Below are 72,089 nucleotides of genomic sequence, written 5' to 3'. Positions count from 1 at the left end.
ATAGCCCTAACAGGTCCTGAAAAAAAAACATGCCCTGTCACAAAATTGACCTTACTCTGGAAATACTGAAGCCTCTCAATAAGTATTTATAGTTAATTTAATTATCCAGTCAAGTTAATGACTCTTAGTTTCCTTTGCAAGGATAAAACTTTATACCCATGGAACAGCAGCTCCCAAATCCCCTTCCACCAGCCCCTAGCCACCACTATTGTCTGCTTCTGTGAGTTTGATGATATTGTATAACTTGTATAAATGAAATCATGCAGCATCCATTCTTCTATGACTGGGTTATTTAGCATAATGACTTCCAGGTTCACCCATGTTGTCACATATGACTTTCTTCTTTTATTAGGACTGAATAGTATTGCATGTATGTATAAGCCTCCTTTGTTTGCCCATCTATCAAGGGACACAAGTTGTCTCCATATCTTACCTATTTGAATAATGCTGCAATGATCAAGATAGTATTGATATGTCTTTGAGATCTTAAATCCAATTCTTTTGGATATATATCTAGGATATATATTTATACCTAGGAGATATATATATATATATATATATATATGTGTGTGTGTGTGTGTGTGTGTGTGTGTGTGTGTGTGTGTGTGTAAATGAATAAATATTTAGAATATATAGCAGGATTGCTGGATCAGAAATTAGCTCTATTTTTAATTTTATAAGGAATTTTCATACCATTTATCATAGCAGCTGTACCATTTTGCATTCCCACCAATAGTGGTGTGAAGTGGTATCTCATAGTGATGCTGATTTGTATTTACCTGATTATTATTGAGTATCTTCATATACCTGTTGGCTGTAGGTCTTTGGAAAACTCTCTACTCAAGACATTTGGCAATTTTAAATAAGGTACTTGTTTTTCAGCTATTTAATTGTAAGAATTTCTTAACTATTTTTGTATTAACCCTTTGTGAGGTATACTGTTGGAAAAGAATTTCTACAACTCCCTAGGTTGGTTTTTTTGCCCTGTTGATTGATTACCACCTTCTTGTGCAGAAGTTTTTATTCTGATGTAGTCCCATTTGTCTGCTTTTGATTTGGTTGACTGTGTTTTGTGTTATTACAAGAATTATTTGCTCAGAGCAATGTTAAGAAACTTTTCTCCTGTTTCATTCCAAAACGTTTATAGTTTTAGGTCTTATTTTTAAACCTACCATCCACTTAGAGTTTATTTTTGTGTACAATGTGAGATAAGGGTCCAATTTAACTATTTTGTATGCAGATATCCAGTTTTTCCAACAACATTTGTTGTGTTCCTTGAAGAAATTATCCATCCCACATTGTGCTTGATGGCACCTTTGTTCCAGAACAGCTGAGCACGAATACAAACATTTAACTTTGGGCTTTCTATTCTTTTCCATTGGTCTATGCATCTCTTTTATGGCAGTATCCTACTATTTTAATTATTGTAGTCCTGTAATACATTTTGAAATCAGGAAATGTGCTAGCATTATTTTCCTTTGTTAAGATTGCTTCAGTTACCTGGCATTTTTTGTAATTTCTTTTTAATTCTAGGAAATATTTTATTTACATAAAATGACATTGTGGTTTTGAGAGTTATTATACTGAATCTAGATTATTTACAACAGAGTGGACATCTTAATAATATTGTCTCCTATTCATGAACACAAGATATCTTTTCATTTATTTGTTTATTTACCAATATTTTGTATATTTCAATGTACACTTCTTTGCTTTCTTAAGTTTATTCCTCTCCAGGTATTTCATTGTTATTCCACATAAAACAAATGGTTTGCATTTGTTAGTTTTATACACTCTGATTTTACTCAACTTGTATATGAATTTGAACAGGTTTTTTTATGGCATCTTCAGGTGTTTCTGCATATATGCTCATATCATCTGTAAATTGAAAAAAATGATTTCTTTAAAAGTGGTGAAATGGGGCATTCTTGCCTTGTTTCTGATTTTGGAGAAAAGACTTTGATTTTCAACATTAGGTATGATTTTAGTGGTGAGTTTTACATATATAGCTTTTATTATATTGAGATAAATTCCTTCTATACCTAGATTGTTGATAGGTTATAACATGATGACATGGTGTTGAAATTTGTGAAATTATTTTTCTATACCCATTGAGATGATCATGTAATTTAAACATGTAATTCTGCTAATGTGATAAATCATGTTAATTGGTTGGGTACTTCAAACAATCTTTATCACTGGGATAAATCCCTCTTGCTTATGTTGCATGATATTTTAATGTGCCAATGAATTCTGTTTGCAAGTATTTGTTAAGGTTTCTTACATCTGTGTTCATAAAGGATATTGGCCTGCAGTTTCAGTTCTAAGAGAAAAAAGACTGGCTTAGATTTCAAGGAAAAACTGACCTCATAAAGAGTTGGGATTGTTTCTACCTGCTCATTATTTTGGAAGATATTGTAATACATTTGGAAGATATTAAGAAAAAAACTGGTATTAATTCTTCTTTAAATGGTGGGTAACATCCACCAGTGAAACCACCTGTCCATAGAATTTTTTTTTGTTGTTCTTTTGTTTTGTTCCTGGGGATTGAACCCAGTGTATTTAACCACTGAGCCACATCCCCAGCCCTTTTTATTTTTTAAGTTTGAGACAGGTCTCACTAACTTCCTTAGGGCCTCACTAAGTATCCGAGGCTGGCCTTGAACTTGCAATCCTCCTGCCTCAGCTTCCCGACTCTCTGGGATCACAGGCTTGTGCCATGGTGCTTGGTTTATTGTTTTTGATTCAATTAATTTACTTTTCATTGGTCTATTCAGATGTTTTCTTTCTTCATCATTCAGTTCTGATAGATTCTAAGTGTCTACGAATTTATCAAGGGCTTCTTATAATCTGTTTTGTGATATCACTTGTAAGATTTCTCCTTTCATGTATGATTTTATCTATTTGAGCCTTCTTTCTTTTTTCTCAGTTAGTTCAATAAATGTTTACAATTTTATCTTTACAAAAAGCAAACCTTATTAATTTTATTCATGTCTTCTATTGCTGTTCTTATACATGTTTTTGTTTAATTCTACTCTAATATTTATTATTTCTTTATTTCTGCTACATGTGCACTTGATGTATTCTATGTATTTCTTTGAGGTATAATGTGTGTTCCTTTATTGAAATATTTTTCCTTGATATGGATATATATTCTCAACTTTTTCTACTAGTATAGCTTTTTTTAATGCATCTCATAATTTTGGTATATTGTCCTTTTAAAACATATTTTCTGATTTCCCTTTTGATTTCCTCTTTGATCCACTGGTTGTTGAAGAGCATATTTTTCAATCTCCACATATTGGTTATTTTTCTGTGTTCTTTCTTTTGTTTATAGTTTTTTGTGGCCAGAAGATATATTTCATATAATTTAATATCTGAAATTTGTCAAGACATGTTCTGTGACCTAATGAGACCTATTTTGGAAAATGTTCTGTGTGTGTTGGAGAAGAATGTGTGTTCTGCTGCTGTTGCCTATCATGTTCTGTGTGTGTCTGTTAGGTTCATTTTTCTTATAGTTTTACTCAAGTTCAATGTTTGCTTATTGATTTTTCTCTCTGAATGTTTCATCCACTGTTTTAATTGGGGATTAAAGATTCCTACTATCATTTTATTGCTGTCTACTTCTTCCTGCATTTAAATTTTTTTGTTTGTATGTTTACTCTTTTGGTGCATTATAATTATTCATAATAATGGAATTCATTGTGATGTATTCTTCCATGCATACTGCTTGTCTGTTCACTTCATTCCTCTGTACCCCACCTTCCTTCTCCTCGGCCTGCCCCTCATCCCCTATCTGTAGTCTACAGGCTTCTGTATTTTCATGAGTTCCCTTTTCTTTACTGTTTTCTCTCTCACTTTCACATATGAGAGGAAACATGTGACCCTTGACTTCCTGAGTCTGACTCAGCTCACTTAGCGTCATATCCTCCAATTCCATCCATTTTCTCAGGAATGACAGTTTCATTCTTCTTTATGGCTGAGTAAAATCCATGGTGTATATGCATCACATTCATAAGAGTTCAAGTCAGCATATTATTGTCATCCATGCATACTGTGTTTATGGCAGCAAAATTCACAATAGCCTAGATATGGAATCAGCTGAGGTGTCTGTCAACAAATGAATAGATAAATTTCTGAAAATTTTTATTTTGTATATTTAGGTGTTCTGATATTGGGTGCATATGTATTTTTATAATTATTGCATCTTTCTCATCAGTTTACCCTTTTCTCATATGTTTTGACCTTCTTTACCTCTTCTGATGTATTTTGTCTCTTCACTTTCAGACTACATGTGTCTTTAAATCAAGAGTGAGTCACCTTTATGGCATATGTACTTGTTGTTGTTTTTTCTTTATCAACCATTCAGCCACTCCATGTGTTTTTGCTAGGGAATCTAACCTATTTTGGAAGGAGTTATTCATAAGAAAAGATTAACATTTTATTAATTTTTTTCTTTAGATCTCACAGTTATTTTGTTCTTTTTTTCCTCTCTTGCTGCCTTTCTTCTTGATTCATTGATTCTTTATTTTTTTAAATGGATATATTTTGATTCCTTTTTTTTTCTTGTGTGGATTTTCTATTGATACTGTATTTGTGGTTACTATGAAGCTTACATAAAATAACTTCTAGATATAGTCTATTTTAAGATGATAATTTAATTATGTCTACAAACTCTACATTCTTACCTCCCTACTCTCACACACACACACACACACACACACACACGCACACATACACATTTAATGTTATTGGGATCACAATTTACATTGTTTTATGTTGCGCATCATCATATTTTGGAGGGTATAACAATTTTTAATACTATTGATTTTTACTTTCCTGATAGAATTGAAGTGCTTTACAGGCATCCTTACAATTTTGCAGTATTAAGTATTTGCATGTAATTTTACTTCTACCAGTGACTTTTATGCTCTCATTATCTTTCATGTTGCTGCTTAGTATTCTTTATTTAAACATCAACAATTACAGTTACAATTGTTTTGGTCAGGTATGTTTGGGGTGATAGACTCTTTTGGCTTTTATTTCCCTGATTATGTCTTTATTTCTTCTTCATATTTTACAGGACTGCTTTTCTGGGGATAGTTTTCCTGGTTATAAGAGTTGTTTGCTTCATTTTGTCTTCCTTTTTTTCTTTGGCACTTTGAATAAAGAATCCCTTTGATTCCTACCTGTAGAATTTCTAAGGAGAAACCTGCTGATTTTCTTGTAAGGGCTGCTTTATGCATGACAAGTTCTTTTCTTTTCCACTCTCAAAATTCCTTCTTTGTCTTTAACTTGACAATATGACACTAAAGTGTTTCAGTGTAGGCTCCTTTAGGGTTATTCTCGTTGGGTTCATTGGGCTTCTGTTAGTCTGGATGTCCAATTCTCTTCTCCAATATGGGAAGCTTTAGACATTATTTCTTTAAATAAGGGTGCTTCCCCATTTTTCTCTCTCTTCTCCTGTGAATTAGATATTAAATAACATGTTTTGCTCTACAGTGTCTCAAGTCCCTCAGGATTACACTTTGTTTCATTACTTTTCCCTCTGCCTTTCTGTCTGGATGATTCAAATGACCTGTCTTCAAGTTAGCTGATTTTTTTCTTACGCGTTGCCAAGTCTCATATTGAATTTTTTTCATTTATATTATTGTATTCTTCTGAATGCTGCCCTTGATTTTGTTTTGTATAGCTTGTAACTATTTGTCACTAATCTTTTTTTATTCATTTGATAACTGTTCTGATTCAATTCGTTCAACAGTATTTTCTTGCAGTTAACTGAGGTTCCTGAAGATTACTTTCAATTCTTTACCAAGTAATTCATAGATCTCCATTTATTTATGGTCATTTATTAGTGATTTTTTTTTTTTAAATTTTTTGCTTTGAGTGGATCGTACATTCCTCATTTTTTTTTTGTTTGTTTTTTCACATCATAACATTAGTATGTGTATGTCTGGAGAAATAGACATCTCTCCCAGTCTTTCTGGACTGCCTTTGACAGAGAAAGAACTTTGTCAACCAGTCTAGCTAGAGATTCCAGAAGGCTTCTCAAACTTTTTACATGGAGCTGATTTTTCAGGATTTCTGCCTGTACGTTCCTAATTAGAGGGTTTTTTTTTTTTTTTTAATCATTGCTAGTTTTTCTTCTGTTTTTTCAGAGCTTGTAATCTCTTGCACTTTCTCGTGTCTGACTGCTGTACTGCAATGTGCTATAACTTTAGCCTTTCCTGGAAAGATGTCATGAGTTACATGTCTCCTTCCCATCTCACAGAGCCTTCCTGGGTACAGTAAGCTGCTTACCCCTCTTCTTGTTTCTAACTCCCCTTGAGAAGCCAAACAATTCAGGTTCCATCAGCGTTTCAAATGAGGTGAGACAGAAGGTTCCCTTGGGCAGTACACCTGATGGTCGGGGATGTCGGATGCACACTCCATTTTCTCACCCCAAGGGATAAGTCACAGGCAAACTGATCTCTCAGAGTCCTGAGATTTTCATGCTTGGCTGAGGAGTTGACAAAGGGGAAGTAAATTTGTTCTTCTTATCCATTTCAGTGTGGTTTTTATGCTCATCAGCAGTACTAAAACTTTTTAACTGAGTTCTTAATGTCTAATAAAAGTATTTTAGTCTCCTACTGAAACTTCTTAACAGGATTCTTCAGAACTCAAAAAATAATATTTTAATCTGTATATTGTTATTAAATTGGTGTTTCCGATGGGTGATTGGGCATGGAACTTCCTATTCTTCCATCTTGGTGGGATTGCTCCCAAATGTTTCTAATGAGATATTTTAAATACATCATTCTGTAAGGGTTTTTTTTTTTTTTTTAATTTTCCTATGAATTTTATCCCTTGGCACCCTCATCCCCTTCTGTAGTTTAAATTTCCACCATCAGGTTAATGGTTTTAGTCTGCATTTCTATCTTTTCCCTCATAGAACCAGGAATACACTACACGGAAAATTCAGTCTCTCTATAGGAATGTCCCCCAAATATACCTCCCACACAGGTCTAAAATAGAACTACAATCCTCTTTCACAAACTTTCTAATCTTCTAGTACACTGTTACATAAATTAAACCACTATCCACTTTCTTTTTACTTTTTATCTTCACAGTGTGATTATGAATATCTTGCCCACTAATTAGGGTGCTTGCTCTTTTACAAAGAAACATTTATTCACACACCATTCTAATCAAAGGTTATAACAAAAAAGTTGCATTTTACATTAAGCTACTTTATGTTGGATTTGTATTTGTTTATTATGTTGTATCCTTCCGTCATAAGTGTAAAGAAGGCTATTATAATTTATTATTATATTATAATTGTAGTATCATAATATTTGAATATCTTGCCAAAGATACCCAAAGGAAATGAGATAAACTTCTTATAGTAAACAAAAATAATATTTAAAGAAGAAAAATTTACATTTTCATTCATCAAAGAAAAGAAAAACAATTATACTCCTATCTTGGTCTATAAACAATATTTTATGACTCTGCCTTCATTCTTTCCTTGTATATCCATGCTAAAATCCTGAAGTGCAAAAGAAAAAAAAATTGCATCTTTATTTTATCATATGATAACTTGTGTGAAAATAATCATATAGATTAATAGTAATTGGAAGCAAACATAACCAAAACGGTTTGGGCACTATAATAAAAGTACAAATAATTGGATCAGGAGCCGACTTCATGGATCAGCACTATCTTTTATTCAGTAGTAGAGTCAGGCATCTGATGGGCTCACTTTCTGGGTGGAAAATACCCGCAATTACAAGAGGAGTATGGGTTTATATAGGTTACATTGGGAGGTGACTCAGTCCTTGAAGACTTTAACATGATATGGGCAAAAGTTTGCAAACATCTGGAATTTGTTTTTACTGGGTATGATTTTGATTATGCAATATTTTTAACAGGGTGGGAAGGAAGGTTCAGAGTTCAGAGTCCAGTACTCATCTTGTCTCCCAGGGGTCATGGTATTGTCACGGGGAAAAGACTGATGGGTAGTTTCAATGTCAGTAGGAGAGAATTTACTTGGGAAAGCCCTCTTCCCAGGGACTACCATTTTTGGATTGATGGGTATTTAATTTCCAGGGTTTCTTTTGTCACTGGGAAGTGATTTATTGGAAGGATCACAGTTTTGGCTTCTCTCTCTCTCCCTCCTCCCGGGTCACACACTGTCTTGGGGTGTTCATTTCCATATCCTTCAGTCATAAGTATAAAGAAGGCTATTATAACTTGCTATGACCCCAGTTCATAAAATTGAAATAAAGATATGCCAAAACAAATAGAGCCTAAGAATAGACCTAAATAAATGCTAAATGAAATGCCAAATTAAGCCTACGAATCCAAAAAGTCAAAGTCTTATTATACATAAAATGATGATTTAGAAAAACATCCGATATTTTATTTTGCTGATTTATCCTTGCCTCCTTATATGTAGTATTTTACTCAGGAAGTTAGTTCAAACTTTTCCATCTTTTATAATTTAAAGAGAAAATGGACTTCAAGATCTTCAAATGAACGAGATCACAAGTAGTATTATTTCCTATGTGGTAACAACAATAAGATGATAAGCCTTGGTAGGAAAGTTTGGTATGTAATTTTAAGAGAACAGTAAAATTTGATCAATATAACTAAAGTTTTTAGGAATGCTCTGATTTTTCTGAGAACAGTAAAATTTGATCAATATAACTAAAGGTTTTAGGAATGCTCTGATTTTTCTGAGAACAGTAAAATTTGATCAATATAACTAAAATTTTTAGGAATGCTCTGATTTTTCTTCTGGTCTATTATATGTGATTATGATCGTAAATATTCACTATATCCCACCTTTTGCTTATTTGGTGATTCTGGTAAGTGCCATGATGACCAGCACTGTTTCTTCAGTAAATTTAAATAGCATTTTGTCAGAATGTATTGTCGTGAGAGACACAAAGGAAATTTTAACCATATAAAAATGTCAACTTTTTAAAAAATGAGTTATTATTTATAAAAATGATGGAAAAGAATAGCAAATGCTAACTGCAAAATACAAGAAGCTATGAAGATTTTTCTCAGATCCTTCTCTCCCTTTTCTTCTCCTGTAGTTTCAACTTCTGCCAAGGGTTGAATGTTTTCTCTTCAAAATTCTCCTGTTGCCAATGTGACACTGTTAACAGGTGGGACCTTTAAAGGGTGATCAGGGGTTTTCCTGCTGAGTGGGATTGAGGCCTTTTAAAACATTTTTCACAGACTTCAGTTTGTTTGCCCTTCCACTTTTCTGCCAGACATGGCTATAGCATTCCTCCTCTCTGGAAATCCAGCAACAGGGTACTCACCAGAAAACTGAATCTGCTTTTGCCTTGATCTCAGAATTCCCAGTTCTTAGAACAATGGAAAAAAATAAATTTCTGTTTTGTATGAATCACTCAGTCTCAGCTATAACAACTCTAGTTATAAACACTCCTTTCTTCAAATGTACACTTAGTTCATTTCAGTCTTACAGACAAAAAAAAGTAAACAATGATTAATATGATGATTTTTCAATTTTCTCTATTGCTCATACTGATCTGTTTAAGAACAAATCTCCAGTTAAATTTTCCACTGGCATAACTTCTGACACAGAACCAATTGCATTTTTAGGTTTCAAAATGTCATTGAAATTAAATTAGAAGCATTTGAGATTTTTTCCTTTAGGTAATCTGTAATATATGCTATTATTTCCGTATTCTTTACTTTTTAGCATGAGCTAGTTTATAACTATTAAAATATATTTTAGCTTCATCTTCTACTATGCTATACAATTCTAACTTAGAGAGCTATTTCATTCCCACCAAGCACCTCTCTGTTTTAGGGGCTATGTATTTCATTACAATGATAAACTACTTTGTCATACAGTTTTATTTTATAGATAGCAAACATGAGATCCAGAGAGATATTATAACTTTCTGAAGGCCACACAATGTATTAACACAGCTAGTTTATAATCTTTCATTTTTTCCTCATATCTCCCACACTAATTAATGTCACGTTTCAATTATAATTCTTGCTTCCTAAGTATGTCAACTGATTGCTAGAATGATTTGTATTTTTAAATTATAAGAGTATTTGGCTGATCCATTATATTGTCCCAGTTATTTGTGTTACAGTGTAATAAGGTTAATTAGTGTTCTGTGTTTAGGAGAAAAAAGAAAAATTTCACTAAGGAAGAGTGCAGTTGGAAAGAGTGCCGGATTTAAGCTAAAATCCCAACTAGTCATTGATGTTAATCTCACACTTTATTTTAAAGTTCCTTTTATCCCCTCCATATAAATTCTGAAATTAAATGCTAAGGTAATGATTAATATAATGAAGGCCAATGTGCTTCCTCCTTTTTGGTAAGTGTTCATTGATACAATCTGCTGATTTAAAATATCTACATTCTGGTTTTGTTTTTTCTTTTTTTAAACTATAATAAATGGCAGATTCCTTAACAGATCCCACCACATAAACCACATTGTGCGACTTGGCTTTGACCACCTGCCACTTCTTATGTGAACACTGGAAGTATCCTATAAAAAAAAAAATACTTTTTGCACCATGTCAGGCTAAACAAATCTAATAGAGTAGATGGGTTTTTGAATGTCCAAGGCAGATGCTATTGAAATGAAGGAAGAAGGAAGAAAATTTATACCATAGGTGAGTTTTTCTTAAACCTCTGAAAATTAAACACAAGGTTTCAATCTTTTTTCCTCTAATGTGAGGGTGTTCCTGCAAAGAATTTTTACATGTGCTATTCCACATTATTTCAAATTAATCTATTGTCTTTTAAGTGAAGAGAAAATTATTTATGATAACTTGAAAATGTATTACTTCATATCATATACAATTTCCACCTATGTGTAGTTAGAAATTTTTAGTTTAAGTGAAACTCACCACAATAATAATGGAGTTTATTAAGTACACACATATTTTATTTGTTGCTGAGAAACCTCATATACTGGATGTTATATAATTAGGAAATACATAATTTAAAAAATAAATCATAATATTGAGTGTGTAAGATAAGCAAACCCTTAAACACACATATTTAAACTGGAATTTCCTGATGGCGAAAGAGAAAAAAATGCATTTAGATAAATTAATTTTGATATTAGTGAGGTTGAAGCATGCCATTACTTTAGATTAAGCAATGTTTTTATACACCATTCTTAAAATAATACAATTACAAAGTACAGATTGGATTCATGGTTGCTAGATTTGGCACAAGAGTGGGAGGTGGAAGTTGGTAAGGAAAGTGTGATGATAAAGAGTATTCAGTGAAAGGGATCCTCATTTGATGAGACTGATCTATATATTAACTGTTCTAGTAGATATACAAAAATACCCATGTGATAAAATTTCATAGAGTTCAATACACCTACACACATGCACCCATACACAAATGAATACAAGTAAACCTGGAAAAGTCTGAATAAATTGATAGATTGTGTCAATGTTTATATCATTGTTATGATACTGTATAATAGTTTTCAAGTTAGCACTAAAACTGGGTAAAGGTTTCAAGGAGTCTGTGTGATTTCTTATATCTGTCCATCAATGTAAAATGATCTTGAAGTTTAATTAAAAATGCTATCTTGATTAACAAAATAAAAGTTAAGGAGGACGGATTTACTACATACTAACAGTAATGCAGAGAGGATAGATGGTGGGGAGCCTGAGAATCAGCAATGAGACTTCATTGCCAATAGAGAATTTTAAAATAATAATAATTATGATGACTTAAAATCAGAACATTTATTTAGCATGGTGGTGATAAAATATTTTTCCAAAATTAAGGTTTTGTTGGTTTGATACTACACAAGTGCTGTAGTTTCTATTGAGTTTGTTCATAAGATGATATAGATAAGCATGTTTATCTATCTTTATACATACAGATGCTACCTAGCTTACAATAGATTCACATCCTTATAAACACACCATGAGTTGGAAATATAGCTTTAAAGTGCATTTAATGGACCTAACCTACTGAACATGATAGCTTAGCAACACAATTCACTGTGGAGTATTGGTTATTTGCCCTCATGATTATGTGGCTGGCTGGGAATTTCAGCCCATTGCTGTCACTCTGCACCATGAAAAGTATTGTTTTGCATAACCCTAGTTCAGGAAAAGACCAAAATTCAAAATTTGAAGTACAATTTTATAGGGATGCAACTTGACTTCACTGCAGCCATGTTTTCATAACTGTCATGATTGATCCTGAGTAACCCTGATCAGATTTTCCTTCAGAGTTTCCCAGTATCTACTAAGTAAAGAAAATGATGAGCATGGTATGTGGGGCTTTACTGCTGGACTGTGTGCTGTCAGTGCCTAGAGTGCGCCTGGCTTCCCTGATACTATCTTTACATAAGCCAGGTACATCTGGCCTGGACAAAGTCACTTTTGTATGCACCATTTTTAAGTCCCCTTCTTTTGACTTAAGTCACAGGGATCTACTGCTTTTGCACATGCCAAGGACCGTGCCTCTGTGAGTAAGTCCCAAATACATTGCACCCTGCAATTCTCAAACTATCTGCCCCTTACTTTGATCTCAGGGGACCTTGTTGCTGGTTCTCATACACTGGGAGAGGGATGCTCTGAAACTTGTTTCTGTTGAATGCCTACTGCTTTTGTATCAACCAAAAGTCTAAAATAGTAGAACCATTGTAATTTAGGGACTATATAGAGATATAATGAGAACAACCTTTAATTTCTCACTTAGTAAATGTTACATATTACAAAGATATTGTTCTAGAAAATTACTCATTATTTATTTTTCCTAAAATATCCTAGATTCCACTACATACATTTAATTTCAGGATGAGTTTTAAGGTTTTGGAATTCTCAGAGCTCACTGTGTTTAAGAAACAAGAGTCAGCATAAACTTTATCTTTTGTGAGTTGCCTTCTTACTGATAAAAAGTTTTAAATGAGCATAATCAAACAAAAGTATGTGAAAAGAGCCAGAATCAGCTTTAAACAACATACACATGATCATGATAACTGGAAATTTTGTAACACTTTCTTTAAATCAGCTCATCTAAATTATTTAGAAGGTCATTAACTGTAAAAATAAAAAGTAAGACAAAGGACATTAACATAATAAAAATGAATTACATTTTTTAAAAAAAAGAATGCAGGAGAAATGATGGAAGATGTTGGTAATCAAAAGGGTAATATTTGAAAGTCTCAATTATTTTCACAGTGAACAGGCTCTCTTTCTAAAACATCTAATCAAATCGTGTCTGTGGTCAGTTGCATGTAGTCATTATCTCTGATTTTTCCCAAAGAAGAAAAGCTTAGGAAATTCCTAACAAATGAAATTGAAATCAATGATAAATTTTATGGTGAAGGTATTTTAACAGAAATGTTCAATTGTGGATATATTTGAAAGCCACAAGAATCGATGCTAAAGGAAAAAAGTCATGGAGAGTTCTGTAATTTTTGTAATTTATTGTAAAGTGAAAACAATTTGTATGTGTGTGCCTGTGTATTTGTGGTGTATGAATGTTTATACATTGCTTTATGCTAAAGGTCCTTTTTTGCAGAATGAATTAAACAGTGTTCTTCAGTTTATAATGAAGTATGTAGCTTAAGCAATTTGGCTTCCCCATCTATTAGAAAACAAAGAGAAAGGCGTAATTTTGGTTATAAACTCATAGATTTGCAGAAATTAACACTAGATGGAAAGAGAAAGTAACATCATTACAAATTTCTGCAAAAATACATATGCAAAAAAATGCATGATTGGATGCATGATTGGATTCCTTTTACAGAAAATAAATTAATGAAATAAAAAATTATTAATGCATTAACCCCTTTCCTTCTCATTTCTATACTTCATTTATCTTAGATGTATTTTATTTGAATGCAATAATTTAAAGAAAACAAGCCTCCGTTTCTGTGCTTCTTTCTGGAAATTGTCATAATTCATATCATTTCATGAGTTTTAGTGTTAATAACTGTATCATACAAAGAAGGGGTTATGAGAAGCAGCCTCCTCCCAGTGTTGAATGTCCTAGGAGTACAGGCAGTTTCAAAACTTTCCATATATATGCGTATGTGTGGGCAGGATCCACATAACAGTGTTACTGTGTCCTCTGATCCTTTTGTGAATCTGGACTACACAATGTCACTTTCACAAATGGGTTCCTGCTCCTACTTTTGTCCAGGTTTCCATGCAGCTTTACACACTGACTGGATATCTCATGCCATCTTCAGCAGAGCTATAGTTTTCTGGAAATGACAGGTTGCTTTCAGCCTTGGATAAAGGAAAAGCAGGCTCTCGGTTTTATCCACAAAAAAGAGCACAGTTATAGTATGAGTAACTAAAGAGAATCAAGCACAGTTCACCAGAAGATAGGATAGCAAAGAGGTTATGTATGAAGACATGTAGACACAGGAACAAATTGCTAAGGAACCATATTCCCCAAATTCAACTTTTTAACTCTGTACCATGGCTGCTTCTAGTGACCTAAATGATTCATGCAAGCAAAGACCAGGTCTGTCTTTTGGGACATAAAATCTTCAGCAAGTGTCCCTTATCTAGTTAGTTTGTGTCCAATATTTCCTTTTTCAATACTCATCCCTTCCCCAAACTGTCTAGAAGTTGGTCAGCTGTCCTGTCCACCCTGTGCCTGTCACCTCAGTATCAGGACAGTGCATGTCTACCTTTAGGGCAAGAAGATTAGAATCTGACTTAGAGAAACTTATTGGAACTCATTTTGGAGATGTGGTACTAACCTAAAGACACAGTTTCTGATATTTATTGTCCTACTTCCTAACTTCTCTGAAACCCAGTTATTCATTTTTCCCTTTCAGTCTGGGGAATGTTTGCACTCCCCGGTCACTGTTTCTTTATTTTTTTCCCCTTCTCTCCTCTCCTTTCCTTCCTTTCTTTTCTCCTTCTTCCTTTCCCTCCCTCCTTCCCTCTCTCCTCCCTCCCTCCCTACCTCTCTTTCTCTTTCTTCCTTCCTTCCTTCCTTCCTTCCTTCCTTCCTTCCTTCCTTCCTTCCTTCCTTCCTTCCTTCCTTCCTTCCTTCTTTCCTTCTTTCTTCCTTTCTTCCTTTCTTCCTTTCTTCCTTTCTTCCTACCACAGAGTTGATTTCTATTCCTTCCACAGACCTTGGAACTTAGAATATGTTCCCTAAATATTTTCTGGATGACTGAATATCTTAGTCACTCAGGGCTGCCATTACAAAAATGCCATATGCCACAAGGTTTAAACCACATAAATGCATTTCTTAAAATTCTGGAGGAGGAGAAGTTCACTATGAAGGTGACTCAGTTCAGGTCCTTGAGGGGGTCTTCTTCTCAGTCACATCCACCCATAGCAGAGAGCACTCGTGTCTTTTTCATATCTCTTTTTCGTGTCTTTTTCTGATCTCAAAGTTGTAGCTCCACCCACTTGAACTCAGCTCAACCTTCTTACCCAAAATCTCCAATTATTAATACTTCCTAATATCATCCCATTGGTAGTTAAAGTTTCAACATGTGAAGTTTGAGGGAACAGAAACAGAATATGAAACAAAGAATGAACAATGATTTGTCTCAATCAGTGGGCACACTGTGCTGAAGAAGGACTGTGACTTCTAAGAAACATAATTGTGAAAATTCAAACTCTTTATCATCACCAAAAGGAAGAAGATTCCTGCTAGAGAAGCCAGGGATGACTTTCTGCCTGAATGAGCTTGATTTTCATAGATAACATAAAATAATTACGGGATGAATGTTTATAAATAAGATGTAAGATATTACTTACATAAATGCCATGTCAATTCACTGAGAACTTAGTGAGTTTATGCCAGGCCATTCCCAGTTACTGTTGTGAGCTGAGTTAGAAATTGTAGCCATGTAAAAAGATGGTGCTTAGTAACCTGTCGTTTCAACATATTATTTAAAAATTCTTAGAGATATACACTGCTTTGTAACTGAGAGTATAACCACAGCATAGGAGTACAATACAAGTGGTATATTCCTTATATTCTTTGAGGGACTTGTGCTCACCCAAATTATTCTCTACTTCATTATTAGCAATATTGCTGAGATTAAATGAATATCACTTCACTTATAAATTAATGTTCCTCCAGTAAAAACATATTTTAACATGTTTAATAGTCAGCAAATATATCCAAAGAATTTTTATGCCATGGCTGTTATGAGGAAATACATTTAAAGTTGGCGATATATTATGATTCTTTAAATAATGACCCAATTTTGACAGTACAACTGCATATCTGTAAAATGTAAGTATTCACTATTCAGTGACTAGCATTACCTAAAATGTAAACAAGAAATTTTCTAAATGCAGTGATTAACATAAATATGATTCATTGTAGTATGTATTGGGAGAAAAATATATAAAGAAGTAAATTTACATTTGATTGACTCAGAGTTACCTCTGGTAATGTGTAACAATTCAAAAGCATTTCCCCTATAATTCACCTGTGCCGAATGTGGTTAGGTGCAATACAATTATTGTATCGTACATGGCAGTTTCATTTCAAAGTGCCAGTATATACTGTTGAACTGCCAGTAAAACAGACTCAAATTTTTATAATGTTCTTTTGAAGTAATTTCTAAAAAGAGTTAATATTATTGAAGCCTTAGCCTTTTTAAATTCCTTTTCCCAAATTATGAAAATAAAAAAAAAATTTTAAATAAAAACTAGTATAAGTTCATGCAGGTTGGTGAAACTTTTTGTGCTGAGATACAAATGAAAGCACTCAGGAAGTTATTTGCAAATATTTACCTCTCCTGATCTAAATGTGAGTCGAAGATTGGGCTCATCCAATAATTACAGACAAAGAATTGTGTTAAGTCAGTCAATCTGCAAAATTAGAGGACAGAAGGAAGACAGGTAGACATAGGCCAGGCTTGATTATGTATTTTATCCGAAATGGGCGAAGCATTGTGTCCAAGAATACCACAGCAATTCTCTTCCTCTCCCATTCTTCCCTACCTTCCTTGATCCTTTCTTCTTCTCTTCCCCTTGGAATTTTTCTCAATCTATCTCTTTTTCTCACTTTCTGTCATCTGAGAATTTATATTAAAGGATCTGGTAGGCTCCACTATGACATATTAGTGTGTCTGTGCTTGTGTGTGTGTGCGTGTGTGTGTGTGTTCTTGTTTGGTTTGGGAATGACAATAATGCTGACCTTATGGCATGAGTTTCAAAGAGTTTTCTCCCCTTCAACTTTTGGAATATTTTAAGAATTAGAATTAGTTCTTCTTTTTTTTTTTTTTTTTTTTTTCCGGTGCTGGGGATTGAACCCAGGGCTTTGTGCTTGTGAGGCAGACTCTCTACCAACTGAGCTGAATCCCCAGCCCAACATCAGGAAATCAATAAATGTAATTCACCATATTAATAGACTTAAAGTCAAGAATCACATGATTATTTCAATAGATGCAGAAAAAGCATTTGATAAAATACAGCACCCCTTCATGCTCAAAACACTAGAAAAAATAGAGATAGTGGGAACATTCCTTAATATTGTAAAGGCCATTTATGCTAAGCCCATGGCTAATATCATTCTAAATGGTGAAAAACTGAAAGCATTCCCCTTAAAAACTGGAACAAAGCAGGGATGCCCTCTTTCACCACTTCTATTCAACATCGTTCTTGAGACTCTGGCCAGAGCAATTAGACAAACCAAAGAAATTAAAGGGATACGAATTGGAAAAGAAGAACTCAAACTATCCCTGTTTGCTGATGACATGATTATATATTTAGAGGAACCTGGAAATTCCACCAGAAAACTCTTAGAACTCATAAGTGATTTCAGTAAAGTAGCAGGTTACAAGATCAATGCCCATAAATCCAACGCATTTTTATACATAAGTGATGAATCTTCAGAAAGAGAAATTAGGAAAACTACCCCATTCACAATAGCCTCGAAAAAAATAAAATACTTGGGAATCAATCTCACAAAAGAGGTGAAAGACCTCTACAATGAGAACTATACAACACTAAAGAAAGAAATTAAAGAACACCTTAGAAGATGGAAAGATCTTCCATGTTCTTGGATAGGAAGAATTAATATTGTCAAAATGGCCATACTACCTAAAGTGCTATACAAATTCAATGCAATTCCAATTAAAATCCCAATGACGTACCTTACAGAAATAGAGCAAGCAATTATGAAATTCATCTGGAAGAATAAGAAACCCAGAATAGCTAAAGCAATCCTTAGCAGGAAGAGTGAAACAGGGGGTATTGCAATACCAGATCTTCAACTCTACTACAAAGCAATAGTAACAAAAATGGCATGGTATTGGTACCAAAATAGAAAGGTAGATCAATGGTACAGAATAGAGGACACGGACACAAACCCAAATAAATACAATTTTCTCATACTAGACAAAGGGGCCAAAAATATGCAATGGAGAAAAGATAGCCTCTTCAACAAATGGTGCTGGGAGAATTGGAAATCCATATGCAACAGAATGAAACTAAACCCATATCTCTCACCATGCACGAAACTAAACTCAAAATGGATTAAGGACCTCGGAATCAGACCAGAGACCCTGCAGATTATAGAAGAAAAAGTAGGTCCAAATCTTCACCTTGTTGGTCTAGGACCAGACTTCCTTAAGAGGACTCCCATAGCACAAGAAATAAAAGCTAGAATCAACCACTGGGATAGATTCAAACTAAAAAGCTTTCTCTCAGCAAAGGAAACTATCAGCAATGCGAAGAAAGAGCCTACAGAGTGGGAGAATATCTTTGCCAATCATACTTCAGATAGAGCACTAATCTCCAGAATCTATAAAGAACTCAAAAAACTCTACTCCAAGAATTCAAATAGTCCAGTCAACAAATGGGCTAAGGAAATGAATAGGCACTTCACAGAAGAAGATCTACAAGCAATCAACAAACATATGGAAAAATGTTCAACATCTCTAGTAATAAGAGAAATGCAAATCAAAACCACCCTAAGATTCCATCTCACCCCAATTAGAATGGCGATTATCAAGAATACGAGCAACAACAGGTGTTGGCGAGGATGTGGGGAGAAAGGTACACTCATACACTGCTGGTGGGGCTGCAAATTAGTGCAGCCACTCTGGAAAGCAGTGTGGAGATTCCTTAGAAAACTTGGAATGGAACCACCATTTGACCCAGCTATCCCACTCCTTGGCCTATACCCAAAGGACTTAAAATCTGCATACTACAGAAATACAGCCACATCAATGTTCATAGCTGCTCAATTCACAATAGCCAGACTGTGGAACCAACCTAGATGCCCTTCAATTGATGAGTGGATAAAGAAACTGTGGTATATATATACTATGGAATATTACTCAGCCATAAAGAATGATAAAATTATGACATTTGCAGGCAAATGGATGAAATTGGAGAATATCATGCTAAGTGAGATAAGCCAATCTCAAAAAGCCAAAGGACAAATGATATCGCTAATAAGTGGAGGATGACACATAAGGGGGGGGAGGGAAGGGTTAGAGTTAGGGCTAGGGAGGGGGGCAAGTATGGAGGAAGGAACTACTGTATAGAGGGTAAAGAGGGGTGGGAGGGGTGGGGGGAAGGGAAAAAATAACAGAATGAATCAAACAACATTGCCCTATGTAAATTTATGATTACACAAATGGTATGCCTTTACACCATGTACAAACAGAGAAACAACATGTATCCCATTTGTTTACAATAAAAAAAAAAAAAACTGTAGTAAAAAAAAAAAAAAAAAAAAAAAGAATTAGTTCTTCTTTAATATTTGGTTAGAATCCAGTAGTGAGCTTACTCTTCCATATGTTTGTATGTTACTAATTAGTGTCTTTTTCCTTAAGCTTGAAGGTTGTTTGTTTTTCTGTAATGTAGGTCTACTAGTAGTAAACTCTCAGCTTTTGTTCATCTGAAAAAATTTTATTGCACTTGATTTATGAAAAACAATATTTCTGGGTATAGTATCTTTTATTGGCAGTCTTTCTTCTTTCATGACAATATATTACCTTACTTCCTTCTGGTTTGCAAGGTTTCTTCTGGGAAGTCTCCTATATGCTTATGGGTGTTTCCCTATGACTCATGCTTATTTTTTCTTTTGCTAATATCTTTGTCTTTAACTTTGGACAATTTGAATATGATGTGTTACAATGTGGGTCTCTTTGTATTCATCTTTTTTGTTGTCTTATGGACTTCCTAGATCTGGCTTTATATTTTCTCCTCAATCTTGGGAAGTTTTCTGCCGTTATCTCTATGAATATGTTTTCAGTCCTTTTCTTTCTTTCTTCTCCTTCTGAAATGAAAATGATGCATTTTTTCTGCTTGATGGTTGTTATGGTTTGGATGTGAATTGTTCACCAAAAGCTCACATATGAGACAATTCAGGAAGGTTCAGAGGAGAAATGATTGGGTAGTGAGAGTCTTAATCGGTGAATTAATCCCCTGATAAGGAATACCTGAGTGGTAACTGAAGTGGTATGGTATGGCTGGAGAAGGTGGGAATTGGGGGTGTGGTTTTGGTGTATATATTTGTATCTGGCAAATGGAGATTTGCCTTTGCTTCCTGATCGCCATGTGAGCTGCTTTCCTCTCCCACGCTTTTCTGCAATACTCTTCTGCCATGATGTTCTGCCTCACCTTGAGCCCTAAAGAAGGGAGCTGGCCTTATATGGACTAAGACCTCTGAAACTGTAACCCCTCTAATAAACTCTTCCTCCTCTACAGCGGTTCTGGTCGGATCTTTAAGTCACAGTGGCAAAAAAAGCTGACTAAAGCAATGGTGTCCAAAATATGTATTAAAATAACTTCACCTTCTGTTCGTTCTCTTTTTCTTTTTGCTCCTAACGTTGAATGATTTCCAATGATCTGTCTTCAAGTTCTTCATCTAGAATGTTGTTGAAATCCTCCAGAGAATGTTTCAGTTCAGTTATGGTATTCTTTAGATGAATGATTCCTGCTCAGTAATTTTTGATACTTGCTGTGTCACTGTTGAAGTTCACTTATAATTATTGTCTTGAGCTCTGTAAGAATCCTTATGACAATTATTTTAAATTCTCTGTTGGGTAATTCACAAAATTCCACTTCATTCAGGTCACTTTCTGGAGATTTGTCTTGCTCTTTTGTTTGGAATATAGTTCCATGTTTCCTTATTTACCTTGCTTCTCTGAATCAGTTTCTATACACGAGATAAGACAGTTGCTTCTCTCCACCTGTTAGAGACGAGCATAATGCAGAAGAAGGTATTTTCCAACTTGACTAACCAAAGATTTTAAGGGACTCTTTAAATCTGTGTTCTGTTTAGACTGCTAACTCTGTTTTAGGAGATCCCTTGAAGCATGCAAAGTGCCACATTTTGTGAGTACCCCAAGACGAATATGATAGGAATACAGACTCTGGATAATAACTGTAAAGTTTGGAGTGTTGGATTTTTATTGTTTCTATTTTCAGAATGAGGTTAAATGCAGATATTTATCTTCCAGTCTCCATGCATTAAATCATTGTACATCCGTTATGTAGCCACCTGTTTATTTTTGGGGAGCACAAAGCCCCTTTGAATGCCCAAGCCAGGATATTAAGGAAAAATTCCATTAGGTGGGAGCTGTGGAAGTTGTGATATTCCCTGTGTGGCCAAACTCTTTCCAGAAGTAGTGGGTTGGCCTCAGTTGCTATCTGAGGTGAATGTGAGAGGGGATTATGACAAGCTCTAGTACTGCTTCTGGCTACTGAAGGTCTATTGTTTGTTTGTCCTATTAGCTCCCTGATACAAGTTTGTTAGAGACAGGGTTGGGAAGCTTTGGGAATGTATTCTGTACATTTTTGAGGAAAAATGAGAACTGCACATCCCTGCCACATTTTTAGACAGTTCCAAAAGGGTGTATCTCCTGGTATTGTTTAGATGTCCAGTTAAAACCACCTCTATTTTATGAGATCAAGGAAGACTCACATAGGTCTGGTTTTTTCATTTTCCATAGCTAATATATTTCAAATGGAGAGCTTTGAGAACTATCTTTAAAAATTGGGGTTCTCAATAGATGTCCTAAAATCCTTCTGGGGAGAAAGGCACATTATAAGCACATTCTTTGCACACTCCAAGGGAAAGAATTTCCTGGAAGTGCTTGCACACCTATATAAAAAATGCTGTTGTTTTTCCTGTGTCTAGAGAGATGTGTGTGCCATTCTCTTCTCTTCTTATACCTAGAAAATACAGAATGCTGCCCCATGAATGGATGAAATAAATACTGGGACTTGTGAATGTATATTCTTCCCAGGATTGTAGTAGATTTATCATTGACTGACTTTTCAACTCCCTAATGCAGGTTGGTTAGAAACCAGGCTGCCAAGTAGACACTGTGGTAGTGATAGGTAAGCCCTTCCCCAGAGAAAATAGAGGGGTGTGTTTTTAAGTCCTATCTCAGTACTGCTCCCAAGGGGATGAAGCCCATTGAAGTGTTTGTGTTCCCATAAAAAACCTTTTACCACTCCTGCCCCTTTGTCTAGAGATACACAAACTCTCATTTGCTAGAACTCTTGTTCTTTTTTTCTCTCACTGATTACAAATCCAATGGAAGATGTTTATATGATGCATTTACAGGTGAAGAGAGAATTAGGAACTTCCTATTCCACAATATTGCTAACATCACTCCTTAAAAGGATTTCAAGTATTTAAAAATCTATGTGCATTTGTTGAATTTTTGAAAAATGTTTCCATTGAAATCCTCTAAGATCAAATTGAAAATTACTTTGTTTTCTTACTGAGAATGGTGACTTGCCATCTCTCACTTTGACTAAAAGTATCTCCTTTTCCACTCTAAATAAAGATGAAGGTCACGGATTCCTTGACCCAAGTACTTATTTTTCTTTTTTAGCAAACTGTACAAGATTTTTATATAATTCAATATTAAAATGTATGTCTTAAAATTACTTGATACTTAGAATATTTTCTTAATTTTAAAACTGAGAAAATTAAGTCTCAGAGAAGATAAATGTGTTGCTTAACTTAAAAGTATATCCATTATACTCCAAACCTCTGCACTAAGAATAAAAGAAAAAATAAATATGACAAGATTTATCAAATTTTCATGAATTTCTAAAATATAAGGAAACTAATAGTTTTTAATAACCCTTTAATATATATCCCAATTTCAGCTTTCATGTTTCTCTTAGTCAATTTAACTTCAACATTTGTTTCTTTTTAATCCAGTAATAAACATGATTGAATTTACTATACTATATGGATTGTCATAAAACATGGAATACAGTCAAATTAATGTCACAAGAATGAAAAAGAGACTACTGAATAAAATCAAAATATGCCATAATATTTCATCATGTTCTAACTATTACATGTTGCAAATGTATTAGTGCTAGGATCCAGTATTTCACTATCAGTGTCATATAACATATTTCTTTGTATTTCTTCATTGAATCTAGGGAAGAGATGAAATTATATAATTAAAGAGCATCTCAATTATAGAAAAATAGAGATTATTAATAAATTCAAATTACATTCATATTTTTGGCAACTTTAAAGAGCCCATAGGGGAAGAATTTTACAGAGAATTATGATAACCTAATTTATGCCTACTAATAGTTTTTAAAGAAAGTCTTTTATTGTCTACTTGTCTATACATACAAACACACACACACATACACATATACACACCTCAAACTTTAATGTTAAAATTTATATCATGAAATCAGGATCTTTACTTTACAGGATTTATATACCTTGTTGCCCAAAGATGTCAGCAAAATCATTTTGCTTCTAATTTTATGTATGTTTAAAAATTCATATCTTTAAACACTAAATTCTAAAATATTTGGAATTATTTTTGTTATGAATAAGTAATAATAAGAGGGGACATTACTTTGGTCTATTAACAGTGTCAAGGGAATAAATATAAAATAATACAAAGGAGACAATATATACACTATAAAATAATTATAAATATACACATAATATTTTCATTTCAAATGACTGGCTTCTACATGGAGTAATGTTTGACTATAATTTCAGAATTTGACAGTTAGCTCCAGGCAGTTGAGTATGACTAAAGTAAAATAGTGATAATTTGCTTAAAATTTCCCCAACAGCTCTCCTTGGAGGTAACAAACACCTTGACATAACATGAACTTTTGGGTAAATTACAAAACAGAACAAATGCTTTATTTTCCTCTTGTTTTCTCATTTGTATGCTGCCCCTTTACTTCTAATGCCATCTTCGGAAACAATATCTTCCTATATCCTCTCTTCCTCTCTGAAGAACTTCTTCACGTGTGATAAAAAATAATCTTCTATGTAAAATTATTGGAAGCAATTATGAGAACAAATAGAACTATCTATGCAATTTTTCTGTGAATAGAAAACATGTTCAGAATTAAAAGTTTAAAAACACCTGTTGGAGAGTTATGTTAAGAAAATACTTTCAAATTTTATCCACTTTTAGGAATATCAAGAAAAACAAGAAACTCTCAGTACCAACTAAAATTGGTTAGAACTTTGGAAAATAGTCAAAGGTTTATAATGACTATGTTAGGAATGAATCCAAATGGAAGCAAATCAAGGAAGGTAGAAAGGCTTCACAGAATTTATAACTGTCTTTATCTGTCTCTCTTTTTCTTTCTTTCTCTCTCTCTCTCTCCCCCACTCCCCACCCCATTTTAAGTCTTGAATATGGAAGTTCATATTCCCAGTATGATATCCTGGTTACTGGTTATGAAGGAAGTGAACTAGACCTTGTTCACAGATTAAAATGTATGATTGTTCTAATCTCCCTGGATACTACCTGAATGATTCATGAAAAGCCCTGTTTCTGTTTTATTCATCTTGAAACTTGACCAAAAAATTCAGTGGGGGTGTCTTGAGAAAAAAATTAAATAAGCAAAGAGATCTGCAAAAAAATATTATGAAAATTAAATCCAATAGAATGAATAAGACCAGGAAGAAAAACCAGGTGTTCATTCCTTTGAGAAATTATGATATTTAAAATGACCAAAATTTATAAGTGAATCCCTGGAAAGTTCACTTCATAATTGACTGCTCTCTAGGCTTTACACAGGCATAGCTAAGTGTTAAAGAAATGTCCTGGTTCAGAAACTAAATGCAAAACCTAAAAGAAACATGTTTTTCAATTGTTTGTTTTCTTTTGAACTACTACCTTTCAAGGTTGTTTTTTTTCCAAACAATAACTGAACATAAGATAAGTAACAGAGAATTTAGTAACCACAAAAGAGAGAGAATGTATCCTTTGCAATAATAGTTTAGAAAAATTGGTAAACACATAAACTATCATGGCCTTCAATAATAAACTAAACAAATAAACAAAAACAAAAATAAAGTGTAGCAAACTTGAGGGAAGGAGAAAAAGATGATTGATCCTCAGACTTTATCACTTTAGAATATCCACTCTTACAGTTTTCAACAACAACTGACAGGCATGAAAAAAAAACAGAAACATACAACATTTTCCAAGTGAATAATAAGTGAACAGAAACTCTCTTTGAGTATGCTCAGACATTATATTTCTAAACAAAGACTGTAAAACAACTATTTTAAGTCTTTTCAAATGGATAAATATAGAGGAAGAACTAAAGAAAATTAAGAATACGAAGAACAAATAAAATTAAAATATAAATAAAGAAGTAGAAAATGCAAAAAGAATAGCAAGTAATTGTGAAACTAAGAAGTACGATAATCTAAAGTTTTCAAAAATATCACAAAGCAAATTTGAGCAGACAGAAGATTCACAGAACTTTACGTAAAACATAGCAACTGAAATTATAGTTTATTGGAAACAACAAAAACAACAACAACAAAGAAAACTGATCCAACCCTGAGGGTCATGTGAAACACTGTCAAATGAACCAATATATGAATCACACCCAGAAAGACAAAAGAAAGTAGAAAATAATATCTGAAAAGATAGTGGCCTGTTTAAAGAAATAATGGCCACAAAGTTGATGAAAGTCACAAATCTACAAATCTAAGAAGTCTAGCAAGTTATAAGATATGCACAACAATGCCAACCCAAAGATATACACATCAAGATACTTTATAATCAAATTATTGAAAGTAAAATAGAGCAGGAAAACACTGAACACAGAAATAGGTCATCATGTATAAAGAAATCTCATGCTAAATGAAATAAACCAATCCCAAAAAACCAAAGGCTGAATGTTTTCCCTGATAAGTCGAAAATGATATAGAATGGGAGTGGGGTGGTGGGGAGCGAGAGAGGAATGGGGGAACTTTAGATTATGTAGAAGGAAATGAGAGGGAGGGGGTTATAAAAATGGGGGAATGAGACAGACATCATTACTCTATGTACATGTATGATTACACAAATGGTATGAATCTAAGTTGTGTACAACCATAGAAATGAAATGATGTAACCATTTGAGTACAATGAATCAAAATGCAGTCTGTAAAAAATTAAAAGATAAATTAAAAAAGGAATATCAGCAAGATTAGAGATGATTTAAAATCAGAAACTATGAAGAACATAATGCAGTGGTCTAGCATATTTAACATAAGGAAAAAAGATCAACCAAAAATTCTATATCTGAAAATAATAATATCTGGAAAAGAATTGTATATTTTGTAATTTTTAAAAGATATCTCAAGTTTTTAAAAAATAAATATTTGTGCAGTTTGTTACATACACCTTTTTCTAATAAGAAGTATTAAAAGGAGTCCTTCAGGTTCAAATGAAAGAAAAGCAGACAATAATTCAAAGAAGTGTGGATGAATGAAGAAAAGTAGTGAATGCAAATACTTTGGCAAGTAAAACTAATACTATTAGTTCATTTTCAGTCACAATTCAACTTTTTATTAGTTATATAATTAAAAAACGAAAAGATAAATAATTATAAATCTGTTAAATTATACTCAATATGTGAATCTATCATTTCTGACAATAAAAATATTAAGGAGGAAGGTATATAGCTTTATACAAGCATAGTTTTTAATATGCAATGAAAGTAAACTGCTATTAATTTACTATTAATAAATTCAGTTTAGGGTGTGTGTTAGTCACCTTGTTATCTTTGTGATCAAAATACTTTGTTGGGGGGGGGGATAACTTAGAGGAAGAAAAGTTTATTTTGGCTCCTGGTTTCAGAGATCTCAGTCCATGATCAATCAGCTCCATTTCTTTGGGCCCGAGGTAAGGAAGAACATCATGGAGGAAGGACATGGTAGTAGAAAACTGCTTAGTTCATTGGCGCTGGGAGAGAGAGAGAGAACTGGGGTGGAAGTGTTGAAGAGGGAAACCTTTATGGGGTATGTGCATGGTAACATACTTCCTCCATCTGGGTCTTGTCTCCTCATACTCCATTCAACCCTCAATAGGTTAATCTACCAATGGATAAAGACAGAGCTCTCATGATCCAGTCATTGCCTAAATGCAGCACTGGGTACCATGCATTCAAAACAGTAGATTTGGGGAGACATTTCAGATCAAAACCATAACTGGGTGCTGAATGTAATTACCATGATAACCAAAGAAAATATCTAAAAGATTACCTAAGCTGAATTGAGAAGAGAAAAATAATAGTTCATTATATGAAAATCACCAAAGACAAAAGTAGATAGAAATGCAGGAAATGTCAAAAAATGTATAAGATACATAGAAAGAAAAAAGCAAAATGTCAAAAGTACATGCTCACTTATTAGTACTTACTATAAATGTACATGAATTAAAATATTTTAATAAAAGGCAGAAACTGGCAGAATAGATGAACCAACCTGATCAAGTTATGTGCTATCTACAGAGACCTTGATTTATATCCAAAAATGCAAATTGGTTGAAAGTAAAATAAAAGGCACGGAGGTATTATGTAAACAGTAGCCAAAAGATGTGAGGTGACCACGTTAATATCATACAAGGTGTACCTTAAGTAGAAAATGATTTTCAATTCTTGAAAAAGATAAAATAATTATACTTATACCCCCAAAATAAAGATCCAAAATATATGAATCAAATCTTCATAGCACTATAAAAATAAATGGACATCTCTACAATAATGACTAGATATTTCAATGTACCACTTTCAATAATTGATGAAATTCTTAGAAGATGAAAGGAAACTGAGAACTTGAACAATAGTACAGACCAACTGAATCTAATACATACATAGAGAACACGCCATCCCCTAAAAATAGAACATTCTTTCTTCTCAAATATTTATGGAACATTCACCAACATAAATTGTATGTTAGGCTACAAAACAACTGTCAATACATTAAAAACTTTCCAAACCAAACAAACTGTCTCTGCCAACCAAGAGCAAATGAATGAGACTAGACATCAATGACAGAAGGAAACTGGAAAATTCACAAATATGTGAAAATTGAACAATACCTTATCAAAAATCCAATGGCTTAAAGATGAAATCAAAAAGGAAATTGGCAAATAGCTGAACACATGGAAATTAAGCCATGGTTTACCACAACATGTGTCATGTGGCAAAGCTGTGCTTGGAAGGAAATTTATAGTCATAAACATTTACATTTAAAAAAAAATCGAAGATCTCAAATGAGTAGCCTGATGTCATACCTTGTAATGGTTACTTTGAATTGTCAACTTGATGGGATTAAGCGATGTCAATGATTAAGAGGCCTCTGGGTGTGTCAATGAGGGCATGTCTAGGAATGATTGGCATGTGGGATAGTGAACTGAAGTGGAGACCCTCCCTAAGCATGGGCAGCACCACTCAATAGGAGGGAATAAAAGTTGAAAGAACAAGGAAGCAGATGCAGACACAAGCTTGACTCCTCTTGAATGGGTTCTTGATTGCTGCTTCCATCATCTGAGGATATAGGACTCTCGCCTCTTCTCTCTTCCAAAGCGAACTCTGCCAGTGATTCTCCAGGTAGTTTCCAGAAGCCTTGGTCTTGGAGCAGGATAGCATTGTTGATATTTCTTGTTTTGGGGCTTCTGCATCTTGGACTGCACAGCTACTGGTTCTTCCAGCTCTCCAGCTGTAGACAGCCATTGTGGACTATCCAGCTTCTGGTCATGTAAGTCAATCTAATAAATCCCCTTTTTGTATTCATACTTCCTGTTGATTCTGTTCCTCTAGAGAACCCTGACTAATACATACCTTAAACAGCTAGAAAAACAGGAGCAAACTAAAGTTAAAACCAACAGAATGAAGGAAACAATGAAGACTGGAGCAGAGATCAATAATCCGAGTACAGAAAAATGATAGAATTTTAAAAAGCCCCAAACTTTGTTGTTTCAAAAGGTAAGTTTGACAAACTTAAACTAATAAGTAACAAAGTGAGAAGATACAAATAATTAAAACCAGAAACAAAAAACGTAGAAAATACTAATGACCTAGAAGCAAAAAGGGAAAAGTTTATGAACAAGAATGCACCAGCAAAAAGGATAACCTATGTAAAATGAAAAATTTTCTAGAAATAACACAAATTACCTAAACTGACCCAATACAAAATATAAAGTCTCAGCATAGCTGTATGGAGTAAAGAGATGAACCAATCACTAAAATCCCACAAGAAAATAAAAATTCAAAGATAGATGAATTTACTGGTGAGTTCTACCTAGTATTTAAAGAAGAATCAATGACCCTTCTCAAAATCATTCCAAATTGGAAGAGGAGGGCATTCTTTGTAATTTGTATAATGAGGAGAGCATTACTGATATCAAAACTAGACTAATATAACAACAACAACAAGAAAAAACTTAGACTCTATGGCCTTCATGAATATACATGAAAAACAAAATACTTGCAAACTAAATGCAAATGTAATTTAAAACAAAAATATACCATGACCAACTAGGATTAATTCCAGGAATGCAAGGACAGGTCAGCATAAGCAAACAATTCAGTGTAATACATCACATTAATAGATGGGGAATAAAATCTACAGTCATCTTAATTGATGCAGAAAAAGCATTTGACAAAAATCTAATACATTTTCTTGATAGAAACATTTGGAAATTTAGAAATATAAGGGAACCTCTTCAATATGATAATTTATATTTATAGAAAACCCACAGTTAATATACTCAATGGTGAAAGATTAAAAGCTTTCTCCCTGAGATCAGGAAAAAAAAAAACAACATGTCAATTCACAACTGCCATTCAATATCTGATGAAATACATCTATGCTGTTTACTGAGTAATTGAAAATTCTTTGTGGAAATGATTTTATATCTTGGACCTTAACTACTGATGTTATATCAATTTTAAGGGATATGGAGTAAAATAAATGGCTTGGCTTTATCCTGTTCTACATGCATTCATAAAATGATTGCAATAAATGACTTAGTGAATAAACTTCAAATAGGTCTGCAATGTGGCAAAATCTTCCTGGTTTTCTTAGTGTTCTTTCTCATGGACGAACTAATTAAATAGCTTACCCTTGATTATATATTCAGCTTCATAGTTATATGTATTTTAAGGTGTGCTTTTTGTAGAATAAAGAAATACCTTTATTTGTAAACTAATTTTCGTAATAACATTGTTGAAATCTCAAAAACACTGAAAATAAATGGGGAGTCAATTAAAAATATACCAACATAAATACATTTTTACCAATGGCATTATATACAATGAGATTTTTTTTTTTTTTTGGTATTGAGAACAAAACTAAAGCATGAAATGAGATGTTATAAAGTAAGCTCTTTTTTTTAGATTGCATATTAATTATTTATTGTGGTATTTTAAATTCACTTATCATCTAATTCATTCAATAAATACTCTGCCAATTATACATGTTGCTACTATATGTCACACACTGGTTCAAGTTTGAAGAGGATTCATAAAACAACTTGTCTTAAGATTTTCAGAGTAGTAAATTATGATTTTTATCCTCACTGGACAACCTTTCCTTTCAATAAATTACAGAGAATATTAACTGAGAAACCGTATTTTAACATATGTCCTTTAAATAGCTAGGATGAAGTTAATACACAGTGCTTAAGAAAGCTTAGCTCTGTTGTAGATACTATGTTTAGCATTTTATATATTATTTAATTCTTTCAACATCCTTATAAGATTTTATTGATGCTTTAAATGGACTATTTGCAATTTGTTAATAAAAAGTACTGATGGTTATTACAGAGAAAATGAAAGAAAAAAATTTTAAAAACTCTCTACTTTAAGAACCTGATATTCCTAAGCCAAAACCTGATTTAAACTAATTTCTAAACCAATTTTAAAAGTATCATTAGAGTTCCTATTCACTTCTCCACTCTTTTCATGATGTATTCAACTATTGACATTGGATGCTAATTTCTAGTTTTAATTTATCTATGTTTATTTTAGTCCGCTTTTCATTGCTGTGACCAAAAGTCCTGACAAGAACAATTTTAGGGAAGGAAAGGTTTATTAGTCCCTCATGGCTTCAGATGTTTCAGTCCTTAGACGGCAGGCTGCTTTGCTCTGCTCCCCAGGTGAGGCTGAAGGGTATGGTGGAGGAACATGGCATCAGGGAGTAAGAGAGAGAGAGAGAGAGAGAGAGAGAGAGAGAGAGAGAGAGAGAGAGAGAGAGAGAGAGAGCTGCCCCTAACACAGACAAAATAAATACTTCAAAGGCACCACCTCAGTGACCCACCTCCTTCAGTCACATTACCTGCCTACAGTCACCACCCAGTTAATCTCTACCAGAGATGAATGCACTGATTAGGTTAAGGCTATCATAACTCAATCCTTTCACCTCTAAACTTTCTTGCAGTGTGGTACACATGAAATTTTGGGGGGCCTTCATATCTAAATCATAACAATGTCTTACATTTCTAAGCAATCCAATTCGCTCATCGACACAAACGTAACCTCAGGAGTCATACCCTGCGTGGACAATGACCATACATTCCTGAATGTCTCATGGAATGATCTTTAAGAAATTCAAATAAAAACCTGTCAATCTTCAATTTAAAAATTTTCAGTGATTCCTTATCACCTTCAAGACAGAATCCCACTTCTTCACACACCTTTAGTTGTCACTCTTCAGATCCTGCCCAGTCCTTCTTGTTTGTATCTAATCACTCTTCTGCCCGAACATGATATTCCAATATTACCAACATATAAACTCCCTAGGACCCATACTTCCTCTCATGCTTCTGGTACTTATGAACATACCATTCCCTATTCCTTCACTGATTTTTTTTTAATCTTCTGCCCATTTGCTTTGATTCCATCTTGAACCATCTTTGTCCAATTCTCCATCATCCCTCCACACAATTAGGGGTTAAATATGCCTTTCATGCCTTCCTTCTGATAGCAGTCTAGGACTCTGTTTACTACAGGGTTTATTACACCGTGTTAATTCTGACTCTGTTGTTGGAGGACTGATTTATATCTCTTAGCCTGGGATAGTTGTAGAATTAGGATTTTCAAGGTTTGAGATTTGGATGATTGTTTTGCTTTACTTTAGACTTCGTCTAGAGAGGCATTTCTTTCTTTTTTTTTTTTTTTTGAGACAGGGTCTCAGTAAGTTGCCTGGGGCCTCCCTAAGTTACTAAGGCTTGATTTGAATTTGAAATCCTCCTTCCTCAGCCTCCCCGGACACTGGGATTATAGGCGGGTACCACTGCACCTATTGGAGAGGCTCATTTTATTCAATATGTACATAGTGTAACTTTTGCTGGCCACAACAATGATCAGTTAGTTGATCATCGATTATTTAATTTTTAATTATTTAATTAAATTATTCAATTAATTATTTAATATCTAATTATTTAATTTACTTCCTTAGCAGAGAGTTGCTTCCCTGACTAATAAAACTGGATGCTGTTCAACCATAAGATATTTTTTTGCATTGCAGCAGGCAAGTCTGTAGTCGTCATCATCTCCATCAGTTTAAACAAGGAACATTTCGGATGGCTAGGATCAAAGGAGTTTACTTAAGATGAGTGAGTCATATCAACACACCCTTAGTATAGTACAAAATTTAAAGTTTTGTAGCACATATCACTTCTGGAAATAACCAGATTTCCAATTAGTTTTTTGTTTGTTTGTTTGTTTGTTTTGTATTTTTAGTTCTAAGCAGCAACTCTTCAACCAGAGTTGGCAGGTTAAAGCACAAAAGAAATTCCCTTAAGGACAATGGTAACTCTCAGCGTTATAGGGAAGACTGGTCACAGGTTGAGGGTTGTGGAGCCAGTAGCAGGGCCCAAATCACATCTTATTGGTGACAGGACAATGCATAGTATCAACACTAGGGCAGTTTGTATGTCACCATAAAGTGTTTTCTGCTGCCTAGCTTTTCTAAGCAAGTTTGTTTGGCCAAGTAATACTGAGTGTCTTCAGGTGGGTTTTGGGCTACTGTGCTAACTCCAAAGAGACTGGGAACATGAGCCTCTTTAGTTTTCAATTTTGGTTTTTGGGAGGTGAGCCAGGTGGTCTCCCCCTCTATCGAGATTCTTGAAATCTAAAATTTCACAAACATAAAATAAGATTTGAGTTGTTGCAAGATCAAAAATTGACAACAAAAGTCGCCTACCATTTTTTTTCACTGTCTTGAAGGGAATAAATGAAAAACAGAATCTATTATTCATGAAGAAATTCTTTGCACATCAGTCCCTGTGAAATAAAACTTAGGCACTAATTCTCATCACCCCACTCCATTCCCAAACAACTGTACAATGTAGGTGATGTTATGTCCATTTTATTGATTTTATAAATGAAGATTCTGTTACTTGAAGAAGTCAAATCTCTCCAAAGTCACAGAACACATAATTGATGGAGTCTGCCTCTCCCCACCCACCAAATGAGCGTTTGGCTTACTATGCTGTAAGTTTACTGAAACAGTGGATCCCTCAGGAAGAGAATTCAGTCTTCGAAGTACCACTTGCATATTCCAAAAAGTAAAGGACTCATTCTACCAAAGCCCATGGTTGAAATAAAAGGAGAAAGAAACTCAGTTCCAACACTGGGACATTATTTCTCTTCTATCTTATCAACTGTCATAATGAATTCCTGTATTTTTCTGTGCTGAGAAGAAGTCTCTCCTGCTCTGCAAGGGAATTTGTGGCAAAGACTTGAAAATCCATTTCCCATTATTCCATTCTTCCCAAACTAAATCTCTTTTCTTGTTTTCTTTGTAATGAAGAAAAATACAATACCCTTTCCTAATAAAAATAGACAAAAGTATAAAGCCATTATATAGTTTTTCTCTATTGAACAACATATAGCAGCATTAGGTTTCTGCTGAATATAATAAAAGGTGAATGAAATAAATGTTTCTCTGGTCAAAAATCTTGGAGACCTTCTATATGGATGTCTTTTTCTCACACTGACCATCCAGTCCATTACAAATCCTGTCATGTCTGTTATGGAGCACAACTTAAGAACAGACTGATCACCACTAAGAAGTCCAAATTTGAGAGTCTTTATAAAGCCGGCCAGCTGACTATCTCACACCATGCCCCAAAAAATGGCTATTGGGAGAACAGCCCCAATCACAGGGTTGTAGGGTTCTTATACCAAAAATCACATTAATCATAAGTGTCTGTTGCTATGATTCAAAATTAAAAAACTAACATCATGAGATCATCAACAGAGGGAGAAGTGGGTCAAAATGACCCTTACCTAGGTAAAAACTAAAGAATGGTTACTAACATCCACACAATCACTGTTCGCATGGTACATTGTTAGGAACAATAGGAATCAAAAGAGAGCAATTTTTCTTTACATAGGAATTGTCATTTTGTATTGCTAAACATGTCACACTAAGTAACTGATGATGGGTACAGAGGTGGGGTGTTCCCATGGGAGAAGCTTATTTCCTACATAACATGGAGTCTCAGAGCAAAATGGAGTCTGTTTAGTCATTTTCCTTTGAGTCTGGCTTATAACATTCTCATGGAGCCAGATCTGTCAGCCCATCACAATGTCTACCTTTAGAGTATATCCAGTTGTCATCACCCCATCTGCCGCCAGCCTGGTTTCAGCCCACTGTCTCCTGCCTGAATTATTCTAAAAGCATCTAATCTGGTTTTTGTAATTTTTTCCCTATGTATATTCTGAACAGAGCAGACAGAGTAATGTCATTAAACTATAAAAAACGTGCCAGTCCTCTATTCAGAATCCTTAGAATAAAAGACAAAATTCTATCTGATGTACAAAACATTATCACTTCTGAATGCCTGCTGTCTGTGACCTTTTCTCCTCCCGAATTGCTTTTATAGCTCCAGTCCTGTTGGCCATCCTGCTCCAACTCAGCACGCTCCCAGCACAGGACCTTGGCACTCATTCCACTTTTCAAAATTCTCTTCCCCGATATATCTACTTGGTTCCCTTGTTTGTTTGTTTGTTTGTTTGTTTTTCCATTGGTTCTTTCAAAAGTCACCTTCTAAGGGAAAAGCGAGCTTGCAATTTTATTTAAAAATCTAAACTTCTAGTAGAGTTGTCCAATTTAGCAAATAGTAAACAGCCTGCACAGTTAAATTTATTTTCAGATAAATAGTGAAAAAAATGTATTAGTATAAGTATGTCTCAATATCTCATGGAAAAGATTGCAATAGATATGCTTGTACAATTTTTTTTAAATGTGATGTTTATCTGAAATTCAAATCCAGTTCTCATTGTGTATTTTATCTGGTTCCAAACCTCGAATTTAATATTGCTCCTCCCTGCTTTGAAATTTCTTCTTAATCCTTATCACTATCTGATGCACTATAAGTTTTATATATTCATGTTATTCTTCCTTTTTCTCTTCTCTACAATGGGAACAATTTGATAACAGGATTTTTACCCCAGTGTCTATGACAGTGCTTGTTCATAGTAGACTTGATAAGTATGCATAGAATGAATGAATTTTCAAATGATTAAATGAACACAAGAGGTATTTACTCTGTGTAAGTTACTAGAGAAAGTATTTAATGTACATTATCAAATTTTATTTTTTGCAACTGCTTTTAGAGAAAACCTATTACATTCCCATTTCTAAACTGACTCTGAGTTTTGGAGAGTACTGTTTTATTATTGCTATTTTGTTTTGTTCTGTCAAATTTGAATGATAAAATTGGAACTCCAAACATACCTAATATCTGATACAATATTTTGCTTATCAAATACAATATAAAAATTATTTTTTTCAGATACATAAAACAGACCTGCAATATTTAGTTTTTTTCTTTTAGAGGTAGAGAAAAAAAAATTCCATGTATTTTCTGAAATAGCTTTTTGATATTTTAGGAACATCATCTAAGACTGAACGTGTTTGATGCCTAATAAATCCCTCTGTATATTTAATCATGCTAATTAAGAATTTCACAGCCTGATTAAAAAAGAGTTTTAGAATATCTAAAACTAATTTAAATGAAATCACTATTCAATTAACAATTTAATTGGCAAATTACAAGAAATTCCCTTGTTTATTATATAGATTTCCAAATAAGTACATTTTTTTCTCTGAAATTCTCAAATTCCTAATTTAATTTTAAGATAGTGCAGTACCATTTGATATTGTGACATAGCAACAGCAGCAAACACTGAACAACCTAAAAATATACTCTACTGCAAGGAGATAATGTTACAGAGTGGAAAGAGTTTGAATTTTGGAGTTCTGTAGATCAGCTCAACTACCTGAATTATTGTCTAAACCAATCAGGGTGTCTATCTTTTCTCTACACTCTTATGTGAGATCTGGACTCTTTCCTGATCTTATAGAGTATTTTCCCTGTGTAATGATGTGTGCGGGTAAAGCAGGGAGGCCAAAGCTTTAGAATCCTAGCTCACTACTACCACATGTGTAATGGAAGAAGAGAGAAACGGGTCAAATCCTTTCCCACATTCTTGAGTGGAGTACAACATATTACTTTGCTGATTCTGCCCTATTTTTTAAAAAAACAATACCTCTTGAACTATCCTCACAACTACATAGTATGTTCAGTGCCTTCTCACTGTATATTGTCAAATACACATATTCACATATATTCACACACACACACATCCCTTTTTTTCTTTTGATCCAATTGACTGTTAACATGTGCCTGTGCTTGGTTTATGCCTTTTTGATGGAGAATGGTAATTGAAATATGAAATAAGACAGATTTCCTACTACCTCATAAAGAAGCAAGGTATTTGTTATAATTCTAACATCTTTAGCCCAGCATTCAAGACCCTGAGTATTTGTTCATGTAACATCTTTGAAAATTTATATTCCAAATTCTTCCCTATGGAAATCATTGTTCTTAGTTAAATGAGTCTAATGGCTTTTTTCTCAAATTTATCTGTGTCACTTTTTCTACCTCTATTTATTTCTTCTTACTAGGTTTTTTGATACTAAGTTGTATGGTAGGTTTGTTGGTATTAAACGCAGTTCTAAAAAAATGAAAAGAAAAAAGAAGCAAGGGCTGCTGGGCTAGCACTTCTGAAGGAATACAAAGCAAGCCACAGTAACCACAGCATTCACTACTACCTGCCAGAAGATGTCTTGGCAGTTATAAGTTCTCTCCATGTAGTCTAAAGTACTTGCCCTTCATGAAAGTAACCACTGCCATGTATCATTAATAAAAGAAGGAATTGCCGAGAGGGTTTATTAAAAATAAAGCAAAAAAAAAAAACAAGAATAAAAGAAAAAAATTGCCAGTGCCTTCCAAACCTCCCTCCAGTCCAAAATATATGCAAGGTAATTCTGTACAAAGTACTGCCGAGTTAGGGGATTTGGATGTAAACTTTCATTAGTCAGCTATTCTCCTCTAATTACCAGGGACTTTCTACACACACAGAGCCACTCCCTGCCAATTGGCAGAGTAACCAATATTCTTTGGTCCTTATCTGTCTTTTTTTTCCCCCTATCTCACAGTTTCTTGACACTTTTGAACATTTTGCTGCCACACACGAGTTTTTTCCCAGTTTTTCTTAAGTGTCTGACAAAGATATTTCAGGCATTCCATTTATTAAATGTTTCTATATGCCGCTGCAGGAATAGGGGACTCAAAAAAGTGTGTGAATTAGTCAGAAATGGTGAGGAAGTCTTCCCTTGTTCCTTTCTTTAATTAAAAAAAAAAAAAAAAAAAATGTTAGATCAAGAAAAGACCCTGGAGGAGGATTTCAAATGTGTATTTCTATATAAAAGACAATTTGAAAAGAACATAAGCAAAGAAATTCCATTCATATGCTATTCTAAAGATGGGCAATATTTTAGGGACAGAAAACAGGTAGGTCAATGTCTCCCAGGGTTTCAAGTTGAGGGTTTACTAACAAAAACACAGGGGATTTTTTTTTTAATTATATTATATTTAATTTAAATTTTTTTTTTTTTTTAGTTTTACAGACTGCATTTTGATTCATTGTACACAAACAGGGTACATCATTTCTATGGTTGTGCATGATGCAGATTCATATCATTTGCATAATCATACATGTACATGGGGTAATGATGTCTGAATTTTTTTTTTAATGTAGAACTACTCTCTACAACCCCATAATGGAGAATAAATCACACCGTGCTTTGTCAAAATTGAGGATTTATAAAGAACAAAACTTAATTAATACTGAATTTTAAAAAGTCATTTTATACAGCTAATGCCAGGATGAAATGCAGACTGTTACCACTGAATCTATGTTACCATGCTTGGAACAATCTCTCAAGTTTGTGTGGGAGAAGGTGCTGATCTAAGTAGCTGGGTGTAGGTGATGTCTGTAAGAATCGTGGCAAGAGAGGATCTGTGTGACAGGGATCTACTCTAGATAATGAGAGTTTTCCCAGTGGAGGCAGAGTCAACAACTCCGAAACTCAACATGTGTATTGAAATTAAACAGCTAAGTAAACAGATGTCATATCACAAGAGCCAGGTTCTTACTGCTGGAGTGAAAGGTTACAGAGAAGCAAAGAAAGCTAGAATAGCCAATGTGGTCCCAGAGCAGAGGAGACCGTGAGTTAATGTCTAGCTCTACATAGATAGCCATGTTTACATATAGGCACACTGGCAGGTATGTATATATACCTGGGTTAATAGTCACACCTACTGTTTGTTGCTCTATCTGCTGAGAGAAACTGGAAGAAACTGTCACGGCCTGACACATGACCCTTTCACCAATACCAATGAATTATAAGGCTTATCACTTTTCCAGGCGCCTGTCCCACTCTATTCATACAGCATACTGGTTTTTCTAGTCTTTTCAAGCAACTTTTCCTAGATTTGACTAAATCCACATATACCCATGTTCACATTCTTTTCCTGAAAGGGGACCCTGTACCTGTTCCCAAGGCTACTGTCTTTTCAGATCTCTCCTTTCCAACATTCTGCCCAGTACACACTTTTATCTTGGTCTCCCCAGACTCAGCCTCATCTCCTGAACCCAGGGCGTCCGCTGGACTCTGCCTGGTTTTCTCCTTACTGCACCACAACTCAAGACTCTCAAGGTGTTAAGCTGGGTTGACCTTAGGGCTCATCTCATTTGTTGCGTCTCCCTCTCTCCCTCACTCAGCAATCACCATCCTTCAGTGGTGGCTTCCCGGTATCTTAAAAGCCAGTTTCTTCTGTTTCATTAATTCACTTAGTTATTATTATCAAATGTATTATTTAGGGAAAAAAAAAAAAAAAAAACCAAAAATTTAAATTCAGTTTTATTGCTAAAAATCACCTCACATTCAAACGTGATTTTTAAATTCACACACATTATTTTTCCTCCTTAATTAACATAATGCTTTACATTAATGAGTTAGTTTGTTCACAGGGCACCAGACACAGAATGGGGAATAGAGCGAAAACATATGAAAGGAAAAGCACTCTTTCTTACGGTTTGCTATCATTAGTCATTTGGCTTACCCCTGACATTAGCTGGGTCCTCAAAACTGCACCCTCTGAGGGCAGGATGAGCATCTTCCTCATTTTAGTCTGACCTGTGGGAAAATCCTGTTATGTGCAATCATCAACAAAAAGATCACTTCCATTTCTATGTTTTGAGTTATTCAGGTCAATAGGAGACTGCCTTTACGGGAACCTATGATTGACTCTGGAGCAGGAGATAGGCTGTCATCTTTTCCAAATAATTTTTAGTAGTAATTTAATTCTAATTTTAATTATGTTTTGAAAAGCAACAAACAACCCTGCTTTAGGCCTGTCATCGCTATCATTTTATTTCATCCTCAATCTTTACAACTTTAGTTTGGGGTTTCATATGTATCATGTTCCCCAAAGGGAGGTTTGAAGCACATTGACCAAGACTGACTTCCCTGGACTAGGTCTTACTATTCCAGGTGAGAAACACAATAGTAACATTTTACAGAAGGAGTTCTTGAACTTCCTTAAGAGTAAGATGGGTGATAATACTTCTTCCTTTGTCCTTTTCTTTCCCCTTGAGATTTCAAGAAGTAATTTGCTTACAGTCCCAGAACAGTTGACAACTGAGGCAAGAGCTGAACTCAGCCCCAATTCCGGTTTCCGGGCTTTGTCTTTGACGGTTTCGGACAGCTTATAAATAGGCTTGATGCTAAGACTCTCCTTAGAGGCTTTTAAAAAAAGAAGCAATTGTGGATGTTTGATGAATTCTTATTACTGTGGCTTCCTTTTTTCCCCAATGTGTTGTACAGTCATGCAGTCAACAGTAAAATGTATAAGTGCACATAAATGATCCCTGTATTGTGAAAATTGCAGCAGAAGACAAGCAATTATGTGGGGGAGTACATTAGGCAATAGCGTTTTGCTTAGTTTTGGAGCCTCGGCTTTATTCTGAGTGTTGAACTCAATTTCCATATTACTCAGAAGACATTGATCATTACTAGCCTAAGTAAATATTCCTTTTGATTGTCTCAGCAGGCAATCTCCATGGTCATATTTTAACGCCTCATAGTTGCAGAAGGAAACCTTTGATAGATATTTTGGCTGGTGTTTGCCATTACAAAATACGCCCAAGCAGGTGTGGAATAATAACAGCAGAGAAGAAAAGGCCTTGTAAACACTAAATTGCATTGCAGAAGTGATATACTGGGTTTATCTCGTATTACCTCCAAAGAATGCATTGAAATAAAAGTGTTAAACCCATTCTAGGGGCAGGTAAAACAAAGAACAGGAAATAGGATGCACATATCTCGTGGCTGAAAAAAGTGAACATGAAACTAAATGCAGAATCTGATGTGATTACTTCAGTGTTGATCCAAATATGAATGAATTCTTATTGACTTGTTCTTCTTTCTGTCCCTCTCAATCAAGAGACAAATGTACAGACAACCTAAGAACAGAGAAAGCTCCTCAACAAAGTCCTTTAACACCTGCTTCAACCTGCTAGGAAATCCAATGCACCCTATATTCCCAGCTACTCTGGAGTCTGAGGAAGGAGGATCACAAATTTGAGGCCAGCCTGGCAACTCAGTGAGACCCTGTCTCGAAATAAAGTTTAAAAAGTGCCAAGGGTGTGACTCAGTGGTAGAGCACCCCTGGTTTTAATCCTCGGTATCTTAAAAACAAACCAAAACACCTCCAAAACCAGTTTCAACCTAATCCTTAGTCTCAACACCACACCCAGACACCAACCTAATCTCAAACACCTTTCCTGCTGACTTTCTGAGCTCTCCAGAATACTGAGAGATCTCCCACGGCGCTGTGCATTTGCATAAATCATTCTTCTTTGGATTTCTCTGAAGTCCACTCCCTACTTTGAAAATATGTCCTCTTTTATGGTAGCTAGTCAACAGGCTTCTGCTGAATGTTCCCATAGCTCTTTGTTCATGAATAATCTTTCTAATTGCACTGTGTTATACAGGATCTTCTAGGAAAGGTTGAGATCCTATCCTGCAAGTCAGACAGAATCTTTGAATACTGTTTCCCCATCATTTGGTCTATTTATAATGGATCCAAGAGGTAGATTTTCTACCCATGAACTTCCCCATAGGGAAGTTGAAAATATTTCTTGCACTCAGGATCATTGAAGAATTTTAAAATAGGAGATAATTATAATGGAAAATAGAATGTGAATCAATTGCTTCACACACAAACAAAATTAGTATCTGGTAACAGTATACCCATTGTCCAGATGGGGAAGCCCCGCTGTAGAGTAACTAACTGACACAGCTAATGCTTAATGAAAAAATGAAGACTAGGCAGACAGAATGAGATGCTGTGTAATTTCAGACATATACACTTTTCAATCATCATGTGAAATCATCTTCCATGCTCAGTTCTAACTTTCCTACAGCTTTTTTTTTTTTTTTAATTTTTACAGACGGCATTTTGATTCATTTACACAAATGGGGTACCTCTTTTCATTTCTATGTTTTTTTAAAAGCAGAAGCATATGAGCCACTTTACTGTTATTCCTACTTTACAAATTAAGACCAGAGAAGTGAGGTTGCTTGCTCAAGGCCACTCTCTTAGTGAGGCAGTGTTGGAAGCATAATTTGAATTTTAGCCTCTCTGAAAGCAAGGCTTTTGCCTACAGGATATCCTCAGTGGGAAGCATATTATTATTCAAAGCATCATGATAAATAGAAATATGAATATAATACAACACTTAGTCTTACAGTAAGCAGTGTCGTACATCTGTATACAATCACATGTCTTGTAAATATGATGAATCTCTGCATGCACGTGATTATTTGCAGTGGTAATTATTTTCTTTCATATGGGAGGTTGATGCGTTTAATGTGCTCACATTGAAAGGAGAGAGCAAATTGTTACCTCTGTCTCTTCAAATGATTTCTTTTTTTTTTTTTTTTTTTTTTTTCCGTTTTCTTTCCCTGTTTCCAGATGGTTTCTGATTCCTATCAGAATCAGTGTCCGTTGATGGAACAGCATTCTCTTGGGTGATTCTGCTCTATGAGTTATTATTCCTAGCGGACATCCAAACAATTCCACCAAGTGTCACATTTTTGCCTAAATTGATACTAAAGCCGTTTAGCATAAGCTAATTAAAATTTGGATGTCCTTCCTGAACACGCCACATGACTGATGACAATGAGCTCTATCATCATTACGGAGCACATTACTTTTGTAGATGTGCCTTATAAAGCGTTCCAGAGCTATTTATTATGTTTTCATGAGCATGTAGGCTCATACATTTCTTCTGTTTAAGAGGAATAGTGGTTTTAATAATATTAGAGGAACAAGTCTCGATCTCCTTTCTAGATCTCTCTCCCACATTTAGCTTCCTCTCCTTCCTCTTTACACCCCCAATTTTCTTACTCTCACAGGCAGGAATGGAAAACATGAAATGCTTCCTAAGAAAAAAATCATAGCATCTGTCAAATCAAATTCACTCTGCAAAAAACAAATATAGCTTCTGAGGTCAATTTCAAATCATTATGTTTTAATTTTCAAGAAAAATTATATTTATTATAATAATCTTTGTTAAAGGAATTACCAATTACTCAGATAAGCTGTTGTTTGCTTGTGATGTTGGTTGGGACTCTTGGCTACAGAGAGGGCTATTCATTTAAAGTAGATTCTCTTCTGGCAATAATAGTTTTTCATTCACCCATATCTCTGCAAGTACAAAATTGATCAAGTGGGTTGAAGAAAAACTTGGTTTTTAGTTTTATGTAACAAGTATTCTCAAAGTTAGTTAACTCTTTCCAGAGCAAGTGAATAATTTGCTGCCTTAGATGACAATGTAATGAGGGAAAGAAAAGTTAGGATATGATATCCAAATTGGTTTCAGTTTACTCTTGCATAAAATGGAGACAATATTGTTACCAACTCCTAGGAATGGTGCAAGGAATTTATGAGACAATGTCTATGAAATGTTTAGCACAATTCCTGGAACTTTGTATTAACTACGTGAAGGAGATAATATTGGAGATGAGAGAGGAGGTCAGCACAATTACATGACATATTCCTGATACTTCTTGGCTTTTGCAAATATTTCAGACAACTTTCTTGCCACTGTGACCCAAAGACCTGACAAGAGCAATTTTAGAGAAGGAAAGGTTTATTTGGCACTGAGGTCCATTGATGGCCAACTTCATTGCTTTGGGCCCAAGCTGAGCAGAATATCATGACAGAAGTGTGTGGAGGAGAAAAACAGCTAAGGACATAGCAATCAGGAAGCAGAGAGAAAACACCACTCACCAGAGACAAAATGTAAACCCCTAAGGTCCCTACCTTTTTCAGCCACACCCTATTTGCTTACAGTTACCACCCAGTTAATCCATCAGTGGATTAATCCATAGATTAGATTACAGCTTTCACAATCTTATCTTTTCACCTCTAAACTTTCTTACATCGTCTCACTCATGAGTTTTTGGGTGACACTACATATAAAAACCATAATAACTGGTATGCTACCGATTAGGGCCAAAAACAGGATGATTAATCTTTACTAATAGGTTGTCTCATTTGTGCACAGCTACAAATGTTGGTGCAAATCTTCTCTGGGTTTCTGCAAAGTCCCTGTAGATAACCACACTTGCTTACTTCTCATTTTGAGAGCCTTTTTCTCCTTCCTGAAGCACCATTGCCTACAGAATAGGTGCTGTGGCTACCAATCTGTCCATCAAGTCTTCTAGAACTAACTGGATTCATTTGCATCAGTTGGGCAGTGGGAGTGAGCATGGTGGGGATCAAGTACTTATCTGCCTTAGTTTCTAGTGTTGCTTTGCAACGACCCAGCACCTAAAAGTCTTTAGCAGTCACAATATGATATGGTTGGTTGGTTTTCTATCTATTTATTTCTTTAGTTATTTATCCTTCTTTTAACTCTTCAGTGACATAACAAGCTTCCAAGATTTTTTCCATATGGTAGACTTCCATTTTCTAGTGAAACTCCTTGTTTTCTGTATGTGCCATTCTTGCTACCAGGGAACACATGTTAAGTAGAACCTTTTTGGAGGAAATACACATGGAGCACAGTAGAGATGGGACCAACAATCTCAGGTTATGGCATCCTTTACACACGATCCTGCTAAATATACAGTAAATAAAATGAACAAGATTAATAAAATTGTCAGTGATTTTTGCTTTTCTCCATACACTGTATTGATGTCAACATGTCATCTGATAAATCTTACTTTAAATCTGTGTTTCACATCTGTGTCTTGTTTTTTACTGCCACTGTTTTATACTGGACTCTCACTGCTATGGTTTAGACAGGGTTTGAGTGTGTCTTTTAAGTATTCAGGTGGTGGAAGCTTGGTCCCTAGTTTGGAGGTCATGGATACTTTAAAAAGTGGGGCCAGGTGCCAGGTAATTAGGTAATTGGGGTGCTGCTCTCAAAAGTGATTTATGTTGGTATAAGGGAATGAGTTACTTCTCATGAGAGTGAGTTGTGAAAAAAAAAAACATTGAATCTCTCTGACTTGCTGTCTCTGCATATGATTTCTTAAGCCTGTTTCTCTACCTTTTAGATGCCATCCTCTATGAAACCCTCAGCAGAGCAAAATGATGAAGCAATTTACTCTTAGACTTTCAGCCTCTTAAACTGTGAGCAAAATAAATAAAACTCCTTTCCTTATAAAGTATCAACTCTTGGGTATTTTGTTATAGCAACAGATTTGGGGTAATACTCTCATTTATTCCTGGCAACATAAAACAGTACTATTTTCATTAAGGAAAAAAGAATTTAGACAAAAGAGGTCTGTTGCTCCAAAAACGATGAGAGTCTGAAAGCCAAGCAGGGAAAGTTATAATGCAGAATGATGATCTTCCAAGAGCTAAGTGTTGCAGGCACCACCTCTGTCTGGATGGTTCTGTAACAGGTGACAGGAGATCCTCGTGGACCCTTTGACTTTATGTGGGTCAGTCATTTCAGACTCAAACTCTGGGTGGGAATGCACCAACAGCTGAGCTTAAGTAAGAGTTTGTCTCTGTTTGCCAATAGATAAAACAGAAGATGATTTCTCTACCTTTTTAGATTGCAAATCAGGAGGCATATACTACGCTCTGAAATGTGCAGAGTGGGAATGTACCTAACGTGGGAGCGAGGAAAAAATTTAGATATTGGAAAGTCTATAAAAATAAAAATATCCACTCCTACTGCCTATTTTGTCTTTCTCCTTCCTCTTTTTCCACCAATGAAATTTCCATTCTGTCGTCAGAGTGAGCTTATAAATGCACACAAGCTGTCAGCTTTTTCATTCTGTTTAAATTGTACCCTTTTGGCATACAAGCCCTTAAGGTTGGCTTGCAAAATATTTTCCCATACGACCTTGATAAATGATTGCTACCCAACTTCCAAACATGGCAGGATCTGAAGGACATTGTCCAAATGTTTATTAGAAAGTTCACTCTTCCTCAAATACACTGCTCCCTTCACAATCTTGGTGCTTTGCTCATTTGAGTTGTTTCTCTGGTTTAATGAATTTAAAACTCCTTCTTATTTCAAACCCAGCTCAGAGATGTCTTCCATATTGGTGCATTATGCAATCTACTTACAGAGATTGCAATTGGCATTTCTTTCTCAAGAGTCTCAAACAAATACAAATGGGTGGCTGTGGCAAAACATATCAATTAATGGATTGTGAAATATGCAGGCACAAAAATAATTTAGCAAGTAGTCCCCCGATTGCATAATAAGGAGTAGCAATGGAAATGAAAATGAAAGGATGATTTGCAAAGAATTTTGGTTGAGAGGACTGAAAGGACTCTGAGTTGAGTTGAATTCCAATATTCAAACTCATTACATCACAGAGGCATTTAAGTCAACCATTAACATTCTGACTTGTGTTGGATTTGTTAATGACAACACCTCAACTCTATCCCAGATTTCCTCTAACCCATCAGTCAAGCTATGTAGGTCAGGAAAAGGCAGAATGTGGTAAAAGAAACAGCATCTGTTTCAACCACACAAGGAGAAGGTTTGGAGACCTTTGGATAATACACATGATAGGGCTTTGACTCAGACATATCAATTGCTAAATCTTATTTCCAAATCATTCTAAGTTAGGGGTTTTGAACATGAAGATGCATGCTGGAGATAATTGCTGTGAACGAAAGTTATGCCATGGAAGGTAAGATCCTATCATCGGCATGGTGATTGACAGTAAATTATAGTGGTGTTGATGACAGATCTATAATTACATTACAAATATTTATCTCTCAGAAATCCTCCCTGAATTGCTTCTCATATAATATGACTTCTTTTTCCCTCCTTTCCTTTGTTGAGATCAGTGGAAGTTGACATCAAATTTCTAGTCTTAAAAAAAAAAAAAAAAAAAAAAAGGAAATGGTAAAGCTAATTTGATTAAAACTTGGATAATAAATGATTGCCTGAGCAGAAGACAGTTCTTCCTGGTTTTATAAGGTTCCACTCCAAAAAATTTAAAAAGTAGCAATATAGGTAGACATGTCAATTGCTGAAATTCACCCATACTGAAAAGAAGTGCTTATAATGTTCTATAACTAAACACCTAACTCTAATCATCTGCACACCACTTTCACAGTGTGAAGTGTCTTTGAGTTTCTGGTACCCTATACTGGGCACTAGGGGAGTTCCTGAGGACTTAATCATCTATTGAAATTAATTTTTAAGTTCCTTTGATTCTATGAGATAGTCTATCAAATTCTACCAAATAACCTTTTAAATGTAGCCCTCTCTCTATATAAATCACTTTAACCATTTCCTTAGCACCATTCATGTGGATTACTGTCATTGCCCTTCCACTGGCCTTTATGCCTCCAATGACACATTTTGCTATCATAGTTATATCCAACTGTGGGTATTTTGGCTGAAACACCCATGTTTAGAAGATCAAATAGTTTTTTCATGGTCTCCTAGATGAAATCCAAACTTCCCACTTGTCTTTTATCAAACATGTAATGTGGCACTATGTATCAATTATGTTGTTAATAATACAGAGTATGAATACTACACAAGATAATTGTTTTCAATCCCAACATAAGGAAAAATGCTTCGAATTTACATTATTGCCTCTTATTATATCCTCATAAGTGTATACTCTGTCCACAATCATTATGTTACAATTACAGATGAGATATAAACAAAAATATTCCAAATTATATTCTTATTACTAGCACAATTACTATTCAAATGCTTGCTTGAATGTTGTTAAGTACAGTTGCAATTTATTTGAGACGTCAAAACTTAGTGCAGACATATTTCTGATCTGGGAACAAGCAAAAGTCGTTTATCTTTTCGTCTTTTTTAAATGAAGATTTAGGATACAAACACTTTTTGTTTGTTATTTGAAAGAGCTTTGAACAACAACAACAACAAAAAAAAAAACAAATAAGTATCTTGCTCTGTATAGCATTTTTGGTCTTGTGAATACCCAAGTGGTGTGACAAGAAAGAAGTTACTAATAAGTAATAGGGGTTGCGTTTGCAGCTGGGCATGTTATGTTACAGCAAAATATCTCCTCAACCACTTTGCTTGGTTTTTGTCAATTCTTCCAAGAAATCAATGCTACTGGAGACAGAACACAGTAGTGACCTAGTAGGTATGATTGCACTGTGAATGGCAAGATCCTTTCATATATGTGCTTTTTAAAACAGCAATTTCCTCTCTAAGAACAAAGGTCATTCAGTTCTCTGAATTGCCAGGCAAGAGCCAGGGCATAGTCTGATGGTGTCCCTCCTACTCACTTAGAAAAATTAGTGCTTTGGGGAGGACAGTTGTCATTACAGTTTTAGTGATAACTTTGCTAGACTAAATCCCTTTAGGCTAGAAACTGTGATTCCTTCAGCAATGATATTTCAGAGTTATCTGCAGGTGGAGGAAGATGGGGCACAAAAGGAATTTGACTTTGCTTATTATTAATTTTTGATTTGCTTTAATGACACCTTTAAAATCTTTTCATATTTTTTTAAAATTTTCCTTGTTTAGGAGGAAACTTTCTTCCTTTATTATCAATGCAGCAATAAAAATAACAATTTTTCCATGTGTATGAATTCTGGCATGTCTTATGCAGACTTGAAGATTTTTAGTGGATCTGCAAGGAGAGAGAAATCTGCTTCACGCTTTCCAATGTGAAAATGCAGATTTGTTTCCAGCATGGTAATAAAAATTCAACCCAAGGGCAGTGGCTTTTCCTTGGATTTTTCCTTTAAGATATGACATCGGGAATATATGAATCAGACTCAGAAAAAACTCCACATTCAGATCTATCTGGCCTGCCAAAGTTACTTACTATTTTCAGTTGCCTCTTTCCCACTCCTTATGGTACTTCACTAATTCCAGTCTTTATCAAAGTTCTATTATAATATCTTGCAAACTGGACTCTTGCTTTTGGTTTTGCCATATGCCAATCATTTCTGCACATCTCAACTGGAGTGGTTTTAAAAACACATGCTAGTTATCTGCTGATATTGAGAATTTCTGTCTGGTTGCAGGTTGTGTTTCACATTCATAAGAATGGCAAGGTCCTTTAACTTCTGGCCCTGGGCCATCTCTCTAATTGTGTCTCTTAATATTATCTCCCATTCTATAGCTATTGTGTGTATTCTGGCCCTTTCTAGGGCATAATGTTTCTTTGGCAAATTTTGTGTTTATTCAGAGTATCAACTCCTTTTGTTACATTGTAAATATTTAAATAAGCCAGTTTAAAGAAACAGACACTGTCATAAGAAATACATTAGAGTTTCTTGCTGAACTGAAGGTTCATTAACCAAACTATACAAAGGACAAAGTACTACAGAGTCCAGAGAGGAAAATCCTGCCAGGTCTCTCCCTGGCAGGCATCTCTGCCTCCCACTGTCTGTTGGCATCGTCTTCTCTCACTGAACACTGGCTTCTCCCATGTGGCATGTTGAGAAGCAGAGCTGCCAATACAGGCAGAACCTCACAGCCTTTAACTTCTGTCACTGGAAATAGTCATTCCCTTTTATAGTTTTGTATTGTGTGTGTGTGTGTGTGTGTGTGTGTGTGTGTGTGTGTTTTAAAAAATGTACAGAAAACACTCAGATCTATCCACCTGGATCATGTGTCCATTACCTAATGAAGTGATTAACTGTAGGATGGAGTGAAAGGTTCTATAAAAATCTGAGAGAACAAGCTGAAAACCGGTTGACAGGGACAAAGGACAGTTCACAAAAAAAGAAAGGATGAAGGATGAGGAAGAGAGAGAAAGTTTAATCCCCCCCAAAATAAATCCCACTTATTTATTAAGACCCTCCCTAGGCATCATCCCTTAGAATATGATTTTTATACCCAAACCCCACACAATAACTTAAACATCTCCTTTTCTATACTCTGATAAGTCTATTTTGTCACTGTTTGGTAACTTGCTTAGTAGCTTTTATTATCTAGCAAAAGAATGATTTTTTAGAATGGACAGGGAAAATCAAACTGGGTTACATACAGCCTTTCTTTTAATTCTCAAATATATATCTATATCTAAAATATTTTAATGATATATGTATATAAATATATATTTATAAGTTTATATCACTGAAATATTTTTAAAATATGAGTACACATATTTAGGGAACATGGACAGTGACAGGTCTGAGGGGTGGATGTTCCCTAACTTATACAAACTTAATGGTGGAGAAGTTTACTTTTTGTATTTTTTCATAAAATGTATTATAAACACATATACTTTAGTTATTATATTTTGTCTCACTTTGCCTTGTTCCACTTGGTAGCATAAGTTAGGTATTCTATGCTATTTAGAATATTTTGTGAATACTTCTAATGGCCATGTAACATTTCATCATCTACTCTACTTAAAAATTCCCTTGTTGCTAAATATTCATTTATAGTTAATCATATTTTTAAGGTATTGGGTAAACATTTTTAGGTCAAGGATTTACAGTGCTTAAGCTTTTCCTCTGAACATAAATTACGAGGTTCAAATTTATGAGGCCAATATGCATACATTTTACTGATGTTAATTTGTGTGTATAAATTATTTTCTAATTTAAAATTTTGAGCATGTTATCTAAAATTATTTGTTTTCCAATAAACTTGCTGGAATTTTGTATTAGTATTTTTAGCAACAATCTAGTTCAGAAAATAAATCTTATTTTTATTTGCTTATAAGTTTACAATGTTTTATTATAAGCTTATCTTCTAAATGCTGTATCTCAATTACTATTTCAAATTGGATTTCTGTAGATTATTTATGCAAATAATTAGTATAAATATAATGAATATTACTTACACCTGAAATTATTCCTTTATAAATTTATTAACAATGAGAACTATACAACACTAAAGAAAGAAATTAAAGAACACCTTAGAAGATGGAAAGATCTTCCATGTTCTTGGATAGGAAGAATTAATATTGTCAAAATGACCATACTACCTAAAGTGCTATACAAATTCAATGCAATTCCAATTAAAATCCCAATGACGTACCTTACAGAAATAGAGCAAGCAATTATGAAATTCATCTGGAATAATAAGAAACCAAGAATAGCTAAAGCAATCCTTAGCAGGAAGAGTGAAACAGGGGGTATTGCAATACCAGATCTTCAACTCTACTACAAAGCAATAGTAACAAAAACGGTATGGTATTGGCATCAAAATAGAAAGGTAGATCAATGGTACAGAATAGAGGACACGGACACAAACCCAAATAAATACAATTTTCTCATACTAGACAAAGGGGCCAAAAATATGCAATGGAGAAAAGATAGGCTCTACAACAAATGGTGCTGGGAGAATTGGAAATCCATATGCAACAGAATGAAACTAAACCCGTATCTCTCACCATGCACGAAACTAAACTCAAAATGGATTAAGGACCACGGAATCAGACCAGAGACCCTGCAGATTATAGAAGAAAAAGTAGGTCCAGATCTTCAACATGTTGGCTTAGGACCAGACTTCCTTAACAGGACTCCCATAGCACAAGAAATAAAAGCAAGAATCAATAACTGGGATAGATTCAAACTAAAAAGCTTTCTCTCAGCAAAGGAAACTATCAGCAATGCGAAGAAAGAGCCTACAGAGTGGGAGAATATCTTTGCCAATCATACTTCAGATAGAGCACTAATCTCCAGAATCTATAAAGAACTCAAAAAACTCTACTCCAAGAATTCAAATAATCCAGTCGACAAATGGGCTAAGGAAATGAATAGACACTTCACAGAAGAAGATCTACAAGCAATCAACAAACATATGGAAAAATGCTCAACATCTCTAGTAATAAGAGAAATGCAAATCAAAACCACCCTAAGATTCCATCTCACCCCAATTAGAATGGCAATTATCAAGAATACAAGCAACAATAGGTGTTGGCAAGGATGTGGGGAGAAAGGTACACTCATACATTGCTGGTGGGACTGCAAATTAGTGCAGACACTCTGGAAAGCAGTGTGGAGATTCCTTAGAAAACTTGGAATGGACCCTCCATTTGACCTAGCTATCCCTCTCCTTGGCCTATACCCAAAGGACTTAAAATCAGCATACTACAGAGATACAGCCACATCAGTGTTCATAACTGCTCAATTCACAATAGCCAGACTGTGGAACAAACCTAGATGCCCTTCAATTGACGAGTGGATAAAGAAGCTGTGGTATATATATACAATGGAATATTACTCAGCCATAAAGAATGATAATTTATGGCATTTGCAGGCAAATGGATGAAATTGGAGAATATCATGCTAAGTGAGATAAGCCAATCTCAAAAAGCCAAAGGATGAATGATATCACTAATAAGTGGATGATGACACATAATGGGGGGAGGGAAGGGTTAGTGTTAGGGTTAGAGTTAGGGTTATGGAGGGGGGCAAGTATGAAGAAAGGAAGCACTGTATAGAGGGAAAAGAGGGGTGGGAGGGGTGGGGGGAAGGGAAAAAATAACAGAATGAATCAAACAACATTACTCTATGTAAATTTATGCTTACACAAATAGTATGCCTTTATGCCATGTACAAACAGAGAAACAACATGTATCCCATTTGTTTACAATAAAATAAAAAAATGAAAAAATAAATAAATTTATTAATAGCTTTAGTAGTCATCTAGTCTGTTTTTTCTTTTATAGCATTTTTATCTTTTATGAATATATATTTGTCTTTTGGAGGTGTATCAATGTTTCATATATTAAAAAATGAAAAAAAATCAGTAAGAATGGAAAAAGGGTTTTTTTAAAATTTATTTTTATTGTAAACAAATGGGATACATGTTGTTTCTGTTTGTACATGGAGTAACAGCATATCGTTTGCATAATCATACATTTACATAGAGTAATGATGTTTGATTCATTCCGTTAATTTTGCTTTCCCCCCACCCCTCCCACCCCTCTTTTCACTCTATTCAGTCCCTCCTTCCTCCATTCTTGCCCCCCTCCCAGCCCCCATTACATGTCATCATCCGCTTATCAGTGAGATCATTTGTCTATTGGATTTTTGAGATTGGCTTATCTCACTTATCATGATATTCTCCAATTTCATCCATTTGCCTGCAAATGCCATAATTTTATTATTCTTTATAGCTGAGTAATATTCCATTGTGTATATATACCACAGTTTCTTTATCCATTCATCAATTGAAGGGCATCTAGGTTGGTTCCATAGTCTGGCTATTGTGAATTGAGCAGCTATGAACATTGATGTGACTGTATCTCTGTAGTATGCTGATTTTAAGTCCTTTGGGTATAGGCCAAGGAGTGGGATAGCTGGGTCAAATGGTGATTCCATTCCAAGCTTTCTGAGGAATCGCCATACTGCTTTCCAGAGTGGCTGCACTAATTTGCAGCCCCACCAGCAATGTATGAGTGTACCTTTCTCCCCACATCCTCGCCAACACCTATTGTTGCTTGTGTTCTTGATAATTGCCATTATAATTGGGGTGACATGAAATCTTTGGGTAGTTTTGATTTGCATTTCTCTTATTACTAGAGATGTTGAACATTTTTTCATATATTTGTTGATTGATTGTACATCTTCTTCTGTGAAGTGTCTGTTCATTTCCTTAGCCCATTTGTTGATTGGGTTATTTGTATTCTTGGTGTAGAGTTTTTTGAGTTCTTTATAGATTCTGGAAATTAGTGCTCTATCTGATGTATGATTGGCAAAGATTTTCTCCCACACTGTAGGCTCTCTTTTCGCATTGTTGATAGTTTCCTTTGCTGAGAGAAAGCTATTTTGTTTGAATCTATCCCAGATATTGATTCTTGCTTTTATTTCTTGTGCTATGGGAGTCCTGTTAAGGAAGTCTGATCCTAAGCCAACAAGGTGAAGATTTGGGCCTACATTTTCTTCTATAAGATGCAGGGTCTCTGGTCTGATTTCAAGGTCCTTGATCCATTGTGAGTTGAGTTTTGTGCAGGGTGAGAGATAGGGGTTTAGTTTCATTCTGTTGCATATGGATTTCCAGTTTTCCCAGCACCATTTGTTGAAGAGGCTATCTTTTCTCCATTGCATATTTTTGGCCCCTTTGTCTAGTATTAGAAAATTGTATTTATTTGGGTTTGTGTCCGTGTCCTCTATTCTGTACCATTGATCTACCTGTCTATTTTGGTGCCAATATCATGCCGCTTTTGTTACTATTGCTTTATAGTATAGTTGAATTTCTGGTATTGCGATACCCCTGTTTGATTCTTCCTGCTAAGGATTGCTTTAGCTATTCTGGGTTTCTTATTCTTCCAGATGAATTTCATGATTGCTTGCTCTATTTCTGTAAGGGATTTTAATTGGAATTGCATTGAATCTTTATAGCACTTTTGGTAGTATGGTCATTTTGACAATATTACTTCTTCCTATCCAAGAACATGGGAGATCTTTCCATCTTCTAAGGTCTTCCTTAATTTCTTTCTTCAATGTTTTGTAGTTTTCATTGTAGAGATCTTTTACCTCTTTGGTTAGATTGATGCCCAAGTATTTTTTTTTTTTTTTTTTGAGGCTATTGCAAATGGAGTTGTTTTCCTCATTTCCCTTTCAGCTGTTTTGTTGCTTGCGTATAAAAGTGATTTAGATTTATGCGTGTTGATTTTATAGCCTGCTAGTTTGCTGAATTCATTGATGAGGTCTAGAAGTTTTCTGGAGGAGGTTTCTGGATCCTCTAAATATAGAATCATGTCATCCGCAAATAGTGACAGCTTAAGTTCCTCTTTTCCTATTCGTATCCCTTTAGTTTCTTTGGTCTGCCTAATTGCTCTGGCTAGAGTTTTGAGAACAATGTTGAATAGAAGTGGTGAAAGAGGACATCCCTGTCTTGTTCCCATTTTTAAAGGAAATGGTTTCAGTTTTTCTCCATTAAGAATGATGTTGGCCATGGGCTTAGCATAAATAGCCTTTACAATGTTCAGGTATGTTCCTACTATCCCTATTTTTTCTAGTGTTTTCAGCATGAAGGGATGTTGTATTTTGTTGAACACTTTTTCTGCGTCAATTGAAATAACCATATGATTCTTATCCTTAAGTCTATTGACATGATGGATTACGTTTATTGATTTATGAATGTTGAACCATCCTTGCATTCCAGGAATGAACCCCACTTGATCGTGGTGCACAATTTTCTTAATATGCTTCTGGATACAGTTTGCCAATATTTTGTTAAGGATCTTTGCATCTATATTCATCAAGGATATTGGTCTAAAATTTTCTTTCTTTGATGTGTCTTTTCCGGATTTGAGTATGAGGGTGATATTAGCTTCATAGAATGAGTTTGGTAGGGTACCCTCCTTTTTTACTTCCTGAATACTTTGAGAAGTACTGGAATGAGTTTTTCTTTGAAGGTCTTGTAGGACTCAGCTGAGAATCCGTCTGGTCCTGGGCTTTTCTTGAATGGTAGATTTTTAATGGCTTCTTCTATTTCATTGCTTGATATTGATCTGTTTAAATCGTGTATGTTCTCCTGGTTCAGTTTGGGAGAAGCATATGTCTCTAGAAATTTGTCAATGTCTTCGGTAGTTTCTATTTTGTTGGAATACAGATTTTCAAAGTAGCTTCTCATTATGTTCTGTATCTCAGTGGTGTCTGTCGTGATATTTCCTTTTGCATCATGTATTTTAGTAATATGAGTCTTCTGTCTCCTTCTCTTTGTTAGTGTGGCTAAGGGTTTGTCTATTTTGTTTACTTTCCCAAAGAACCAACTTTTTGTTTTGTCAATTTTTTGAATAGTTTCTTTTGTTTCAATTTCATTGATTTCAGCTCTGATTTTAATTACTTCCTGTCTTCTACCTTTGCTGTTATTCTGTTCTTTTTCTAAGGCTTTGAGCTGCAATGTTAGGTCATTTAGTTGTTTACTTTTCATTCTTTTCTGGAATGCGCTCCATGCAATGAATTTTCCTCTTAGTACCACTTTCATAGTGTCCCAGAGATTTTGATATGTTGTATCGACATTCTCATTGACCTCTAAGAATTTTTTAATCTCCTCCCTGAAGTTTTTTGTTATCTATGTTTCATTCAATAGCATATTATTTAGTCTCCAAGTGTTGGAGTAATTTCCTATTTTTACTTTGTCATTGATTTCTACTCTCAGTCCCTTATGATCTGATAGAACACAAGGCAGTATCTCTATTTTTTTCCATTTCCTAAGGGCTGCTTTGTGGCATAACACCTAGTCTATTTTCGAGAAGGTTCCATGTGCTGCTGAGAAAAAAGTGTATCCACTCGTTGATGGATGGAATATTCTATATATGTCTATTAAGTCTAGATTATTGATTGTGTTATTGAGTTCTATGGTTTCTTTGGTTGGATTTTGTTTGGAAGATCTATCTAGTGGTGACAGCAGTGCATTAAAGTCACCCAGAATTATTGTGTTGTGGTCTATGTGATTCTTGAAATTGAGAAGGATTTGTTTGATGTACAGGGATGCACCATTGTTTAGGGCATATTTACAATTGTTATGTTTTCCTGATTTATGGTTCCCTTAAGCAGTATGAAATGTCCTTCTTTATCCCTTTGACTAACTTTGGCTTGAAGTCCACCTTATCTGATATAAGGATGGAAACCCCTGCTTTTTTACTAAGTCCATGTGCATGGTAGGTTTTTTCCCATCCTTTCACCTTTAGTCTGTGGATGTCTTTTTCTATGAGATGTGTCTCTTGCAGGCAGCATATTGTTGGGTCTTTCTTTTTAATCCATTCTGCCAGTCTATGCCTTTTGATTGATGAGTTTAGGCCATTAACGTTCAGTGTTATTATTGAGAAATGATTTGTATTCCCAGTCGTTTGGCTTATTTTTGGTTTTTAGTTGGCTTGGTTTCTCCTTTGAGTGGTTTTTTCTCTAAGATAGTTTCTCCCTTTGCTGACCTCCATTGTTGTTTTTCACTTCCTCCTCATGGAATATTTTGTTGAGAACATTCTGTAGTGCAGGCTTTCTATTTGTAAATTCTTTTAACTTTTGTTTATCATGGAAGGATTTTATTTCATCTTCAAATCTGAAGGTTAGTTTTGCTGGGTATCGGATTCTTGGTTGGCAACCATGTTCTTTCAGAGCTTGAAATATGTTGGTCCAGGCTCTTCTAGCTTTTAGAGTCTGGGTTGAGAAGTCGGCTGCTATCTGTTCTGGTCTCCCCCTATATGTAATCTAATGCTTTTCTCTCGTGGCCTTCAAAATCCTATCTTTATTTTGAATGTTAGGCATTTTCATTATAACGTGCCTTGGTGTGGATCTGTTGTGATTCTGTGCATTTGGTGTTCTGTAAGCCTCCTGTATTTGATTTTCCATTTCATTCTTCAGGTTTGGGAAATTTTCTGATATTAGTTCATTGAATAGGTTGTTCATTCCTTTGATGTATATCTCTGTGCCTTCCTCAATCCCAATAATTCTTCAATTTGGTCTTTTCATGATGTCCCATAGTTCTTGGAGATTCTGTTCATAATTTCTTACCATCTTCTCTGCTTGGGCGACTTTATTTTCAAGATTAAATATTTTGTCTTCATTGTCTGAGGTTCTGTCTTTCAAGTGGTCTCGTCTGTTGGTGATGCTTTCCATTGATTTTTTTATTTGGTTTATTGTCTACTTCATTTCAAGGATTTCCGTTTGTTTTTTTTTTTTTTTTTTTTGAGAATCTCTATCTCTTTGTTGAAATGATCTTTTGCTTTCTGCAGGTGCTCTTTCAGCTTTTTGGTATTATCATTCATTGCCTGCATTTGCTCTCTTATCTCATCCTTTGCTTCACAAATCATCTTAATCATGTATAATCTGAAGTCCTTTTCTGAAATTTCTTCTAACATACTGTTATTGGATTCTATTACTATAGAATCTAGATTTGTTTGGATCATTTTCTTCCCTTGTTTTTTCATGTTGTTCATGTATCTTCCCCTCTAGCAGTGCAGATCTGGGGTACTGCAGATTTCCCCCTAGGCTTTTAGTGGCCCTATAGGTTTCCAAAACCCTTTCTTTAAGGGGAGATCAATATTAGCAGTGACCAAATAAGACAGTATGCAATCCTAGACCAAATAGCCCCTATGGGGACAATAACAAAATTGTCATAATAAACAAAATGAGTTCAAATATTATCTTTGGTAAAGCAAACAGGTTTGCAATAAGGTCTGCAGTTTCTAATGGAGGATAAAGAGGATGCAGAGGGATGTAGAATGTGGCTGTTAATGGGATAAGAAAAGAATATACGGAAATTCTAGAAAATAGAAAGGGTGAGAGTGTAATCAAGAGAAATCTAATGTTAGCATGCAAAAAGGGGAGTAAGAGACTCTGAGGGAACAGGTAAACAAAAGGAAAAGAAAGCAAGAAAAGTAAAGAAATAAAAACTTAATTTTTTTTAAAAAGGAGAAAAAAGAAAATCTACTATATAACAGTCATATACTAATGAAACCTCCCAGTGTTCAGTAGCCTGATGCATGAGAGGTACCTGACAATGAGCTTCAAGCCTCCAGCAGACGTTGCAGGATGGGATTTGCCCCACCCAAAGCTTGGAGCTACGGCTTCCAGGATTATCCAAGATGGCTGCTCTGGCTTCGAAATGTGTTGGCAAATGGGGAGCTGCAGCTCAGGGGTGGACGTGGTCAGCTGGAGGTCCTGAAGACGGGATGCAGTTGGTCAGGCAGGGGTCCTGGAGGTCCTTTGTGTTTGGTGTGGTTGTGGGATCCTGGAGGCCAGGTGCAATCAGTCGGTCTGGGGTCCCGGTGATAGGGCGCAGTCAGTTGTTCTGGGGGTCCTGGCGGCAGGGAGCAGTCAGTCAATGCGAGGGCCCCAGAGGCAGGGAGTGTTTGGTTGGGCTGAGGGGTCCTGGAGATGGGTCTCAGTCAGTCAGGCCGGGGTCCTACGGGCCTGGCTGTTTTCTCAAAATGGCAGCAGCCACGTGTAATCAAACCTGCAGGTATTGTAACAGTGAACTTCCAGGCAGCAGCAGGCAGCTGGTGCTCCACTGGCAGTTGTTGGTCAGTTTGCCGACTGTCGTCGGACAATCAGGGAGGTGAACCTCGAGCGTTGGGTGATGGATAGGAGTAAGGCAGGCGATGAACAGGCAAGAGGCAGGCAAATGGCGGATGATAGACGCCTGACAATGAGCAATCTGCTCTCAACAAAGGCGTCTATATGCTGGCAGATGCAGGTCATCACAGCAGACAAATGGGTAAACACCAGGGGATCGATAAGCAGCAAAAACTGCCTCACTGAGAAATAGATATCCTCTGCTTGAAACCGGTGTTATGGAGCGACAAGGAAGGCAGCCTCCCTCTAGTCCACCATCTTGGATCTGCCTCCTAGTTTTCTTTCGTTCTTTTCAATCTAAATACTTCATGACTTCTGAAAATCCAAAAGATCTCTTCCATATAGAAATGCTACAATTTAAAAGCAAAATTGTCAAATGTATCCTCTTTGAAATCATAATTATTAAATACAAGAATCATCTTATATGTTTGAAGGAGAGATAGTGCAATGCTATGTTTATATTCTGCCAGGAATTTCTATCTTAAGAAGTGGAAGGATAATAAAGTTTAAAGAGAAAAGCCTGATGGAAGAAGCGGCACAGGCCTTGGAGGAGGAACTGGGATCTCTCCCTCACCCAACCCTGAGTCATCACTTCTTTCTTATCACTAGAAGCAATTCACTCTTACAATGACCACCATGATCTTCCAGCTCAAGCCCCATGTGATTCCATGGTGAGGGCATACCTCAAATTAAGAACATCATTGAAAGGAGACATGGAACATATATTGCAGTCACCTGAAGTGGTCACCCACCTGGGATCTATGGTAAATGATTATTTTCTCTAAGAAATTTTTTTTTTATTTTATTGTAAACAAATGGGATACATGTTGCCTCTCTGTTTGTACATGGCGTAAAGGCATACCATTTGTGTAATCATAAATCCACATACAGTAATGTTGTTTGATTCATTCTGTTATTTTTTCCCTTCCCCCCACCACTCCCACCCCTCTTTACCCTCTATACAGTACTTTCTTCCTCCATACTTGCCCCCCTCCCTAACCCTAACTCTAACCCTAACATTAACCCTTCCCTCCCCCACTTTATGTGTCATCCTCCACTTATTAGCAATATCATTCGTCCCTTGGCTTTTTGAGATTGGCTTATCTCACTTAGCATGATATTCTCCAATTTCATCCATTTGCCTGCAAATGCCATAATTTTGTCATTCTTTATGGCTGAGTAATATTCCATTGTGTATATATACCACAGTTTCTTTATCCACTCATCAATTGAAGGGCATCTAGGTTGGTTCCCTAGTCTGGCTATTGTGAATTGAGCAGCTATGAACATTGATGTGGCTGTATCTCTGTAGTATGCTGATTTTAGATCCTTTGGGTATAGGCCAAGGAGTGGGATAGCTGGGTCAAATGGAGGGTCCATTCCAAGTTTTCTAAGGAATCTCCACACTGCTTTCCAGAGTGGCTGCACTAATTTGCAGCCCCACCAGCAATGTATGAGTGTACCTTTCTCCCCACATCCTCACCAACACCTGTTGCTTGTATTTTTGATAATCGCCATTCTAATTGGGGTGAGATGGAATCTTAAGGTGGTTTTGATTTGCATTTCTCTTATTACTAGAGATGTTGAACATTTTTTCATATGTTTATTGATCGCTTGTACATCTTCTTCTGTGAAGTGTCTGTTCATTTCCTTAGCCCATTTGTCGATTGGATTATTTGTATTCTTGGTGTAGAGTTTTTTGAGTTCTTTATAGATTCTGGAGATTAGTGCTCTATCTGAAGTATGATTGGCAAAGATATTCTCCCACTCTGTAGGCTCTTTCTTCACATTACTGATAGTTTCCTTTGCTGAGAGAAAGCTTTTTAGTTTGAATCTATCCCAGTTATTGATTCTTGCTTTTATTTCTTGTGCTATGGGAGTCCTGTTGAGGAAGTCTGGTCCTAGGCCGACATGTTGAAGATCGGGACCTACTTTTTCTTCTATAATCTGCAGAGTCTCTGGTCTGATTCCAAGGTCCTTAATCCATTTTGAGTTGAGTTTTGTGCAGGATGAGAGATATGGGTTTAGTTTCATTCTGTTGCATATGGATTTCCAGTTTTCCCAGCACCATTTGTTGAAGAGGCTATCTTTTCTCCATTGCATATTTTTGGCGCCTTTGTCTAGTATTAGAAAGTTGTATTTATTTGGATTTGTGTCCGTGTCCTCTATTCTGTACCATTGATCTACCTGTCTATTTTGGTACCAGTACCATGCCGTCTTTGTTACTATTGCTTTGTAATAAAGTTGAAGTTCGGGTATTGCGATACCCCCTGCTTCATTTTTCCTGCGAAGGATTGCTTTAGCTATTCTGGGTTTCTTATTCTTCCAGATGAATTTCATTTCATTTCTGTAAGGTACGTCATTGGGATTTTAATTGGGATTGCATTGAATCTGTATAACACTTTTGGTAGTATGGCCATTTTGACAATATTAATTCGGCCTATCCAAGAACATGGGAGATCTTTCCATCTTCTAAGGTTTTCTTCGATTTCTTTCTTTAGTGTTCTGTAGTTCTCATTGTAGAGGTCTTTTACCTCTTTCGTGAGATTGATTCCCAAGTATTTTATTTTTTTTGATGCTATGGTGAATGGGGTAGTTTTCATAATTTCTCTTTCTGAGGATTCCTCACTTATGTATAAAAATGCATTGGATTTATGAGCATTGATCTTGTAACGTGCCACTTTACTGAATACACTTATGAGTTCTAACAGTTTTCTGGTGGAATTTCCTGGTTCCTCTAAGTATATAATCTTATCATCTGCAAATAGGGATAGTTTGAGTTCTTCTTTTCCTATTCGTATTCCTTTAATTTCCTTGATCTGTCTAATTGCTCTGGCTAGAGTCTCAAGAATGATATTGAATAGGAGTGGTGAAAGAGGGCATCCCTGTCTTGTTCCAGTTTTTAGGGGGAATGCTTTCAGTTTTTCACCATTTAGAATGATATTAGCCATGGGCTTAGCATAGATGGCCTTTACAATGTTAAGGAATGTTTCCACTATCCCTATTTTTTCTAGTGTTTTGAGCATGAAGGGGTGTTGTATTTTATCAAATGCTTTTTCTGCATCTATTGAAATAATCATGTGATTCTTGACTTTAAGTCTATTGATATGGTGAATTACATTTATTGATTTCCGGATGTTGAACCAACCTTGCATCCCTGGGATGAAACCCACTTGATCATGGTGCACTATCTTTTTAATATATTTTTGTATGCGATTTGCTAAAATTTTATGGAGAATTTTTGCGTCAATGTTCATTAATGATATCGGTCTGAAATTTTCTTTCCTCGATTTATCTCTGTCTGGCTTGGGTATCAGGGTAATATTGGTTTCATAGAATGAGTTTGGGAGGGTACCCTCCTCTTCTATTTCATGGAATACTTTGAGAAGTATTGGAATGAGCTCTTCTTTAAAGATTTTGTAGAACTCGGCTGAGAACCCATCTGGTCCTGGACTTTTCTTTGTTGGTAGGCTTTTGATGACCTCTTCTACTTCATTACTTGAAATTGTTCTATTTAAATTGTGTATGTCCTCCTCGTTCAATTTAGGCAATTCATATGTCTCTAGAAACCTGTTGATGTCTTCGAAATTTTCTATTTGGTTAGAATATAGATTTTCAAAATAGCTTCTAATTATGTTTTGTATTTCAATCCTGTCTGTTGTGATATTTCCTTGTTCATTCCGAATTTTGGTGATTTGGATTTTCTCTAGTCTTCTCTTTGTTAGAGTGGCTAAGGGTTTATCAATTTTGTTTATTTTTTCAAAGAACCAACTATTTATTTTGTCAATTTTTTGTATAGTTTCTTTTGTTTCAATTTCGTTGATTTCAGCTCTGAGTTTAACTATTTCCTGTCTTCTACTACTTTTGGTGTTGGTCTGTTCTTCTTTTTCTAGGGCTTTGAGCTGAAGTGTTAGGTTGTTTATTTGTTGATTTTTACTTCTTTTATTGAATGCGCTCCATGAAATAAATTTTTCTCTAAGTACTGCTTTCATAGTGTCCCAAAGATTTTGATATGATGTTTCTTTGTTCTCATTTACCTCTAAGAATTTTTTAATTTCCTTCCTAATATCTTCTGTTATCCATTCATCATGTAATAGCATATTGTTTAATCTCCAGGTGTTGGAGTAGCTTCTGTTTTTTACTCTTTCATTTATTTCTAACTTCAATCCATTATGATCTGAGAGAATACAAGGTAGTGTCTCTATCTTCTTGTATTTGCTAACATTAGCTTTGTGGCATAATATATGGTCTATTTTAGAGAAGGATCCATGTGCTGCTGAGAAGAAAGTGTATTCGCTCTTGGTTGGATGGTATATTCTATAAATGTCCGTTAAGTCTAAATTATTGATTGTGTTATTGAGATCTATGGTTTCTTTGTTCAATTTTTGTTTGGAAGATCTGTCCAGTGGTGAGAGAGGCGTGTTAAAATCATCTAGTATTATTGTGTTATGGTCTATTTGGTTTCTGAAATTGAGAAGGATTTGGTTGACATACATGGATGAGCCACTGTTTGGGGCATAGATGTTTATGATTGTTATGTCTTGCTGATTTATGGTTCCCTTAAGCAGTATGTAATGTCCTTCTTTATCCCTTCTGACTACTTTTGACTTGAAGTCCACATTATCTGAAATGAGGATGGATACCCCAGCTTTTTTGCTGAGTCCATGTGCATGATATGTTTTCCCCCATCCTTTCATCTTTAGTCTATGGGTATCTCTTTCTACGAGTTGAGTCTCTTGCAGGCAACATATTGTTGGATCTTTCTTTTTGATCCAATCTGCCAGTCTATGTCTTTTGATTGATGAGTTCAGGCCATTAATATTCAGGGTTATTATTGAGATATGATTAGTATTCCCGGTCATTTGGTTCATTTTATTTATTTATTTATTTATTTATTTTGAGACGACTTGGTTCTTCCTTTATTTGACAATTCCTTTAGGATAGTTCCTCCCATTGCTGATTGTTTCTTTGTTTTTCATCTCTTCCTCGTGGAATATTTGCTGAGAATGTTCTGTAATGCTGGCTTTCTTTTTGTAAATTCTTTTAGCTTTTGTTTATCATGGAAGGATTTTATTTCATCATCAAATTTGAAGGTAAGTTTTGCTGGGTATAAGATTCTTGGTTGGCATCCATTTTCTTTCAGGGCTTGAAAAATGTTGTTCCAGGCCCTTCTAGCTTTTAGGGTCTGGATTGAAAAATCTGCTGATATCCGTATTGGTTTCCCCCTGAATGTAATTTGATTCCTCTCTCTTGTGGCCTTTAAATTCTGTCTTTATTTTGTATGTTGGGCATTTTCATTATAATGTGCCTTGGTGTGGGTCTGTTGTAATTTTGTGTATTTGGAGTCCTATAAGCCTCTTGTACTTGATCTTCCATTTCATTCTTCAGATTTGGGAAATTTTCTGATAGTATTTCATTGAATAGATTGTTCATTCCTTTGGTCTGTTTCTCTAAGCCTTCCTCAGTTCCAATAATTCTTAAATTTGGCCTCTTCATGATATCCCATAGTTCTTGGAGATTCTGTTCATGATTTCTTACCATCTTCTCTGTTTGTTCAACTTTGTTTTGAAGGTTAAATATTTTATCTTCAATGTCTGATGTTCTGTCTTCCAGGTGTTCTATTCTATTGGTTATGCTTTCTATGGAGTTCTTAATTTGGTTTATTGTTTCCTTCATGTCAAGGATTTCTGTTTGGTTTTTTTTCAATATCTCTAACTCTTTATTGAAGTGATCTTTTGCTTCCTGTATTTGCTCTTTTAACTGTCGATTGGTGCGATCATTCAGTGCCTGCATTTGCTCTTGCATCTCGTCATTTGCTTCCCTGAGCATTTTAATTATGTACATTCTGAACTCCCTTTCTGTCATTTCTTCTGCCATGCTGTCGTTGGGTTTCATTGATGTAACATCTAGATTTGTTTGCAGCATTTTCTTTCCTTGTTTTCTCATATTGTTCAGGTATCAGTTGACCGCTGTGATATTGCAGATTTCCTCTATTGTCTTATTATATCCCTGAAGATTTCTATTATATCCCCTCTTAGGTATATTGGTTTTCTAGGTTCAGTTCACCTTAACAAAGATTCACAAACCAGGTGGCTAACAACAACAACCAAGATTCATTCTCTTACAGGTCTCTAGGGGACAAGTTCAAAATCAAGGTGTCCAAGATCATGCTTTTTCTAGGACTCTGGGCTAAATCCCTTCTTGCCTCTTCATACATTCTAGTGGTGGCCATTGATCATTAGCATTCCTTGGCTTGCAGCTGTAGCCCTTCAATCTAGCCCTTTTTATCACATTATATTCTCCTTGTGTCTCTACCTTTACATAGCCTCCTCTTTTTTCTGAAGACTGGTCATATTGGATTAGGACTTACTCTAATGACCTTTAAACTTGATTGCATTACCAAAGACTCTGTTCCCAAAATAAAATTACATTAACAAGTACCTGTGTTCAGAACTTCCATATATCTTTTGGGGAGACACAAATTCAACCCAGTTCTCATGCTCACATATCTTTAGCTAAAGATACCCCATTATCTCAGCTTCAGAAGAAGGAATAGGAACTTTGCCTAATGGACTATGAACAATGATTGCTCTTGGCAGTGCAAACTATCCAAGGCACATATGTCAATCTCGGTCAAGGGAAGATGCAGGGAGAAACTTACAACTGAGAAAGGAACAAAGAAGATAGACCTATAAAAACAGGTCCAGAAAGAAACAGAAGTTAATGATTGACTAATATTCTGTGCCTGTCATTGTTGAAGAAAATCAATTGAATTTCTATTTGAAAATTAAATAAAGAAAGAAAATAAATGGAAATTAATTGGCTATTATTCCACAGCTTATAAAAAGTAGAGAGGAGATTGTATTTACTCAGATGTATAATGTGAAGTCAACATTGTTAATTTCAGTCCTTAGCTACTGATACTATCTCTGAGGCTTGCTTGCCTTGTCTGTAAAATGGAATCACAATCTTTTGCTTTGGAGGATAGTTGAAAAAGAATGGGATACTTCACAGATGATGAAAAGTTGCAGGAATACAAATTTCACATTGAAATTCTTGTGCTATTTTTCAAAAGTGATTTGTGTGTGTGTGTATGTGCGCATGCCAGGGATTGTACTCCAGTATACTTAATCGCTAAACCACATCCCATTTTTTTTTAATTTGAGACAGGGTCCTGCTAAATTGCCTGGGTTGACCTTGAACTTGTGATCCTCCTGTCTCAGTCTTGCAAGATGCTGGGATTACTGGTGTGCACCACCATACCAAGTTCCAAAGGTGACTTCTTTAATCTTTTCCAATTGGATTATGACTTCCTGAGGTCAGGGCCTTTTAAATTCTATACCTGACACACAACTCAGTGCCTGAAATACAGCCAACAATGAGTTGGCATTAACAGTATGACTTAGAGAATAAACAAATCATCAAATTATTTCCAGAATTTCATCATGATTAAAAACAGATTGACAGCCACAGTTAGGATGTTTCCAGTGTTCCTGTTCTTCCTATTATGTCTAGTCCCAGAATGTTAAAAATGCAAAGGCTTAGACAATAAAAAGGGAATTGATCTAATAAAGGATATAGTCACCATAAAATATAAAACTAGTACAATCATTCCTCTGTATCCATTGGAAATTGGTTAGCAGAACTCCTATGGACACCCAAATTTGGGGATGCTCAAATCCCTTATGCAAAATGGTATAGTGTTTACATATAACTTATTTGCATTTTCTCGTGTACTTTAATTATCTATAGACTACTTACAATATCTAATGCAATGCAAGTTCCATGTGTATAGTTTTTATACTGCATTTTTTAGGGAATAATGACAAGGGGGGAAAAGTCTGTACATCCTGTATAGACACATTTATTTTCAAATATTTCCCATCTGTTGTTGGTAGAAGCTGCAAATATGGAACTGGGGTACAGAGGACTGACTTGTATGAACTACAGGGAGGAAAAGCAGGGACTTGGGGAGACTCATACATGAAATATATTTTTGGAAAAAGGCACAGGTAGACTAGAATCAGTTTCCTCCATTGTGAAGCTTCACTAGACACGATGCCATGTTTCTCACACTTATTTGACCCACTTGTGTATTTATGATGCTACTTGCTCTTCCTTCACCGATTCCTATGCATATGAACTAACTCTGAAGAGGCACTTCAAGATTATTAAGCAGGAAGGGTTTGAAAGTGTTTCAGTGTCCGTTCTCTATCCCCAAAGCTCATATTTTGAACCAAATATGAGAAATTGACAGTTATTAAGCTGCAGAAGAGGCAGTGCTGGCAGGGCACTGGAGGTCAGCTGCCCGGTGGACCTGGCATAGGGGCTCCAAAGTGGGGAAAATCAATACACTTAAGAACAACTGGAAGTTCAATGCTTTGTTGTGACCCAGTCTGATGATTCCAGCAGGCTTTGCTCAAAGGATCATTTTTCCCTTTTTACCTGTCTTCTACTTATTTTTTAAATTCAGTATCTGATATCAGCTTTCTTGGATGTTCATATTAGAAAGTTATGTTGCTGGATCAGGGACAGATAGAATCATTAGTATCCTAGGGATTTTTTTTTTTCCTTTCTGTCTTATGAAAGAACAGCTAAAAGAGGAAAAAGCCATTCCATGATGAAGGAAAGACTGGGTTGCCTGTGAGAGCTTGGAAGGGCAACTGATATTCATTAAATTTCATTAAATTTGTTACCTCAATCAATTTTCACATCAGCTCCATAATGTAGATTTGTGGTCTCCTCTTCAGAAACGTGTTCTCTGTCACAGAATGGGATATTTTTGAGCGGGCTTTTGATCTTGCCCTTTTCACTCTTGGTCTCCTTGGCAATAGGAAAGCAGAAACTTTTGTGTGGCAAAGCAAAAATAGTATTTGGTAACTCATATATGCATGTTAATTGTGGTTTATGGGTTGCCTGAGAATATAAACATATGACCTTTAGGTGGTCTATTAGTCAACTTTTCATTTCTGTAATGAAATACTTGAGGCATACTATTTTATCAACAAAAGAAGTTCATTTAGCTTGCAGATTTGGAGGCTGGAAATGCAGACAGCATGGTATAGGCTTTGGCTTCTCTTGACTATATTACGCCATGGTGGGAGTGTATGTTTTTGCATCTGTATGGTCTCTCCCTGGTCTTTTTAAAGCCACCAGGACTGAAGCAAGAAGGCTCCACACTAATAATCAAATCTCTTCACTTCCCCAGAGGTTCCAACTCTAGACAACATAGTAGGAATAAGTTTCCACCCTCTGAATACCATTACCATAACACTTTGAGGATATGCTTTCAAAGGGAAAAATCATACTTCGGCCATAGTGTAATGGTTCATTTGAATTGTCAACTTGATTGGATTAAGAAGATGCCAATGATTAAGAGGCTTCTGGGTGTGTTAATGAGGAAGTGTCTAGGAATGACTGGAGAATGGGAAAGTGAACTGAAGTGGAGCCCCTCCCTAAGCATGGGCAGCACCGCCCAACAGGAGGGAAAAAGTTGGAAGAACAAGGAAGCAGATGTAGATGCAAGCTTGACTCTTCTTGAATGAGTTTTTGATTGCTGCCTTGATTGATCCTCTGAGGATATGGAACTCTTGCTTCTTTGCTCTTCCAAAGCAGATTCTGCCAGTAATTCTCCAGGTAGTTTCCAGAAGCCTAAGTCTTGGACTAGGGTAGCACTGTTGATCCTTCTTTTTCTGGGACTTACTCCTCCTGGACTGGGCAGCTACTTGTTCTTCCAGTTCTCTAGCTGCAGATGACCATTGTGGACCATCCAGCTTCTGGTCGTGTAAGCCAATCTAATAAGTCCCCTTTTAATAATCATACTTTCTGTTGATTCTGTTCCCCTAGAGAATTCTAACTAATACCCAGAGTAAAAGGTTTCTTTATTTGTCCTGGTCCCTTCTTTTGCTAGCACAGTACCTGACACTCAATAGATGCCTCATGTCAGGTAAACTTGTTGGAAAAAAATTAATGAAAGCTCAAAAGGAACTGTAAGCACCTATTATCCAATAGGGATAGCATGACTAAATTACAATATCACTAAAGATTTGTCTGAATGAATATAGGGAATGCTTCATGGAAAAGGTGGCTTTGAAAGGTAGACATGCAATAAACAGAATGAAAAGATTTGAAGGTAAATGACTTCTAGAATCAACAACAAGGAACTCATGTGTTTATATTTCATATAGTCTCCCTGTATGACTGGAGTTGCATATGTATATAACAAAATACAAGAAATATATATAAAAGTTATATTTTACATATTATATATGTAAATAATGAAGTATGTAACACTTTTTCAAGGGATCTGAATTGATCTTCTAGGCCTACTATAACAGAGTAATGCACATTGGGTGGTTTGAAACAACAGAAATGTATTTTCTCACTGTTCTGGAGGCTGGAAGTCCAAAATCAAGTTGTTTGTAGGACCATTCTCTCTCTGAAGTCTGTAAGGAATAATCCTTCCTTGCCTTGTCCCAGGTTACATTGGCTTCCAGGAATCTTGGCATTCCTTGGATTGTAGATGTATCACTCCAGTCCCTGCCTCCACCTTTGCATGTTTGCATGGCCTTCCCCACTGTGTGTGTCTGTCTCCAGTTTTCTTTTCTTATAAGGATACTAGTCATTGGATTAGGGCCCACCATAATCTAATATAACATCTCTTTAACTTGATTACAGGTACAAAGGTCCTATTTCTAAGTCACATGTGCAGGTGCTGGGTGAAGAGGAATTGGCAATATTAAAGCTAGTACAGCCTCTATATTCATCAGGACAGTAACTGGGACAGTAACAAAGAAAGGATTGGAAGGAAATCAGTGGGACCTACCTTTCATGGGTCTGCATGAGTTGGGAGGCCTGTGTCCTGAATAATTGCAATTTTAGGTCTGTCAAAACCTTGCAATATTTTAGCGTCACTCCCACAGCTGTTTGGCAGTTGCCTGGGCAGACGTCTAGCTGTTTCTCTTTCCCAGTCTCCCCTCCTGCTGCTCTGGGGCTCACAGGCAGCTTTAATGGACGTTAAATCCTCCCTGTCCTACAGTCACTAAGTCGGGTTCTTAATAGCATCCTATTAATTGCATAAAATAAGAATTTGAAGCAAACCAGATAGTTTTTTTTTTTTTTTGCATTTTAATTAAATTTACATTGATTTGAAAAAAAAAATAGGTTTATTGAGACCTTAACAACCACACAACACATATAACTGAGTTGTTAAGTCTCAATAAATATTTTTGGAAAATCAATTGGCTTTTGATTAACAACAAATATCTGTTTTAATAAATCTCAGTGAAATAAGCTGTTGAGTATAGATGGACATTTTAATTAAACTGGGATTCCTTATCCTTATTCCTGACTACTTTGACCCAGAATTGCTTACCAAAGCCTTTTTACTTGGGAAAAGGGGAAAAAAATGTCTATTCATCTGTTTGACAAGAATGGGTGAATAAAGACAGTGTCACTTTGAATCTTCATGAAGATAGAATAGAAGCCTCTTCTGTCTTCAGCCTCTTATGATTGTTGTCAATGAAGCCTCCCATGACTACCCAATGTAAAATACTTTATCATTCTAACTCATGTGATTTCTTCACACACTTCAAGCAATTCAGAATCCTGTCACTTAATTGTGCGCTTTTGTGTTTGGTTCCAGACTTCACCTTCAATTATAAGCTCTGTGGCATCAGTGAGCACCAATTTTTTTTTTTTTTTTTTTTTTGTATCAGAGATAGAACCCAGAGAAACTCAACCACTGATCCACATCCCCAACACTTTCTGATTTTTATTTTGAGGTAGGGTCTCACTAAGTTGTTTAGCACCTTGTTAAGTTACTGAGGCTGGCGTTGAACTTGTAATCCTCCCACCTTAGCCACCCAAGCTGCTGGGATTACCAGTGTGTGCCACTGTGCCCGGCTATCGAACACCATTAATGTGTCCAACTTTGTATTTCTAAAACTGATAACAATACCTAGCATGTGACTTCTCTTCTTCATCTGCTTTTTCTAATACAGTCCTCTATTTAGCATTTTGTACTGAAATCATTAGCAGCTTGTAGGTCTATCTGATTCACTAAAGTATGAGTTACTTGGTATTTGAAATCATCCTATACTATGTGCTGCAGTTCAAAACTTTCATACTAGGTCTTGTGCCCAACTCCAGGTAGGCATCAATAATATTTGATGAATGATATAACATAAGAATGAAACATTGGGGCAAAGTCTTTAGTCATAGAGATTCTCTCAGCTTCTGCCATTCAATCAGGAGAGGTTTCCTCTATCCTCTTGAAACCCTTTATACGTACCGGAGTCCACCTTAAGAATACACTGCTATATTTCCTAAAAGCTTGATCTATATCCTTTTGTCTGATATTGATAAACTGTTGACACCTTGCTTCATTGGACATCTAAAAATAAATTGTGCCCAGCACACCATAAATTACTACCTTGGAGTCATTTGTACAATGTCAACACTCTGCAATATGTTGCAGCAATATCCACGAGGGAAGGAAATAAAAGTTTAAAAGGATTGAAGCTACTATATCTGCAAATCTCTTCTAGGAGAGACCAGGAAGATAAGGAGAGGAGGTTTGTTTTCATCCAAGTTAATAGAAATAAAATGTTTTCATTTACAGGGAGTAAATATGAGTTCTTATTTCAAAAGAGCAGAACTGCCCAATCTATACTCAGATCACAATCTGAGTATGGATTGTAGTTCAGGCACTATGCTTGTAAATAATTTTATAGTATCTCATTATTTATATCTAATAACTCTGGAATTAAATATTGTTAGCTTTCATTTACATTGAGCAAACTAAGATTCAGAGAGATGACAGATTCTGTCTAAAGTCACACAAAGATCAACACATTCAAGCATCCAGGTTTTGGGCATAGAACTTCCAGTTCTAAATAAAATGCCTTCTACTTTAAACCCTTCTGATAAATGTGACAATATAGTCTGGATTTTCAAATAGATCCTGGAACTGTTAGA

This window comes from Sciurus vulgaris (genome assembly GCF_902686455.1).
Source record: "Sciurus vulgaris genome assembly, chromosome: 17".
NCBI classification, from domain to species: domain Eukaryota; kingdom Metazoa; phylum Chordata; class Mammalia; order Rodentia; family Sciuridae; genus Sciurus; species Sciurus vulgaris.
This window is presented reverse-complemented; position numbering follows the sequence as displayed.